At 39.5% G+C, this 72,089-nt stretch overlaps 1 long non-coding RNA gene across 1 annotated transcript; it reads left to right on the forward strand.

The window, feature by feature from the left end:
• The first annotated feature begins 5,440 nt into the window (after window positions 1-5,440).
• LOC121828323 (uncharacterized) lies at window positions 5,441-43,929 on the forward strand. Its single transcript, XR_006070808.2, has 3 exons — window positions 5,441-5,548; window positions 38,464-38,575; window positions 43,296-43,929. It is a non-coding gene; the product is annotated as an uncharacterized LOC121828323 (long non-coding RNA).
• Window positions 43,930-72,089: the final 28,160 nt, after the last annotated feature.

Raw genomic sequence — 72,089 nt, forward strand, 5'->3', positions numbered from 1 at the left:
TAACTTAATATTTCCTAAGCAAGTTTATTAGTAAATCCCTTATACCATCAGCTACATTATTTCAAGTTTCTCCTGCATCAGTCTGATAAACAAAGAGGGGAACATCAGTGTCTCTTTAGAATATATACATCCCTACCAAACAGACAGACTGCAATATCATAATAGTTTGTGGAGAATGAGAAAGTCCTCAAAATATGGACACAGAAGGATGGAAAAGAACATATGGGCTTGGTGAAATTTAAGGATGTAAGCAAAAATTTTATGCTTTATAAGTGTGGGTGCAAGAATTTGTGAAGACCCCTGACTGAGAGAAGGTAGAAAAGATTCTGTTATGGCCCTGCACCTCACCCAGACAACAGTAGAGCTGATCCTGTTGGCAGGGTGCAGGTGAAGGCGTGAGAGCAGGAGAGCTGACTGCTCCTGCCCTCATCAGCCATATGGTGGTTTGAGTGAGGGAACGATGCCCTCACCTCTTGCTCCTTGCCACCTGTGGCAGGTGGGAGAGCTGGCCCTGCCTCTCCCTGACTGCAGCTCAGGGGAAGTGGACCCAACACCTTTCCTGGGCAGCACACCCAAGGTGTGAGAGCAGGATAAACGGCCCAATTCTTTGTTGCCTGCTTGTGGTGATATTTTATTTGTGCTTTAATAAATAAATTTGGCCTAGAGATCAGAGAAAATAGCAAGCCATTTTAAGTAAACAAAAAAGTCAGGCAGCGTTAGCACAAGCCCTTAATCCTATCACTTAGCAGGAAGGATCTCTGTGTGTTCAAGGTCACACTAGGGAACAGAGTCAAGCGTGGTGACATACACCTTTAATCCCAGTACCAACCATAGTGACATGGAGGTCTGTACAGACAGACAGAAAGTGACAGAGCTTCCAAAGTGTAGGAAGAGGAAGTGAGGTATCTGGGCTAAGAGAGCCAATGTGATGGCAGAACAGCAAGGCAATAATGGCATGGGTAGACAGAAAGTAGCTCACATTTGGAAGCTGCTGAGTTGGTGAGGTGAGGTTAGCTGTGGCTTTCCCTATTTCCCTGATCTTTCTCTAAGGCTTTCACCCCTATATTTGACTCCGTGTTTTTTATTTAATAAGACCATTTAGAAATTCGTCTACACCTGCTGCAGGGGGTGAGCTAGCTGGGAAATGCTGGAGAGCTTGAGAAGGGAAGGGTAGTAGGCTGATCAGCCCAGCTACTACCTAAGCCCAGAACCAGGGCTGTGAGTTGGCCCATCCCAACATCCTCCTCATCTATGATCTGCTAGGACGTGTGAAGGGGCCAGGCCTGCAGACCCAACACTGCAAGATCTCCACCACACAAGACAACAATAGGATATCCAAGAAGAGTCCCACTGACGGCCCCATAGCAAGGGTGTAGCAGAAGCCAGAGACCTCAAACCAGACCAATGACTCACTACAATGAACACTTGCAAGTAAAGATGTATGGAGCAAAGGGTACACTGTGTGACTCACTGTGTCACATTATAGCTTATACTCTGAGACATATTTTTTTTGTATGTAAGTTAGTTTGTTTTTGTTTTTCTTTTAAATTTTATTTTTTTAACTTTTATTTATTTATTTTTCTTGGTTTTTCGAGACAGAGTTTCTCTGTGTAGCTTTGTACCTTTCCTGGAACTCACTCTGTAGCTCAGGCTGGCCTCCAACTCACAGAGATCTGCCTGCCTCTACCTCCCGAGTGCTGGGATTAAAGGTGTTTTTGGAAGGGAGGTTGCAAGGGCAGAGGGTGGATTGATGGGGTGGGGAGATGAATGAGATCAGGATGTATGATGTGAATTCCACAAAGAGTCAATTAAAAAAGTCTAAAAGAAGACTGTTAATCATGTACTAAAAAATTGCCATCCACAAACCAATCTTCTCTCAGCAAATGAATTTGTTATGGCATAGCCCCACTGGAGAAAAGGAAAAGAAGGGCTGACTCTTGAGAGTAGTCTCTAGACTTTTAGAGTACTCTATGGTCTTACTGAAAATTATGCATTTCTATACACTAGTATATTATTTAGCTGTATAAAGAAAGACTTATCATGGAATGGGGGCGGGGTAGGCTAATGGGGATAGACTAGGGAGGAACTGACAGTTGATGATGTCTTAGGAAGGTAGAGTCAATTTTCTTTAAGGGTGTAGCTCCTAGTAGGAACACCCCACTCTAGTGGGTAATTCCACACTCACAAGTAAGTATATGGTCAGTACAAACTGGACTAAGTGGTTTGTTAAAAAAATAAAACAGAACATAATGTGGGAGGTTACAGGGTGGGACTTAGAGGAGTTAGGGGTGATCATGATTAAATATATTGTAAGAAATTATCAAAGTGCCGATAAAATATTATTTAAAGTTTTTAATTTATAAAGTAAAAATGAAATGGAATCATATTAAAAATAGTTCTTATCAGAACTATATCAACAACAACAATAAAAAAATTAAGGATCTATCAAGTCACAAAGAGGCAGGAAGGAGGAATCTTGCCTAATGTGAACCTCTCTGGTCTACAGAGGATCTGTCCTGCCTGATTCTACTTCCATAGCATTCTCAAAAAGGCAATATTGTGGATGAGGAAATCCTGCATTACTGGGGGCACATGATGTGGAGATGGGGAGGAATAGACAGAGAGCAGCAGGTTTTATGGACAATGAGGTGATTGATTCTGTAGGATTCTGCCATGTATTTACATCATAATACATTTCTCAAAATCCAGAGAATTGTTCAACACAGTGTGACTATCCTAATATAAAGGAAGGACTTTGGTTAATCTAGTGTTTAATTTTGATTCGATTGTAACAAATAAACAGACCCAAAATGTGAACAGAGAAAAATGTGTGCAGCAGAATAGAAAGGAAGTGTGCATGTGGACTGTCTGAACCCGCTCCTCAATTTCTGTCAATCTAAAACTTTTAAAAAATAAATTGTAGTCAGTTCATTAGACATACATTTTCCATTGCATGGGTTTGAATTTGAGAATTAGAAAAACAGAACAGCACCAGGTTAAGTGCAGTGTGACTTTGTTTTCCAAGAGCATCTATATGGATTTTAAATTAAAAAAAACTCAGACAATCTGGAATTAGCTAAATACAATGAAATTTTCTCAATCTCTTGAAATTTCTTCCAGCAGTCAAATCTGTAAAGACTGTTTGACTGACTGTGTGCTTCTGAGTCAGAAGCTTGCCTTGAGTTCTTACCAATGCTCTCAAATGCCCCAGAAATTCCATCTGTCTCTTCCCCAACCAGATCCTGTCTTCTGCTGAAGCACTGTGATCTTCAGGATGATGCAGAGATGATCTATCTAGGTTAGGGTTTCTCATTTCGCCCATCACTGGTTTGGACACTGAAAAACCACTTCAAATCCAGAACAGAGAATTAATCTATAAAAATTCAATTAACCTGTAGGATGCTTGTGGACTCCTCAGGAAACTCAATCAGAGTTTTCTTAACTTATTAGTCGCTTCAACTGTTTTGAATTTTGTAGTCTTGACAATGGCACTGAACAGTCAGAATATCCCTAAAAGTGAAGCAAACTAAATGGGTAAATCCAAGTATCAGATTGCACCATCATGCTTACAAACATCCAGATACACCTCATCTGTGAGTTCCAAAGGCCAGGTCCTGAGTGTGCTGCTGTACTAAGGATAAGCCATCACACTTCCTGATGACAAAGTCCCCAAAGTGCCTGTCTTTTCTACCTCATCTCTAATGTGCTGAATGCTTTGAGAAAGAGAGACAGAGAGCCCAGCTGAAGTGACAGACAGACCCTAGGTACCTATAGCATTGATATGGTCACAGAGTTGGTCTTTTGGGAACTTGTTTCAACATTCTATTCTAAAAAAACAAAATCAAAACAAAACAAAACAAATAAATAAATGGCTACACAGAAGGAAAAGTGGCTGTTTCCTGAAGTTGGGGATTGTGCTTGACATTCCAGAAGTAAAAAACTTCCAGTAAGAACAAAATTCAGGGTGTCATTGGACATGGGTGGTTGGTGTAAATGTACGTTTTCAAATTTCTGTTTTTTGGATGCAGTAGGCAAAAGGAGCATAGGTCCTTGTTTATCTTGTGACATCGCTGTCAGTGCCCAATACACCTCCTGACACTGTCACCTGTGCACGAAGGATAAATGAGACTTGAAAAACAAAACAACCAAAGAGAAAAAACGATAGCTGTGCTTAGTAAGAAACACACACTCAAGCACATATTCCAGGGCTGCCTACCCAGCAGGAAGTTTTGTGACCAAGCACTGACCCTTTCCTGACACAATGTGTGTGTTGACCTAAACCCTTTGAAGAGTTTACCAAGTTATAAAAACTATAAATTGTTTACAAACTTTTTACAAAATAAAAGAACTTAGTGGACAATGGACCCTATTGAAAAAAGCAGTCAACTGAACTTTCTCTCTTCTTCTACAGCGGAACATGGTGGTGACTAGTTATCTGCTGTGGAGAAATGTCTGCACAGTTGTTATGCTTGTGTTTTGAATGCCCTCAGTTTTTTAGAAATTTGAGGATAAGCAAATAAACCTTATCTTCCTCTGTATTTTTTCACTATTGGTGACAACTTACCATTTTTTTTAACCACATTTTTATTTGTGTGTATGTTTGGGCAGAGGGATGTATCATGGTGCATGTGTGGAAGTCAGTGGATAACATGGGGCAATCAGTTCTCTCCTTCTACCCTGGGGTTCTCAGGGATCAAACTCAGGTTGGAAAGCCTTGGCAGAAATCTATTGAGCAATCTTGCCAGATTAGTCCTAGTGTTTTAGAAGCCCTAGTATTAATTGTTTATAAGAATAGTATGGCACAGAAGATGGGGAGATATGGAGGAAGGGAGGAAGTGAGAGAGGTAGAGAGGGAGGAGAAAGAGAGAAATGAGAAGTGAGAGCAAATGAGCATAGCAGACATTTCTGTTTGGAAACAATTTTGTTGGGAAAAACAAGACTTATGTCTCATAAAACATTTGGCAAAGATTGTTGATGCACAGTCACTTATCTGAGGATGTGTTTTAGGAAGCTGCTGCTAGGTGGAAAATTTCCTCCAGAAGATGCCTTGAAGATCAGTGGGTAACACACTGCCTGGTTGTGTCGAGGCTCACAGAGTTTGGGATCCAGGGTGCTTTCCCATTCAAAGTATAGAATTTGTAATTTTATTCCATTCTTCAGCTACTTTGCACATCTGCATTTGTCAGGAAAAGAGGATTTTAAGCTTTTATGTTTTCCTGAGCCATATGGGTAGGGCTAGGAAAGAAGGCACAATTATGGGGGAAAAAAGGTGTGGTGGGAGCCAGGGGGCTAGGTATGGAACAATAAAAACAAGAAAGCCAGCCAGGTATAAAAAAAAAAAAGCATCTTTCCTGATGGTTGGAAGGGGAATTGGCATTCTTTGTTGGTGGCCTTTTACTTCTGGCCTACAGCTTGCATTTAATTTGAATCTTATTAACATGAGGAATCTAGCACACCAACCTGATCCTCTCAATTCCTGTGCTTAACTTTAAAAGTCTGCAAGTTGAATAAATGGCTTTGCAGGAGAGGACAGCTTCTTCCCAGCAAGGTAAGTGCCAAGGTTATCAGCAAAAGTAACAGCCTGGAAAAAGAACAAATGTGGCCTGTGCTTGTAGAAAAAAAAATGTGCTGGGTGGGAGAGCAGTGGAACATTAAAGAACATTATTTTAGGTAAATTTAGAATGGTTCAAAAATGATGCACAGTGAATTCTGTGCATGGCCTTTCACTAATTTATCTGATTAAGACTAAGATGAGCATATAAGTGTGATACACACACACACACACACACACACACACACACACACACACACACACACACAGATGAGTGTACTGGGATATTCACTGTGGCACAAACACAATAATGAATCATTAAGCAGTATGTCCTAAAAGAGAGAATGATTAAATAAATTATATAGCCATCACAAAAACTAGAATGCTCTGTACTAAGAGGCCCACCGTTACATTTAGCAAAATGGATAATTGTGCTCTTGACATGTTGAATAGAAAATAGAGACTGCAAAACAACATGAAAAGAATAAGTGAATTTTTATTCAAAATTCAAACTGAGTTTAATCCTTCTGGCAATCTGTAAAATCAATGTTGTCAGTTCTTTTTCAATCCAAGTTCCCTAATTGATATTCTGCTTTTGGCTTAGCACCATAGAGAAAAGGATTATGGAAGGGATTGGGTAGTTTGGGGAAGAGACAACTAGTTTAGAATATTTGCCATCTTTCTGGAGTTGTGCTAAATATTTGCTGTGGACTGAATAGTGCTCCCCTCCCCCAATTCACTGCTAAATCCCAAACACCTAGTTCTCTGCTGTGATTTGCAGCACAATTCTGCAAGGTTAAAGGATTATAAAGAAAGGGACTTTATACCATAGAATTGATGCCTTGAAAGATGAAGATGTGTCAGAGAAATATTCACTCTCATATGTGTATGTGTGTGTATAGTAATATATATATATATGTGTGTGTGTGTGTGTGTGTGTGTATATATATCACTCTTTGCCATCTTTGAGCAGGAAATGACTTTCCACTGATTTTTGACTTCCTAGTCTTGAGAACTATGAAAAATAAATATTTATTACTTAACTGCCTTTTAATATCCTACCAGGAACTAGAGTTACAGGTTGTTGTGAGCCACCTAATGTGGGCTCAACAAACTGGATTTGAGTCCTGCAATTGAGTCCTATGCAGTAAGAGTGTTGTGGAATATTACTTTAACCATACAAATATGTGTTATGGTTGTTTATGTTGTGGAATATAACTTTAATTATGCAAAGGTGTTTTATATTTGTTTATGTTGCATTTGTTTAATTATGTAAAGATGTGTTGCTTTGCCTGTCTAAGGCACCTGATTGGTCTAATAAAAGCCTGAATGGCCAGTAGCTCGGCAGTAGAGGGATAGGGGCTGGCCAGCAGAGAGAATAAGTAAGAGGAGGAATCTAAGTTGGAGAGAGAACAAGAGGAGGAGAGACTAGGGAGAAAGAGTGAGAGATGTCTGGGACCAGCCAGGCAGGCAACCACCAGCCAGCCAGACATGGAGTAGGACATACAGAATTAAAGAAAGGTAAAAAGCCCTGAGGCAAAATATAGATTAAGAGAAACAGGTTAAGTTATAAGAGCTAATAGGAAACAAGCATAAGATAAGGCTGAGCATTCATAACTAATAATAAGCCTTTTTGTCATGATTTGGGAGCTGGTTGGTAGCCCAAAAGAAAGTCCATTACATAAGAATAACAGCCCTTAACTACTAAGTCATCTTTCTAGCTCCTTAACCTCTTTTTAAAAAACTGGCTTTTCATGTAAGCCAGCTATACAACTTATGGTCCCTTATCCAAAAGACTTCATATCTTACTAGAGAGACACTCATATACTCATGTTTATTGCTGCCCTATTCATAATAATAAGCAATTAAAACCAGACTAGACATCCTTCAACATATGAACAGATAGTGTTCATATATGCAGTGGGAGTTTTATGAATCTGAGAGGACAAATGAAAGCTGCAGAAACATGAATGGATTATGTAATATTAGGCAATGTGATATAAATTGAGAAAGACAAAACCTGCATGCTCTCTTTCATTATACACATTGTAGGTTTTGGTGTATACATGTAGGTATGTAAATGGGTGTAAAATGTAGGCGAATCCTGAAACCTAGAAACGAGACCAAGGGAGACCAGAAAGAGATGCTGAGGAAGTGGGGGAGGGGCTTTGAGACATAAAAGGAGACTAGGGGAGAGGTAACAAGGGGTTGGAAGGTGGGTGGGTAAGAAGATGAATGCTTAGGAGAATTGATTAAAGCAGACTTTGTTCAAAAATGCCATAATGATATCTAATATCTTGCAGGCTAATCTAATAATTTTTTTAAATGAAAAGATGTGGTTTATAGGTTCATTCAAGCTCATAAAGACTGAGGGTGAAGTTGAAAGTCATGATGTCTCTTTCTTGCCAAGCCCAAGCTCTCTCAGAGTGCCAAGAAGTAAGAAACCAGACTTTTCAAATGTGTTTCTTTTTCTCTTAAAAACTATTTTCAAAATTACATTATTTCTTTATTTACTTTGTGTGCATGTGTATGAGAGAGAGACCGAGAGAGACAGAGACACACATACACACACACACAGAGGGGAGACAGACAGACACAGAGGGGGAGAGAGAGAATGAGAGAGAGAGAGAGAGAGAGAGAGAGAGAGAGAGAGAGAGAGAGAGAGAGAGAGAGAGAGAGAGAGAGAGAGAGAGAGAGAAGTCATATGCCACAGCAGGTCAAGGTCTGGAGACAACTTAGAAAAGCCCATTGTTCTCTCCTTGCACTGTGGTGATCCCAAAGATTGTGTCCAGGTCATCAGGCTTGGCAGCACTGGCACTCTGTCAGCCACTTTGCTGGCCCTGTAGGTGTTTCTTCTGAAACAGGAGGGAACATGGATCTTCAATCTGCCTTGTCTCCAGAATAATGGATGGTACTTTTTCTGATGTTCAGCATCTGTTTCTCTTCTTAATACAGTTTTCTCTGTTCTTCACCTTTGTGTGCCATGTTTCTTTTATTTTCTCTTTTCTTTTTTTTTCATCAAGAAATCCTCCATTCACTCTACATACCAACCACAGATCCCACCTTCTTCCTCCTCCCACCCCCAGCCCTCCCTCCCAAGCCACCCCCATCCCCACATCCTCCAAATCAAGGTCTCCCATGGGGAGTCAGCAGAGCCCAGCACACTCAGCTCAGGCAGGTCCAAGCCCCATCCCGCTGCGCCAAGACTGTGCAAGGTGTCACACCATAGGCACTGGGCTCCCAAAAGCCTGCCCATGCACCAGGGACAGATTCTGATCCCCCTTGCTGGGTGTCCCCTAAACAGTTTGAGCTAAACAACTGTTTCCCATATCCAGAGGGCCTAGTCCAATCCAATGGGGGCTCCAGAGTCATTAGTCCACAGTCCATGTGTTTCTACCAGTGTGGCCCGTCATCTCTGCACATTTCCCATCATGATCTCGACATCTCCCTTCCACAGAATCCCTCCTCTCTCTCATTGATTAGATTCCTGGAGCTCAGCCTGGCGCCTGGCTGTGGATCTCTGCATCTTCTTCCATCAGTCACTGGATAAAGGCTCTATGATGACAGTTAGGATATTCACTAGACTGGTCACCAGAGTAGAATGCTCAATCTTACCACAAAAATACATGCTCAACTATGTTCATAGCAGCATTATTTATAATAACAAGAACCTGGAAACACCCTAAATGCCCCTCAACTGAAGAATGGATAAAGAAAATATGGCACATACACACAATGTAGTACTACTCAGCCATGTTTCTTTATATCCTGTTTTGAAAATACCAATGTTATTTGGCTTATTTGGAGATTGTCTTCTAAGGAGATGTGTCAGAGTGCTATGTTGAGAAACAGTAGATATATGATGTGTAATTATGTGAACTGACTAGACTGCTCAATGTGGTTCCCACACATTTGCTCAGCTATCATTTGAGCAGTGTCTGTAATAGCGTTTCTAAATGACAGGCATTTGATAGAAGTGTGAGTAGAATAGATTGCCCTCTCTCTTGTGGGCAAGCTTAATTTAGTCAATTAGTTTGACTAGGGCAAAACGATTGATCCTTTTTGAGGATAGCAGTCCTCCTTGTCTGACTACCTTGAGTTGGGATGTCATCTAGTTCCTGCAATGTATTATCCACTCACCCTGGTTCTGCTAGGATTTGGACTGGAACTATGTTCTTGTCTGTTTTGAGTCTCTAGCTTCCTTACAACACATTTTGGGATGAGTCAGCTTCCAAAATTGCATGACTAATACCTCATGATAAATGTTTTCCTCTTACTTAATACATTGTCTTAATTCAGCATCTCCGGAGTATACTCTCCCTTCCAGTCAAAATTTACAATTAGGATGGGTTTTGAAAGCAATCTAATTTGATTTGCTGTATGTGCTCAAGCAGCAGAATTGGTCTTCAGCACATGGCTCTTGTGACATAGAAGGCATAAATGATTGAGGGGTCTGGGAAGGTAACTTAATGAACAAGTGCTTGCTTGACAAGCGTGAGGCCATGATTAGTTTCCCAACACCTATATGAAAGGCAGTTGTGTGGTTCATGCCTGTAATGGCAACACTGGAAGATAGACAGGGAGATCCTGGAGGTTTGCTGGACAGCCTGTCTAGCCGAAATTATGAGCTTCTGGTTTAGTACAAGATCTTGTCTCAAAACAAGTAAGATGGGGGTGGACTTTGAGAGTTTATGGCTTGATGCTGTATCCAGTTTGCTCTCTGTTTGGTGGTTGGGATATGCTCTCTCAGCTTCCTGCTCTGGCCTACAGCTGCCAACTTCCCTGCCACCATTATGGACACTCTCTGGAATGGCAAGCTAGATACACTCTTTTGTAAGTTGCTTTGGTTGTCGTGTTTTATCACAGCAACAAGAAGCAATTTACAGTCTCTGAATGCGCTTTTTTTTGTTTTTGTTTGGGATTTGCTGTTTTGTTGTTTTCTGTTTGTTTCCTTGTCTCCTTCCTCTTATTCCTATCAACATTAAACATGAAATGGAATAGGGAGTTACTTGCATTTCATAACACATTTTTATTGATTAATTAAAACGTCTTCCTCTTAACTTCATTTTTTATTTATCTCACATTTGTTTGCTTTCTCCATTCTCTGTCCTCAAAATCACTCATATTTTTTCAAGAAAGTAAATATTTGAAAAACAGTCATTTATTATATATATATGTATATATATATTTCTATATGTATACCTTTAGAATTTTCATCTCAGTATTGTAAATTACAGAAAAATTGGAACAATGATAGAGGCTTTGATAAAAAATATGCTATCTCTATACCTGGAATAGTTCTTAACAATAAAAATTATGTAGGGCCATGAAAAGATCATTTTAAATATAATATTAAATACAAAGAAAATTTTAAAACGGCATGTATCTCATGAGTACATATATGACCGTTTAGATGATGATAACAGTGGTTTCCTGAGAGAACTTATACTCTCTTCCTGTAAGAGTTGGGTCAGACACAGGCTCTCTGTCTAGTTGCTTCACCATCTATAGGGTGACTTTTATATGATTAAGCCTGGGTCACTGTCACTATGCTATTTAGAAGTAAGTTATAAATAAGTAGTGTTATTTATATACACATTTATAATTTATATAAATGATCTTATGCAGATTCTATTATATTTTAACCTTCATTCAGCTTAGGGCAATTTCCTCTGCAAAATATTTCCCAACATTTCCACTGTCGGTACCTTTAAAATCCCACCAATATTATGTCCCTGTTGTTCTTGCTGCTGTTTGGACCCATAATATATTTGCCTTATATTACTTTCCCTGCTGGCCAGAATGTAAACTCCTTGAGGAGAAGGGCTGTCAGTCAGTTTATGTTCCCATATTTTTTTGCTTTAAAACCACAACATTTCTCCTGCTGAATGAGAATTTGGCCTACACACCTCATGAAAAACATTTAAATTCTGCACGCCTTCTAGGTGAATTTCAAAACGTATCTCCATGGTGCAAAACTGCCGATGTCATTGGTGGCCTTATGAATGCAAATTGGTGTCTGAAAGACTAGGTCAGCTCCAAGAGCTGACTCAAGAAAGACCTGTTTCGTTTTGACTGCTGAGGGAATATGGCCAAGTCACCTAGGAGAATGGTTTGGGATTGAACTAAAGAACCTTTCAAGCCTAGAGGGAAGAAAATGTGATGGGGCTCAAGGAGATCCGGGGCAACATTTGGCTAGTTACAGAAGGCGGGTGGTGCTGTGGAGCATAATATTCCATGACTTTATTAAAAAAATAAATTAAGGTGGCTACAGCAGGAAGTACCCATGAGAAAGCAATGATTAGCCCAATGACATACTCGTGGTTCAGAACAATGTCCCCACCCAGAAGTGCTACAACAAGAAGAAGCTAGAGGATCACGGGAACCCATAGGCTTTTGTTCAATTCTTGCTCTGAAGCCAGGGAAAAAAAAGCCCAGTTTGTTGGCTGTGATCCTCATTCTATCCAAAATTTGTGCTGTTATTATTTTCTTTCCTTCTGTCTCTCTCTGCCTTCCTTCCCCCCTCTTTTTCTTCCTTTCATTTTCATTTCCATCATTTATTTGCTTTGTGGTTCTGAAAGTGTCTTTTCTTCTGGGCCTCAGTGACAAGCCCTGGGAAATGGAGTACTTGTACCTACCCTAGCACCTAAAAACATACTGGGAAAATCAACTGGTAATTTTCAAAGAAAGTGTCACCTTTTAGCCCCTTGGAGATAGTGGATCACCTAGGCGATGAGTCATGCTATTCATTCCTTGTCTTTCAGCCAGTGATTATCTTCCAGCTTTCCTTTAAAAGAAAACCAACCGGTTAAAGCATCAGCTGGAACTCTCTCAGCTCTGGCTCTCAATGATGGGCAGAGTGAAATACAGCTAGCTCTCAGAATAGAAAATGTCCTTCTAGTGTTCGGGTAAATAGCATTCCATTTCAGCCCCAGGGAATTGAGTGCAGCCCTAGTTATCCATAGCCATCATTGTTTCCTTGGGCAGCAGAAATGACTGATGAAGGCAACAGTCATTCCAAACTTTAATTAAATAAGCAAAGGACCATTTTTTTTAAAGGGTCCCATCCCTGAAAGATGTGGGCTGAACTCTTGTAACACACTAATTACCATTTAACCTTATCTTATCTCCTCACTCTTCTTCAATATGAATCAAAAGACAGCCAGTCTTCAACTTCTACAGGTAGCTCTGCCCACTAAAAGCCCAAATTATCTGAATTCTTTCTCCAGGGTCTGCAATCATTTTCCACAGTCCTGTATACCCGCTTCCCCAGCACACACACACACACACACACACACACACACACACACACACACACACTCACTCACTTAATAATACAATCTCTTGGCTGCCATAGCAATAGGAACCATGGAGACACAAAGGTAAACAGCCTCTCTTTGAGTAACTAGGTAGGATATAAAAATAAATTCAGAAGATAACTCCTTTCCAGGGTTAAACACACTGTATGGGGAGGAGAATCTTAATATATAGTGTAGCTGAAACCATTGACATGTTAGTCAGTTACTTTGTGAATCCATTTCCTTGAGACAAAGATTAGAATTAGCAAGAGAGGGACATAAACTGCCACCCATCTGAGTAAATAGGAGTGTGTCACATTTTTGAGAACAAACTGTCCACCCTCTGTCAAGGAAATAAATAAGAAATAACAGAAGGAACATAAGGAGAAGGTAGGTGCTGGCATCTTGGAGTCCATGTAAAAGTTAGTGCTGATTACTAGTTACACCTCAACCCGACAGACTCATGTAGGAAACAGGGTATATCAATATATTTGTATGAAAGAAGATGAAAGGTATCCTGGACATGTATATACTTATTGTTTTTCTGGAAATTTCTTTGAAGCCAAAGATCTGGTGATCTCCTCAGGCAGTCACATGTCTTACAGTGCCTGTACTTAGATTTAAAACATGTCAGCATAAACAACGCACTGTATTGCATATGTGAGGTAATTTACAATTCTGGCTTTCAGAACAGTTATTTAAAACAACAATCCACAGTCCAAGGATTGGTACCTTGTATCCTATCACAAGGAATCAATATCTGGCGGGAAATTTCACTGTGGAATTCTATTCTCTGTACTGGATCTGTGCTCACCTGATCAATGTATACTAAGCCTGGGCTTTCATAGAGTAAAAACTCCAAGGAATGGGTTATGACAAGCTAGGATGATTAGGAATCTCCAGGGCAGGCTGGAAGGCATCTTGCACTCTCAGAATCAAGCAAATGCATGGTGGGCATCTAAGAATGAGGTGCTTCAAAAACTGCCCTGCTTGTCTTGGTCATGCCCTGGCTTAACATTTCTTCAAATGCTTTACAGTTATTGGAGTGGACAGAAAGACACAGACCCCTGTTCCTGGAACATTTCTGTGTCTTTTATAGTCAGACCTGCCATAGCAAGTGGTCAGCCTATGAAGTAGCATCTAGAGACCCTTCCTAAGTGTACAGAACAGTGTGCTTTAGGAGCTGCTTTGTGTGAATGCAAGGTTGTATGGTGGCAGATTTGGGTCTGAGCCCTTAGTTTTTAATGGGCTAGGGGAGATAGCTTAGTCTGTAAAGTGCTTGCCTAACAAGCACACAAGGACCTGAATTTGATGCCCAGTATTTGTGGTGAAAAGCCCAATGTGGTGACACACACTTGGCACTTTCTGAGGAGGTAGAGAGAGGCAGACTCTGGGTTTGCTGAGCAGCCAGCCAGGGTACTAGCTCTAGGCCAAGGAAAGACTTTGTCTCCAAAACAAGGTGAATGATGTCCCTGAGGAAAAACAGCTAACCTTGTCTTCTGGCCTGTACATGTATGCACATGAGTGCATGTGTACCATCTTCACATGAGCCTGTACAAACATGAGCACACACACACACACACACACACACACAAATAAAAATTTAAAACCCATAACAAACTTGTAGAACAACTGACAATCTTTAACTTAAAACTAAAACAAAACAAAATGGTGGCTCCTGTTGTGACAAAGAACCTAAAAACTAAGCTCATTTGCATAGCCTCTGTTCTTCCCAGCAACATTTACTGCTGTGTCTTCAGTATATAAGTTTCAGACAGCACAGCACACAAATCAAATGAAAATCACCATTAGTTTTTGATGGTTCTTCTTGGTCCTGTATTTCTACAACCTGGCATTCAAATGGGGAGAGAGAGCTTGGCTGATTGAATGTACTGTCCATAGTGACATTTCTCAACAAAAGAAAATCTGGGAGGAAATTAAAATCAAATAGAGTGCCCATGTAATAGAAAGGTCTCATCCAGACAGTGCATCTAGGTTAGACTCTACATCTTCTCTGCTTCCAAAGTTTAGTGGAGAATGAAGTTTTTGGTGTTAGGAAGTGGACCTTCCCTGAAACAGAGGCAAGGACTCAGCCAGGCTCCCGTACTAAAATATGATCTCTATTCTCCTGACAGTCTCTAGAAAATTCCACTGAGTGTCCTTTTTTGCATGAAAGCTGTCATTCTTCTGACTCCATCAAGTGTCTGGTTACTAAGATGCTGTACGCTTATAGGGTTTAGTGCCCTGTGAGTGGCCAGTTTCTAGGTACATAGGAGCTAATGCATGGTGTCACAATTTATTGTCTTTGAATCCACTTTCAGTTGTTGGCAACTTCTTCTGCAGTCTTTTCCAAATTCTGCATTCACATGCCTCAACTTAGGGAAGGAGTGAAGGTAAGCCTGAAGTCATGAATGAGAATAGTTATCAGCTTGAGTACTGCTATCAATTGCTTGGAGTTTGTAGGGTCCTGCATGTCTCCGCAGCCCTCATGCATGGCATTGTGTCTCATTCTTACAACTCTATGAAATGGGTTTTCCATGTCCTCATATCGAAGAAGAGCAAATCCAGGCACAGAGGTTTAATAAACTATCCAAGTTTGAACAGTGCATAATCAGTGAAGTTAACATCTAGGTGACCCCATCACTGCTTTCAGGGTGAGTGTGGTATATGAGGGTGCAGTGCCTCCCTCCGTAAACAGGAGCACCAGGGAGTTAACACACTGGCTTGGCTGCAGTAATGCAGAAATCTAAGCAAACAAACTCATTACCCAACACTATTCACGTCGATTCCCAGGAAACTAGAAAATGATTTCTACTCTTATTAGCCAACACCCACGTCTTTTGTCATCTTCATCATTACATCTGTATTTGCCACATGAAGTGCATGCTGGCAGCTCACAGAAACAAAACCAAATAAAGCCACCCTCTAAAGAAATGTGCAAGAGAGAAACACCATGTTTGTTTTCCATGCTTCTGTCAGAATTCATCCTCTGCACCTCCGCTGTGTGGAACTGAGGAGGTGGGGTCTACAGTCTGCTCTCTTGAGTCACAGAGGCAATCATGACAGAACACTGACAGGCAGAAGTCCAATGTGGAAGCAAACAGAAGACTCTGAGATGCCATCCTAGGAAAATAAGTTTTGGTTGTTATTTCTGATGTAGAAAGACATGTCTCAGTATGGCAGTTGGAAGTCACAGTTTATATACCCTAAAAGTCTATTTTCAAACAAATCTATTAACTGGAACTCTAATATATAATGAAAAAAAAAAATACTGTGGTGTGTGATGGGGTTTTTGGCTGTTTGAGCTAACTTGGGTGGTGGGGGCAGCTTTCCCTGCCTCAAAGAGAGACTCCCCTTGTAAGCTCTACCCTTGGAGACCTCCAGCCACCAAGCTGCATCCTCAGACTCCTCTAGTAGCCACACCTGGCTCCTCAAGTTGTAGGAGTGGCCACACCACTCTTTGAGGAGCTCCAAAGGCTAGGCTCTGCTCCCCAGACTTCAGTAATATCTGGAAGGGCTGTTCCCTAAAGGCTAGAACATTAGGCTGTTTCCAGTCATTTGAGGCAGGAGAGTAGACAGGCCCTTCCCTACAGAAAAAAAAAAAAAAAAGCCAGAGATCAGGCCATAAAATCCCATCAATCACTGAGCTTGCCAGAAAATCAGGTCACATAATCCCTCCAATTGCAGGCCACCTTGGAAAGCTCTGCCCCCTAAGAAACCCTATATGGAGCCTGTCTTCTGTACAGTTCTCTGCTGATTCTCTCCCAAGCACAGAAGCCACCCTCCATCCTGGGTCTTTCCCAGTAAATCTCTGTGAGGTTTGTTGTGAGGTAGGACTTTGTGATATTCCTTGGCTCTAGACTGTCAGACTACCTTTCCCCTCAGAGCTGTAACACTTATAGGGATGACGTCTGGTTCTAGTTTCCTTTCTACAATTGTAATAATATATTTGGCCAAACCATCTTGTGGGAGATAATAGTGAGTCCATCATTGAGGAAAGCAGGCAGGAACCAGGAGCAGGCCTCTATGATGGAAGTGCAATCCATGATTCCAGCCATGCCCCTCTCAGTTTGCTGGTCTACTGTGAGGTTTTTCGCATCACATCCTGAGCACCTCGGCTACGCCTTCCCCCAACAGAGGATAATGGATTGTAACCCTTTAAAACCAAGAGTAAAAAAACCCTCCCCTCCCTTGCATTGTTTCTCAGATAACTTTGGTCACAGCAAAACACACCCACACCCACACACACAAAACTACAGTTATTAAAATTATATGCATCTGGTCATTTCCAAATTTACAATCTACTTGGGTTATCTGCTTCTACACACAAAATATAATGCCTAAAATTAAATTGTAGTAGTTTCATTCATGATTCAGCTGGGGTGAAAAATGATCTCTTTGTCTCTGTCTCTGTCTCCGTCTCTCTCTATGCCCCATTTCTCTCAATTCCACAAGGCTTTATTCCAGTTGTCCACCTAGAATTTACCTATATTTAGGGGTTTCATGGCTCCAAATCTTCCTATGCAGGCAGGAGGGAAGAAATCAAGACATATGAGGAGGGGGAGGGATGGGGGGACAAAAAAAGAAGGGGGAAGGAAAGCAAAGGAAGATGGAAAGTTAGGTTAGAAAGTAAAAAGGGGAGGAAGAGATGGGGAGAGGAAAGGAAGGGAAAGGATGGAAATGGAGGGGAAGAGAAGGGAAAAGCAAGGGGAAAGAAGGACAAGGGAAGGCGAAAAAAGGGGAAGGAAGAGAAGGGAAGAGAAAAGGTGCTCTATAGTTTTTACTAGTAGGGTACAGCAGTGCATACCAGCATTCAGGAGAATAAGGCAGGAAAAAATGTCAGTTTGAAGCCAGCCTGGGATATATAGCAAGACCCTGTATTAAAGACCAAAGTTCTTATTATTGCTATTCTTATTTAAAAAATGGTTGCTGGAAATTATAGCTGTAAAGTTAGATATTAGGCTTAATTTTTCAAAATAGCATTGGAAAATTGAGAAATTAGCTAACTGTGATTTCTCTTCCAATCATAGGAAGTCAAGATGCCTTGACTCTAAAAAAAAAAATCAATGTGCTCAGCGAAACCATGCCAAAACTATTAAGCTAACAAATTTAAAGTGCAGAGGTCTGCAATGTCTTATTATGGTTGATGCTAGGATGGGCATTGATAAACAAAATGCTGACCCAGTGTGCACCATTGTCTTTGATAGTTTCTGAAAGTTTAGCTGTCAACTCTAGAAACCCTGACATGTATAGATAAAGCAGGAAGAAGGTAAGTGCAAGTATCTTTTTTTTTTTTTTTTTTGGTTTTTTCGAGACAGGGTTTCTCCGTGTAGCTTTGCGCCTTTCCTGGGACTCACTTGGTAGTCCAGGCTGGCCTCGAACTCACAGAGATCCGCCTGCCTCTGCCTCCCGAGTGCTGGGATTAAAGGCGTGCGCCACCACCGCCCGGCCTAAGTGCAAGTATCTTGTGGAAATGTTTAGTAAGCAACACAGAGACCAACAAGTAGCAGTAAGAGGGATACTCATGCATTAATCAAAAGTGACCTCAGAGAGTACTCACAGTCCAGAAAATCCTCTCCATTATTTTCATTTACATGTTTGCTGAGTGTTTAATCACAGGTATCTCTAGATAATGTGAATCAAAAAATAATTTGTTAGAAGCACATAGGCAAACTGAAAGAAATGAAGGGACACTGGAAATAGAACTCTTAGTCTTGGTTTTCAGCCTGATTTAATATAGGACCAGCTAAGATACATGCCTCCTAGTGGTCTACAAGGCTATATCCAGGGGAGAGTTTCCTCCAAAATGGTCAGCACTATCCAGTGGTGGTCAGGATATAAAGATATATTATTGGTAAGCAGTGTACCTACTTGCTGGCCTTTGCTCTTTCTAGTGAGCATATTTATTCTACTGTTTCTGTGATAGCCACCATCCCTGACAACCCAGAGGAACTTGTACGTGACTGTGATAGGATAGCACTTCTTCTTTTTTTTCTCATTTCCCAGAAGTAAACTCTGAGGTGAAAATGTGCACACCAATAATAATTTGAGTGCTGTTGTTGGAAACCACCAAAGATGCTAGGAGCTAAAACTGAGAGGAAAGTAAACAAGGCATTTATCATAGGGAAAGTCATTCTGAAAACAACTTCAGCAGAATGTTGAGGGAAGAAACTGGGTGTAAGTGGAATCTCAACATGATCTCAACAAGAGTTCACAGTGCAGGATCTATTTGTCTCTGGCTCTGGACTTCCTTGTATGTGGTGGTGGGTGGTACAAATTCCCAGTATGAAGGCATTTTCATACCTTTGCAGAGTGCATTTTAGCAGACCCAGATCTGCTTCCTAAAACAGCAGAAAGTGGAGTGCCCATCACTGAAATATAACAATAGTGGTGTCTGCTGAAATCTAGGAGCTGCAGTTGTATAGACTGAAGCTAAAAAAGAAAAGGAAACTGCTGTGGGTATCTTTCTGTATACTATGAATATGTGTTGCTCTGATTGGTTGATAAATAAAGCCATTTGGCCTAAGGCAAGACAGCTTAGAGGCAGGTAGGAAACTCAAAGGGAGAGAGAGGAAGAAGGAGAGGAGAGACACCAGCGAGCTGCCCAAAGAACAACATGTAATGGGAAAAAGGTAAAGAATATGTAGCAATATATAGGTGAATAGTTATGGGCTAATTTAAGATGTAAAAGCTAGCTAGTAAGAGGATTGAGCTATGGCCATGTGGTTATAAATAATATAAGCCTCTGTGTGTTTACTTGGATCTGAGCAGCTGCAGGACTGGCAGGTGACAGATATTTGTCCTGACAGCCAGCCGGGACACAGGAAATCTTCCAACAACAGGAAACCACCAAGTTCAATGCATGTCATAGTAATATTAACACCATCTTGTGAGATGACTGTCTTCATCATTCCACGTTTCATCCTAAGGGGGGTAACATCTTCACACATGTTACAGTTTGGATATGAAATTTCCCCCAAAGTTGAAGTCTTGATCCTACAGCACTCTTTAGAGATAACTGGATATTGAAGTCTCTGAGTTTGTCAATGGATTAACCCTTTGATGAGTTCATAGATGAGGGGGTTATTAAAAGATTGTATAATGGAGCTTGGGAGTCAGAACCTGTGCCCCAAGCTAGGTTCAGCACTCATTGTGGATACTAAGCAAAGGAGATTTATTCATTTTGGTCATTGTGGGAAGAAGGACAAAGAGATCAAATGATCACAATTCCTTTGATTCCTAACTTGAAATTAATTGTTGCTGGAGGGCTTCTCTCCAGGTTCCACCAATCCCCACAGTCCCACAATCCACATATAAAATAATCACTCAGATGCTTATATTACTCATAAACTGTATGGCCGTGGCAGGCTTCTTGCTAACTGTTCTTATATCTTAAATTAACCCATTTCTATAAATCTATACCTTGCCACATGGCTGGTGGCTTACCGGCGTCTTTACATGCTGCTTGTCCTGGCGGTGGCTGCAGTGTCTCTCCCTCCTTCTTCCTGTTTCCCCAATTCTCCTCTCTCCTTGTCCCACCTATACTTCCTGTCTGGTCACTGGCCATCAGTGTTTTATTTATATAGAGCGATATCCACAGCAATCAATGTTTAAATAGAGGGTCAAGTATGTGCACAACTCAGCAGTCTTGGTTAAGGTGTGATCCTGCCAAGCATTGACCCATCATTTTGTGGGCTGTCTCATCCTGTAAGGTTGTTTGACAATCTGTAAATCTCTCTCCCTGGGAAGCTCCTTTTGACTGTCACCTTCCTCTCCTCCCAGAATGAGATTCCTGGGGAAAGGCCCGTTTCTTTGGGGTCCATTATTTCTTATTTGTTGTTGTTGTTGTTGTTGTTGTTGTTGTTGTTTTAAAGACATGGTATTTCTCTAAAGCTCTAGCTGTCATGGAACTCACTTTGTAGCCCAGGCTAGCCTGAAACTCATGTATATGCCTGCCCCTGCCTCCCAGGTACCAGTATTAAAGGCATGTACCCAGCTGAGGTCTATTATTTCAACAATCGGCCAGACTGAGAGACACAAGTATCTGTTTAGAATATCTTCATTTCTGTCAAGCCAGTCACAGTGGGGCCTATTTGGAAGTAATAGGTGACTGGGGGAATAATATGTCTTGTCCCTGGATCTCTCTCTCTCTCTTCCTTCCTTTTTTCAGTCTTCCTTTTCCCCTTTTCTTTCCGCCCCTCTGTGTGGTTGGCTGTGGTGTGGAAAGAAGCCCCCTCTACATAGCTCCACAACAAAACAAAACAAAAGCAAACAAACAAAATCCAAAAGTTTTTCCCTTTTGAAGTTGTTGCCTCTCAGTCTATGGCCAAAACAATGTAAAGTTGACTAAAACATCCACTAATATTGTTATTGAAAAGACCAACAGAGATGGCCACTTATAGCCAGTTGAAAGTGCTTATTCCAGTTGGATGGGACCACACCCAGGTATCTGGACCTATCTGTAGGCCAGAGTGCTTAGAATGAGACCAAGGGGCTTTTAAAGGCAAAAACCACATATTGATATCTTGCTTAACAACTGTAGGAGGAGGTTTTGCACAAGCAAGTAGTTTAACAGAAGCTAAGATGAGTTAGCTGGGGCTTCTTGACCTTGGGTTCCTAGACTATAATCGAGTAATTTTCCATGAGATTGTCCATCAAGGAAATAAAATTGTAGTTAAACCTGAAATGACTTCATCAAGAATACAACATGGAGAAATGGAGTGTTACTTGAGAATGAAATAAAGCAGGACTTTTCAGAGAAAAAAGGACTGTATTTTGTTCTTTCCACAAACTCCTACATTTAAAGTCACCAAGAAGACATGCTCCTGAAGAACTACGGCTCTAAACTCCCAAGATGTGCCCCAAAGTTCTTCCAAACTTAACTTACAGGTCTCCACAGTAATACACTTAGACTCCAGTTTTCTTGCATGCAGTTAGCATGTGCAGAGCGATCTTTCTATTGTTTTCCTCCTAAACTCCCTGCAGTTTCCTGTATCCCACATATTACATCCTGTTTCTTCTGTCAGTGATAATGACTGCAAGTTGGAAGTTGGTACTATTAGACCAGAATCACCCAGAAAGAGCTTCGCCTTCCCAGATCCTCACCTGCCCTCCTAGGGAAAAGAAAGCTGTGAATATTAGGAACTATCTCCAAGAAATTATGATGGAAATTTTCCTGTCATTCACCTTCAAATTTGCAGGAAAACAAATTATTAGTGTGTGTGTGTGTGTGTGTGTGTGTGTGTGTGTGTGTGTGTGTGTGTATGTGTGTGTGTGCCTGCTTATCTATCTATCTATCTATCTATCTATCTATCTATCTATCTATCTATCATCTTTCTTTCTTTCTATCTAATCTATCTATAATTTATGTTGCAATATCTGAAGAGGCCAGAAATGGGTATTGTATCCAGGTACCCTGGAACTGGAGTTACAGACAATTATGAGACACCCAGTTACATTCCCTGGAAGAGCAGCAAGGACTTTTAACCACTGAGCCATCTCTCCAGCTCCCAATCAAGTATTTAAAGCTCATTTTTTTCCATGTAAAATGAGAATGGTTATATCTTTGCTATGGGGAGGGGAGTTCTGCAAAAATTCAGGAGCATCACATATGCACAAAGACTTGCTCAGAGAAAGACAGGCTCCTTATATTCCTTTAATAAAACTAGAAGTGATAGTTGTCACTTCCTGTGTGTCTTGAGTTCATCATGTAATTATCACAAAGGATATTTGCCTTTTGTATAGAGGTTACCTTGAGTTATGATAGCAAGGCCTTTTAATAAATACACACAGAGAAACAGAGATTTCATCACCACATGGATTCACAGAGCAAGACAAAATCAACCATATACTCAATATGTAAGAAAGATAGTTTTCATCATCATCATCATCATCATCATCATCATCAACAACAACAACAAGAGCCTACTGTGCAATTTCCTTTCAGATATGTGACATATGCTGGGCTGCTGCTCTTGCAAACAGGTGTGAGAATGAGGAGAGTATAGACCAAAGATCTGAGATGTTAAGAGAATAAACCACCTTCTCACATGTTTACTGAAACATCTCCTAAGATCCACAGCATCAACTTCACTAATACAGACAACTGGACAGAAGTTTCCAGCCCTGGATATGCACAGTTTATTTTCATGCACATGTATTGTGGCTTCAATAAAAAAAAATGGTCCCTATTGGCCAATGTATTTGACACTTGCTTCCTACCTGGTGACACTGGGAAGGTTGTCCATCCTGTATGAGGTGAAGTGTCACTGGAGAAATGGGTAAGTAGGGGCAGGCCTTGAGGTTTCATATTCTTGCCTTACTTCCTTTCTCTTTCCACTTTCTGGCTGTGCATACAATGTGACCAACCATTACCCTAATTTTGCTGTTATTCCTTTGCCTCCATGATGTACTGTATGCCACCAGAAGTGTAAGCCAAAATAAACTCTTCTTTCCTTAAATTGCTTTTTCTTCTGTATTTCATTAGTGCAAAGAGAATACCAGTACAGCATGGAAGAGTGTGAATAGCAGACTCCCCATGAACTTGATTAGGACTGATGGCATCTTATGATCCATAGAAAGATTTTTCTGTTTTTCTTAGAGAAGATTTACTTTCTAATTTCTTTATTTATGAGTATGTGTATGTGTATATGTATGTGCATGAGAATGTATGTCATGCATGTGCAGTGCCCACAGAAGCCAGAAAAGGGTGTTGGATCTTCTGGAGCTGTAATTAAAGAGGATTATGAGCTAGCTGGTGAAGGTCTGGGAACTACACTAAGGTCTTATGGAAGAGCAAGTGCCTTTAATCATCAAACCACCTATCTAGACCCAGAATGTCACAAGTATGATGGGATCCTTTGATTTAGTCTGGAAAATCATTAATTCAGGAGAATGAGATGCATAGATTATAAAAAACTGAGGGGAAAGGAGAATTTAATAAATTCTCTAAAGGGACTAGTGTGTGGTTCACTGGGTAAAGACACTTCCTGCTAAGCCTGACCATGCCACCTGCTTTGATCCCCATGACCCACATTGTGGAAGCAGTGAATCAGCTCCAGCAAGTTGTCCTCTATTCGTACATTGCGGTACATGTGTGCACATTTACATACACACACACACACACACACACACACACACACAAACACAAACATATGCACAAACACATGCACATACATGCGTATAAATGAAATGAAATACAACAAAAATAAAAGGAAACTACTAATAGATTTGCCTGTCAATTAAAAAAGCCAAAGTTATTAATTCACAATAATATATATCATATAATAAATATAAATAAAAGATTAAAGGTGAGTTGATATTTAGGTAAATAATACACAAAATGCAGCAAGGGTAGCAAGGTAAATGTCAGAGGAAATATGATTCAGAGAGCTAGAAAGATTGTTCAGTGGTTAGGAGCACTGACTGTTCTTCCAGAGAACCTTTGGTTCCCAGGATCCACATCACAGCATACAACAGCCTGTAACTCCAGCTCCAGGACATCCAGTGTCTTCTTCTGGCCTCCATAGGCACTACATTCATTTGTGCATATAATCTAAGCCAAAAATATCACCCAGGGTGAAGAGGTTTACCTCTTATTATCAAAAGGTATGCTTTACAAGGTAAGTAGAATTTTCATTTACTTTTAAATGTCCAATAGAATTGCATTATCACATTGAGTTATATAAAGAAAAGCTCTGGTCAGAGAGAAGCCATCAAATGTGCACAAGATTTTTTTTTAATCAATCAGCATTATTGACATTATCATCAGACCAGCCACAATTTGAGAGGGATGCTGATGATAATACAACACAAATTAAAATCCAAAGCAAATTAAAGACAAAGCTTCCAAAAGTGGCTTTAGTGACACGATGCTGAATAGGTTAGGTGATGCTGCTGCTCAAGGTCACACCTCACTTCACGTTCTTGACAAAGTTCTTGGCATTCTTGATGGAGGCTTTCGTCTCTACAATGGCATCAGCAATTATTTTCTCCTCAGAAGGGTGATTTTGTCAAGACCAAGGTTATTCTGCAGGCCCATTTTTCCCCAGCAGCAAGGGCCTGAAGATGTAGGTGCCTACCAACTCTTCAAACTGAAGGAAAGAACACTCAACAGCTTCTTCCTTCCTGTTCATGGTATCCACCAGGGAAAAGACAAAGTGTGCCTCCATCATAAGCCACAGATAGAGTGACAGAACCTGCCTTTACAACCATGCTGGTTTTTTGGATCCCCTTGGTGAGCATGATCAACTGGTCTTGAGGACAGTCAACCCTGGGGGTGCTCTGAGAGATGAGGAAGGTAATTAATTGTCTTTTCAGCCTGACCACCAATGACAGACACATTGACTAGAGCTGGATACAAAACCTGCATCTACATTGTAGTGTGTTTTCTCTAATGATGTCCAGGATCATCATGCTAAAGGTCTTTTTGTGGTTGTACACACCAAGCTTCTTGATAACTTCCACTATGATGAGGATAGTGTAGTTAATTGGATTGGTAATGATGAAGGTCATGGCTTAGAGATTGTGCTGGGCACAAGTAGCTATGGGTAGCCACCATGGTGACATTGGTGCTGAACTGGTCATTTCATATTATGCCTGACTTCCTGAGTAATCTGGCCAGGATCACCGCCATGTCATAACCTTTTAAGCAGTCTGGCAGATGCCCAGAGTATGGCTTGGTTCTTAGAAAACACAGATAACTTTTCAGGTGAGATGTGGATGAGGGCTTCAAAAGCATTCAGCTGTTCTGCAACTCTGCTTGGAACCTCTTTTTTTTTTTTTTTTTTTTTTTTTTGGTTTTTCGAGACAGGGTTTCTTTGTGTAGCTTTGTGCCTTTCCTGGAACTCACTTGGTAGCCAGGCTGGCCTCGAACTCACAGAGATCCGCCTGGCTCTGCCTCCCGAGTGCTGGGATTAAAGGCGTGCACCACCACGGCCCGGCTGCTTGGAACCTCTTAAAGAATAACCCATTTTGTCTTTCATCCAGGTGCCTGGTACCCCTTAAGCTGTGCTAAGACAAAACTGACATTTTGAGATTCTCATATAGAAACAATAATCTATTATGTAAATTTTATTTATTCTTACTCAATATATAATGTCACATTTTAGGGTTCACATATAATACACAGTAAATGTCATTAAAGTGACTTTAAGGGGTTTATATAGCATACACAGTAAAATCTCATAAGGCTGAATGTTTCTAAAAGTAGATTAAAATACAATGCACAAATTGTCACAAATTTTCTTTAATTTTGCATGTCATTTCATAAAAGACTTGGTACCTTAAAAAGTGACAAAGAGGTTATCTGAATGTTAAGACTGTACATTATTTATTTTGTTGTTTTGCTTGCCTATAATTTATGCAATCTTTATGGTAGAAGAATACCCCAGGAATATACAGGTTGTTTTAGCTAAACAAGACCAAAGCAAATCAAAACAACTGTTCAATTTTTAAATGTAATATTTGGAGACAAAGTCTGATGTGGTGAACTAAAGCCCCAGCCCATAAGTCCTCAAATGCATCCACTTTACAGTGTGTGCCAATGACAAGGTGATACACCTTCACTCTGCCAAGCTGGTTGAGCTGAGCACGTAGAGTCTTTCTTGGCTTGTCTACTATATTTAAAACTGTAAGGCTGACTTTTTTCTAAAATGTTGATAGAGAGCCAAACCATTCTGCTTACTCATCCAAAATCTCCCCAGCTATCAGAAAACATACAATATTGGAAGGAAAGCTGCCCACAGTAGCAGTGGGAAGCAAGTTCATCATACCAATCTAGAAATACCTACAATTTTCACAACTCAGAAGGAAGATAGAAACATTTATGCAAAAAAAAAAGCTGGAATGAGAACCCCAAATATACTAATAAGAAAACAACTTCCAGGATATTTACACCAAAATAAGAAAAAGGCAAACCCAGCTCTGGTGGTCATTCACCAAGTGTGAAAATGCTTTCAGACCATCTGGGTGTTCAACCTTTCTTCTTTCATCCTAATGTTCTATTAGTTATTTTCTATATTTGTGTCTTCATTTCTAAATTCAGGTTTAAAAAGAGAAACAAAGCAGCTGAATGCTCTTGACCCCTCCTCACCTCCTTTTCAGCTGCAAGGAGGATGAAGTCAGCCAGTAGTCACATAGTTTCTGGAATCATCTTGATGCAAAATAAGTGTTCTATTCATATTCTTTGTTGAACCTTGCTGTTTTGGGTGTGGCTACACTATAAAATGACACTTTGTGCTGATTGGCCAAGATACAGTCATAAAAAGAAGAACAAATAAATTTAACGTAGGAAAAGCTGACACACTAGCGAGCTCCCTAACTTCATATATTTGTTAAATTAATAACTGCCTTTATGATCCATATCAAAATTATTGCAGTTGTTAGTTCTTTTCAAGAAAATGTCCCAGATATAGGGACAAAAGGGAAGCCAAGAGCACATTTATAGAATTAGTGCCAATGTATTTGTAAGTGAAGATGGGTAAATTTCACAGTTGAGGGGGATGGAAAGATTACTTTACAATTAAGAGCACCTACTGCTATTTCAGACCCGATTTTAGCTCCCAGCATCCAGGAAGGGTGGCTCACAACCACCTATAACTCCAGTTCCAGAGGATCTAACACCCTCTTCTGGCCACACTTACATGCACAGTATTCTCACATGGATGCATACATATGCAAATAGTTAAAAGTAATTCAAAAAGTAAATTTTCCAATTAACAACAAGTAGATGAAAAAAAACAAAAACAAGCAAAAACCCATATAAAATTCTACCAGTGGATGGAAAGAGATAGACATAAAACAATTTAGGATGAAATGATGAAAACTGTATGACTTATGGTTTACTATATATTTTGTTTAAAAGGATGAAAGATAAAAGAGCCATGGAAAGACAAGAAAGTACTGTATCTAGTGCTCTAAAGAAACTTCACTGAATTATAAGTCCATTAAGACCGGAAATTGTATCTGTCCTTGTCATCCACTGTACAATTCCCTGTGATACTTTAATAGAACAATGGCAGTAAACAATGTTGGTAGAATGTATCTTACCAAAACAGAGAGGCCCACCTAAGTGAGGAAAATTGTATTATATATTATTTACAGATTTTTTTCTTTTTTAGTATTTCAAAGTTTTTTGTACAATATATTTTAATTGTGTTTTCCCCTCCCTCAGCTCCCCCAGCTCCTCCATACCTCCCTATTCAGTTAACTTTATGTGTGCTCTTTTTCTCTCTCTCTATCCAATACCCATAAAACACAATGAAAATTAAAACAAACAAAAAAACCAAGTAAGACAAAACAAAACAAAAATTCTAGACACAAACAAAACAAAACATGATGTTGGCTTTGGGTTGCCCAAATATTCCTGGGTGTGGTGCTTGCCATGAAGTATGTTTGATATGTCCAGTAATACTCCATTACCAAGAGATATCATTTGTAAATGGCTTCTTGGTTAGGGTTGGGACCCTATCTGGCTGAAACCTGTGCAGGTCATATGCATACTGTCACAGCCTCTGTGAATTCATATATCCATTAGTCCTGTTTTACCTGGATGATATTGCGTTATATACTATTTACAAATGATTCTTCAAAATCCTTGCAAGTGCAAAAAGCACATGTCTGACCTCAACATGGACAAGGGATAGTTTATTCTGAAGCCAAATATAAATGACTATGACCCAGGAACACAGATTCAGGGCTTCACAAAATTTTAGCTTGAATATGGCAATGTTTTAATGAAGCTTTTATGGTAATAGAAGAAAATAATGAATCAAGGCACATTTCAAATATGTTGGTGGAAATATTAGGTAGGAGGGCTGCAGCCCGCCAAGGAGGGAAATCTGTGTTACTGGTCTCAGATGCTATCTGATAGAACTCTTAGTCTTTGGGTTGGTGAAAACTGGGGTTTTGTAAAGAGAACACATTCCAGAAGATTTTATCTATTCATCACAGGATGTTAGGTGAGACACAGAAATGAGCAAGGAATATCTATTTAATATAATCTAATAATGTAATATAAACTGTAATTAGACTCAGGGTTTACCAGTCCAAGTGTCTTTACAACTATGGTGGTTCTCAGCAGTAAACAGCCTTGCAGCAGGGTTAGTGGGCTGTACAGCTTCTTGCTGGGTTAGTGGGCAGTACAGCTTCTTAGTGCCCATCCACTAAGGTGTTGTTTTTAATAGCATGGAGCTAATATTTTTTATTCTACTCCCTCTATTTGCATATGACAGTCACATAAGCATGGAACAATCTGGAAGTTAAAGAAGGCACCCAAGATCTGGGAGAACTAGACTATGTTTACAAAGAATTGTTAAGTTATTCTTGTTTTTTGGCTTTTATATCAGCACCATAGTTACCATAATAGTCATTTGTCTCCTTAATTCATTTGTCAGAGTAATTGCAAGTCCTATAACAGGTAAATACAGAGAGAAAGCCCTAAAGTAAGACCTAGCACCTAGCTACCTTCCACAAAGCTAGGTATTTCTACTGTGTTTGGAGCACAGTACAAATTCAGTTCACACCAAGCCCCTTGTGGAATGCATTCAGGACAGTTTTGACAGAAGATCAGGAAGCCATGGCATAGAATACATTCTAGGTTGATTAGAGACTTGACAGCAACCAGAAAGAGTCTAGCAATAGCCCGCTATGCACCCAAGTGGGGATGGAGCCAAGAAGCATCTGAGCGATGCTGAATGCAGATTGTACCACCTACAACTTTGCCCATGGTCATCTTTGTTAACTACCCATGACTGAGGAAACTTCAAGGCCCCTCTTTCCCCCCAAGGGACATGGCCTCCTTCTTCACTGTCTATTAGCAGGAAATATGGAAAGGGAATCACTTCAAAGAGCTAGGCTCTGTGCCCAGAGCTGCAGATCTGAGAGCTGCCCCCACCCTCTGTGTTATCCTCCAGACAGGCAGCCAAAGATCAAAAAGCCGTCTCCAGCTGCTTGCCTCTGCACACACACTACCCAAAAGCTAATCACATTAGCTACTTCATAAGTAATAAATTGTTATTTCCCCTTTACTTTGATTTCCCTTCTTGTCTCCCCATGTAGCAGCCAATAAACGATTCTCTATCTTTCTCTCCAGGAATTCTGTTTTCTTCATGTGTTATGTCACGGGTACTCTTCATCCTGGGTTCAGGGACCCACGTGTGTGCACATCAAGAAGGTTCACCCTCTTGAGAATAGTCACTTATAGATCTGGATCTGTTTCTGTAGCCCACAAAGAGCTCACCCCCTTCTCATACCTTTGTTTTTGTGCTGTACCAACAACAACAATTATTATTATTGCATAATAGTCCAATCACCAAGACAGACAAAAAGAGCAACCATTACTTAATAGATGAATAGCCTGGTAGAGACAAACTTATTTCACAGAAAACTTCCTTAAAAGCCTCTTTGCCTTTTGATCTCTCTCACTATAGTGTCTCATGCTACTCCCCTGAGGTCTGAGGGCTACTTCACAGCTTCTTACTTCTCAGCTGCAAACTCAATCCACTGAGACATGGCCTATTCCCCTTTTCTGGATGGATCAGGTTTCTAATATGGAAACTATTAAACAGTTTCCACTTTTCTTGTTTCTTAAGTTTCATCCCTATGGAGAAAGAAGTGATAAGAATCAAGCAGCGTGTAGACCCAGGTCCCTAGGAAGTAAAGAGAAGGGTGTACTCCATCTTTTCATCATGAGTGAAAGAATACTTAGCAACTCTCTCCTTCCCCTTTATGTGGGGAGTGCTTCTTTGTTTGGCTTCTTTGTTGTTCTGTTTTGGTTTTAGACAGCATCTCACACTGTAGTCCAGGCTGGCCTGGAACTCAGTCTGTATCCCGAGCTGGCCTGAAGGCCTGACAATCCTCTTGCTTCAGCACCACAAGAACTGGCACACCTGGCCATGAAAATGCTTTTTAAAAATTGTTTTTGTAGGGCTGGAGTTAACTGATGGGTCAGCAATTAAGAACACTTGCTACTCTTACAGGGGCCTCAGGTTTGGTTTCCAGAATTAGCATCGTATGTCATAATTGTCTATAACTATTTCCAGAGGATATAACACTGTATTATAGCCTCTGATAGTTCCAGACATACACATGGTACATAGACACACAGGCAGGCAAAACATTCATACAATACAATAAAACGAAACAAAAAGAAATAAAATAATAAATCTTTAAAAATAATTTGGGGATATGACTATACATATTCATGAATGTATGCACATGTATTTGGGTGCACATGTATGCACTTGGATGAAGATTGATGAAAGCTGTCTTTCTCAAGTGCTCTGGACCCCCTATTTTAAAACAGGCTACCTTACTGAACCTGGAGCTTATATTGGCCAGCCAGCAAGCCCCAGGGGTCCTCCTGACTACAATTTCCCTAAGATTATAGAAATATTATAGAAAGATTATAGACACATTCTTTCTAAGTGGTGCTGGGCATCCAGACTCAGATCCTCCACAGTGATGGCACTTCACCAAGTGAGCTAACTCCACAGTCCTGAAAATGCCTCTGACAAAGAAGAACTCTATTATTCTTTCCTGTTCAGCCAGACCACTGTTCTTCTATGAAGAACTTAACTGAGGCGGTCAACTATGGTGTGCTTCTGTACACAGAGGGGGACACAGTAGATCATGCTTACCTAGAGTGTGACATTCCTCTGAACCAGAGCCCCAGGAGGTAGGAGCTACATAGAGCAAAACATCAAGGTCAATCATCACCGAGTGAATTCATTTTCGATACTGTACAACTGCTTCCCAGTAAGGGTTGGATGGGAGAGGTCAGCATGCTGGTTCTGATAACAAGGCTGGGTCAGGTAAACCAGATGATGAACTGGGCAAAGGATGGGTAGAAACCAGGCAAGTGGTCTGTGGACTAGCAGCTGTCATGTGTGATAATGCTAGTGCTGTGGTTGCAATGAGAAATGTGCCCCCAGAGACTCACGTGCTTGAACTCTTGGTCCCCGGCTGGTGGCCCTGCTTTGGGTAGTTACAGACTTTTTAGGAGATGGAGCCTTCCTGGAGGAAGTGAGTCACTAAGGGTGGCTTTTGAGAATTTGTAGCTTCTCCTCATTTGTAGTTTGCTCACTCTGCTTCCTTTGTGGTTAAAAATGTGATGATCTAGGTTTCCTCTCCTGCTTCACTGTAGTCCTTGACATTATGGACTCTAGCCCTCAGGAACCATAAGTCAAAATAAACTTTCTTCCTTAAGTTGCTTCTGATCATGTATTTTATCACAGCAACAGGAAAGTATGTAACATAGTTTGAACTGAGAGAAAGATGAATGATAAAGATAAAGGAAGATGATGAGCATTTGAGAAAACGATGAAACAAAGGAGAAATGTCTTTAGATAGAATTTAGTGTACAAGTTTTAAAATCTTGTCATGGGCTAAGTCACTTCTTTTTCTTTTTTAGTTTTCCTTTTTAAAAAAATATTTATTTTTACTCTTAGACACTTTCATGTATGAACACAATAATATGATCATATCTACCTCTTATTTACTCCCTCCAGCTCCTCCATCTGCCAAACATGTTGTCTTCTAACTTAACTCTTCCTCTTTTCTCCTTAGGCCCTGTCTTTGCTCAGTAAATGGTTAGAAATGTCTATTTATGCACTATGCATGGGCACAGTGCCATCCACAAAGCATGGGAACTTGCCAGTGGCTACACTCATGAAGAAGAATGATTCTCCTTCTCCCAAATACTGGTGACAGTTTTCTTGATCTTTAAATATTGATGACACTTCTCTTCATAATGAATGTGATTAATTTTCTAGTGGTTTTAAAGAAGCTATTTATTCTTTTACATTTGGTAAAAAATTCACTGTTGACTTGTTCCAATATCTGAAGATTTTGAGCTTTTCCCTGATATTGCATAAGGGGAATACTTGCATCTCCATCACACATACTGTAGGACACCCTTCTCTCTATAAGCTCCAAGGATCCATCTCAAACACATATTTGGGTTGCCTTACAGGACAATAAAACCTGAGTCATAGGACTTTGCCCTGTGTTAATCAGCTCTCTTTCAATGTATTTAGACCATTGGATCAGATATCTGTCGAATATCTCCAAGATTTGTTCCTAGCAATTTCTTAAGGTTGTGCTGCAGTTTTCTGGTGAGCAATGGAGAATTACTCAGGCAAACAAAGCTAAAATGTGGACCTATTTTTCAGTTTATGTAGAGAGGGTCTATGTCTTCTAGTGTTTCTTCAGCTATCCACTGAGTCTGGCTCTTTATTTATGTGTCTTCTAATCATAGCCATTAAAACTGAACTCCCAATATCATGGTCTTATGAGATGGGGCCTTTTGAGGTAAGTAAGTTAGGAGAGTGCAGCCCTCATAAACAAGATTTGTGCTCTATTACACATACTTCAGAGAGCTGCTTTGCTCTGACTCTGCAGTGGTTTCTGCTATGTCAGAACCAGATTTGGGGCCATCAGCAAACACTGAATTTGCCAGCACCTGTATAACTGCAAGACATGCATTTCTGAGGCTTGTAAGATATTGAGTTTTACAGCAATACCTGTCATAACAAAGTTTTTTCCTAAAGATCCCCTAGGAACAGAAAGGCTGCCAGGCTCCAGAAAAAAGGGCAAGGGTCACTCTCTTTGCAGATGATTATGAATGTTCCAAGATCTCAAAAATAGCTAGTACTGAATATCCTCCTGCAACTGAGGTTCCACTCTTTCTCACCAGGGCCTTCACCGTATCATAGGAGACTAGCTGGGGCTTCCCCTCTTTGTATCTCAGTGACTCCAAAACCAAGTACTAGTCTGAAGTGTCAGGTAAAATTTTTATTATAGTCTTTGGTTTATCAGAAATAGTTCAGTCTATTCAGTGCAATCCTGAGTGTGTTGTTTTATGTGATGTTGTCTGACCCAAGTTTGCATTTTCTTTCTCCAGGATACTGATGGCTCTTAGAATCATGTCTTATTGCCATGCCTGTCATATACTGGAGATATTAGAGATATCTCTTTGTCCCAGAACTTATCAGGTGTTAATCATGTTGGTATGACAGCATGCCAATGATTTTCTCTGTCTTTACTAATCACCAATAGTAGGATTAGTGCTTCTACACATCCTGCATGTGGTCCAGCTTGTATTCTGAGCATCTCTTGGAGCCACTTACACAGTTCTGAGTATTCTTAAAGGTAAGTACTAAAATATTTGATCCAGATCTTTTGCTGGGAACATAAACTCAAGAAACATCAGTAAATACACAAGGAAATAAGACAGTGTGATTGTTAGTTATTATCAATTTAAAAACATCTAGAATCACATAGGAGACAGCCTCTGGCCACGTCTATGAGGAATTTTCTAGATTAGGTTAGTTGAGGTAAGTAGACCTGTCTTAAATATGGAAGCACAATTTTATGGGCTAAATTCTAGACTGAAAAGAAAAAAAGGAGAAAGCAAACTGAACACCAGCATGTGTCTTTCTCTGTGTTCTGACTGTAGCTCCAATGTGAACAGCTGCCTCTAACTCCTGCCACAGTGATTTCCCTGCCATCATGGACTGTGTCCAGGAGCTTTGATTCAAAACAAAACCTCCCTGTCTTAAATAGCCTGGTGGGAATTTTCTCACAGTAATGAGAAAAAGTAATATGTATGAAAAATGAAAGAAACTTGTATCAAAACCAACCACTGTGGGTCACTAAAGTTTGTGCCAGATTGGAGTTACCCCATTGAGAAGGGAGTTGGAGGCTATGTGCATCGAAGCCCAAAAGGCATTGTTTGATGCTGTTCAAAGGGATTCTCATGATCCAGAGCTTCAGCACTGCTGTAGAACTGGTCAAAACCTACTGTAGGAGCTAGTGAAGCAAAGATGAAGAGTTCTGATGGCTGGATATCAGGCTGATGTGTATCAAAACAGCAGGATGAAATGATGCAGGCAGGGTACCTGCTGCATCTCTACAATGGGTGTGGTCAGTAGCTTTTATGTTATTATTCAATTTGTTGCTAAAACAATTCCTTATTCATAATAGGCTAAGTCCACAAATCTATAGCAAACCACTTCCAGTTTCTAGAATACCAAGTGCAAATAATATTATTTGCTTAATATTTGAATATTTGAAAATTATTCCCATTTACTCTACTCCCACCTATTCTATTGTCATTCCTGTTTCCTCCAAGAATCCCCTCAGAGATAGTTGAATCCAGACAGGCTATATTAAATATCTCTCTTATGTACAATTTTAATAATCACACACAAAGATCAAATTGAATTTGCTGTGACTTCTAGAATCATTTTTTATTCTTCTCTCCTCTGATGATGGGCTAATCCAAATTTAAACATTAAAATGTTTATCATGTAATATAGTGAGACAAACTCTTGGCTTTGGGTCAATCTATTTTTTTGGTCAAATCTAGGTTTGTACGTTCTGTGTGCCATGGTGTCTCCCCACTCACAAATGATAGATAGTACCAACGTTTACTAGCAGACACAAAGGGAGATTCCCTGGGATATAGGCTTTTTTTTTAAATTTATTTTACAACACCATTCAGTTCAACATAATAGCCACAGATTCCCGTTCTCCCCCTCTAGCCCCCCTCCCCCTCCCCCCAGCCCACCCCCCATTCCCACCTCCTCCAGATCAAGGTCTCCCCCGAGGACCGGGGTCGACCTGGTAGACTCAGTCCAGGCAGGTCCAGTCCCCCCTTCCCAGACCGAGCCAAGCGTCCCTGCATAAGTCCCAGGATTCAAACAGCCAACCCATGCAACGAGCTCAGGACCCGGCACCAATGCACCAGGCCCCCTGAATAGGCTTGTTTTGAAACTTAGCAATGGGTCAACCCCAAGGTCATATTTTCGATCTGATGTTAGAGTCTTTCCAGCCATGGCATTCTCTGAAGCAGTGACTTCTGAGTGGTACTAAGAAGGAAAGCTCCACCCCACCCCCACTCCTCACCAATCCCTATCTGATCATCTTGGCACCATATGGAGCTGCTTTCTAGTTTCCCTGTTTGGGTAGCTCATTCCAGCTCATCTCTAAGATGAAAATATATTATGTCTCACTAATCACTGGAGTCGCCTGACTCAGATTTGTGAAGTATTCTGGCCCCCCGCCATATGCTGTGTGTTATCTGTTGCTAATATTTGTGGTGACTGGTGAATTTGTTTTCAACTGGCAGTTTGGGGCCAGAGAAGAGCTAAGTGGTTGTGAGTGAAATTGCACTGGGATTCTTCCTTAGAACAATTCCCCAAGGTTCAATTCAGCTCCGCTTGAAGCATTTTAATATGGATGGGAGACTAAGTCTTCCTTAGCCTGTTATTATAGATCTTTTAAAAGGCTAATGAAAAATGCAGTGTGAGGGCTGGGAAGTAGCATAGCATATGGTCCCAAGAAGGAGGGCCAAGAGCTTCTGTGATGAATGTGAAAGAGACTCTGACAAGGTGAGGCAGAATCTAATGTAACACTGACTGTTGGGATTGCTTCTCTTCACACCCTAGTGCATTACACCTGAGCAGATGCCATGGCTTCAGATGGGCTCCTAAGAGCTACCCTGTCTCCATAGCTGTGTCATTATGCAAATCATTACAGAACACAGCTCTAAAAGTGTGTGGCCCAGTTTTCCTTTTCAAAGAGCTCAACATTCTGACCCCTGAGAAGGTTACAGTGCTAGATTTGGTTGTTGTGGCCTTGGAAACATGAATGGTTAACAAGGGTTTGATGTCCTGCCTGGGACCCAGTTCTATGCTGCTACTGCCTAAGCCTTAGGAGCTCTTTGTGAAATGTCAGAGGAAACTCTGGACTTGAGCATTTATGGGCTGCTGAAATATTAAGTTGCTGGGAAATTGACTTTATTTTAATTAAGTGCAGATTATGGATATCAAGTCAGGCAAAATTTTAAATTCTTCATTATTTTTGTTGGAGATTATGTATGCTTTAAGGTAGTCTATTTGGGTGTCAAGTTGACAAGGGGTAGATTAGTAAACTTAGTTGTCAACTTGGTGAAATTGAGAAGGACTTAGGTGAAATACTCTTCTGAGTGTAACTTTGAGGATGTTTACAGAGATGATTAATTAAGGACAGAAGGATAACCCTGAGTATGAGTGGGCCATCAAATATGCAGGGAGATGACTGGATGAAAGAGGGAAAAACGATAAAGTCTCTTGGAACAGGTATTCTTTCTGCTTCCTTGTCATTGTGAGCTGAAGAGCTTCCCTCCACCATGATGTCCTGATTCATCACAGGTGCAGAGACATGGAGTGAAGAGGACCTGGATTGAAGCCCCTGAAAGCAGGAATCAAAATATATGCTTCTTCCCTCAGGCTGATAGTTTGGGTGTTTTTGTCACAGTAATGAGAAGTCTAACACATCTACTCTCAACATGCTTGGGTACATTTCCCCACAGATTACTATTATCAGTGTTACCAGACTTGTTTTTGCATATATCCATAAGGCATTACAGTGAGATGTGGAGAAGAATGAGTTAAACTACCTTATAAAAGGAATGTTTCCTTTTCTCTCTCATACATGAGGTAAAGTTCCACCCTCGTTTCATTCTGGTGCTGTGATAAAACACTCTGACCAAAAACAACTTAAGGGAAGAAATGATTTATTTAGCTTACACTTCTAGGTCTTCTGTTATTATGGAGGAATGTCAAGGCAGGAACCTGAGAGCCGGATCACTTGCTATTTCATGTGCCATTGTCTTCAAACAAGGAACTCATTTCACAGCCCAGAAATACAGTAGGGAACATGGAAGAGTCCATTAGCTAGCTCACTCACATGCTTTTCCTTAGCTAACTTTCTTATCCAGCCTAGGACTATCTGCCAAGGGAATTGTGTCACCCAAAGTGGGCTGGGCCCTCCTACACCATTGAACAATCCAGACAGTTCCTTACAAACATGACCACAGGCTAGTCTAACCAGGGAAGTCCTTCAATTGAGAGTCCTTTCTCCAGTGGATCTAGTTATGTGTTAAGTTGAAAATTAATGCTAATTAAACCAGGGTTAATCTTCAGTTGGTATTAATGCCCAGTTGTTACAGTAGTAAGTGCTGAGGTTGAAGATTATTTAATCATTGGATTTATAGTCATTTTCTATTTAGTATTGACATTGAGCATGCTGTGATGAAGCTGAGTTCATCCTTTCAACTCTAGCTAGCTAAGTGCTAGAATTATTTCTTCATATCAGGCTTCTGGAATGTGAGGAGTCTTGAGACAGATTTTTGATCAATTTTTTTCCACAGAGGCAACAAACATAATGTTTATTGGGGAAATTAGCTTCAAAGCCAGAATGGTGGTTCATGCCTGTAATCCCAGTACTCAGAAAACCTAGGCAAAAGGAAGAGCATAAGGCAGAGGCCGTACTTAACTGCATAGTAAGTATTAGGCTCAAAAAATAGAAACAACACAACACTTCAGAGCTTTGTCACAAACTTACACAGCTGGAATCATTTTAGATGACACAAATAGTAATAGTCCTATTGTTAGAAACTCAAAGCATCTCCCAACCTGACTCTGCTGATTAAGAAAGAGTGAAAATTCAAGGCAGGCAGAAAGGCCCAGTTTCCTGAGACACTTCTGAGGTAATTAGACTGTCTTTATTCTGCTCAAAAGCAGCACCCACTCTTTTTACAAGATGCTCATGTGTTGTGGTCTCACCCAGACAGAGAACAGATTTGCTGCATAGCATGGTGGGAAGAACGTGAAGAGGGCGCTACTGAGTAGGAGGAAGGCTACAGGCGAACACTTCCTCCAGCTGACAGGAAAGAAGAAAGGTGGGTGCTGCTTTCCTCCCTTGGCTGCCAGACTCAGCTACAACCACATTCAGAGAACCTTCCACATGACAGTCAAGAGATTTTCAACTGCTCTGTGCTGGGCCAGTGAATTAGATATTGATGGTAGGATGACTGGCAAAAAAAAAAAAAAAAAAAAAAAAAATTCTGGAATCCACAGATCTGAGGTTTCCAAAGTGGTTGAAACATCATTTTATTTCATCCTTCAAGAGGTTTGTCAGTTGCATGAGGTGGTTACCTGGATGAATATAGGTTGAACCAAGTATAGAGCCCAAATAGTCCAGTTGCCTCAAGAGATTTGTTTAAATAACAGCATAAATTTATACTTCATGCTCCTCACTTTGGAAAGATTTCTGCTTTAGCATTGTCATCAGTGAAAACCTTTTACTTTCATCCTTAAAAATATGGCTGAGGACTGGTGAGATGGATCAGTGGATAAAGGAACTTGATGCCAAGCCCTGGCTACCTGCTTTTGACCTCTTGTATCCACAGGATGAACAGAAAGAAGTAACTCCTGCAAATTGCCTTCTGACCACTGTATGCATGCCTTGGCACATAGGCATTCACTCATACACATACACACAGCAGGCACACACACACACACACACACACACACACAAACACATTGACACACATACTCATCCACACAAAGAAGCGATGAAAAATGAATGAATACAAATAAAATGTAACAGTGACTGATTTCTTAATCTCATTATAATGCCTTCTAACTCAGAAATAGACTTTTAATGTGTGTGTGTGTTCATTTGCATATGGGAACATGTGTGTGTAGGGTATGATGGTTAGTTCTAGTTGTCAGTCTGACACCATCTAAGTTAACCCAGGGAGAAATTTTTCAACAAGATATTGTCTAGGTCAGTTTGGCTATGTGTACATCTGTGGAAAATTACTTTGATTATACTAATTGAGGTAGGAAGATTTGTCCACTGTGGGTGACAGCATTCCCTAGGCAGAAGACCTTGAACTCTGTAAGAATGGAAAAAGCAAGCTGATACACAAGCATGCACTAATTTATTGTTCTCTTCTCTTGAGTATGGATGCAATATGATTAGATGATTCAAGTATCTATCTGTGGCTTTGAGTTCCTGGAAATGGTATATTTCAGCCTGAAATGGAGTGAAACTAACCTTTTCCCCCAAGCTGATGTTTTCAGGATATTTTAACACAATGAGAGGAATAAAACTAAGACAATGGGTTCACATATACATATGTGTACATGTATAGGGGAGACAATGGATATACTTAGGTACCATTCTTCAGGTACTGTCCACTATTTTTATTAAAACTTGGCCTGGAACTCACCAAGAGGGCTAGGCTGACTGCTCATGGAGCCCCCATCTTCACCTTCTGAGTGTTGGAATTAAAAGAATGTGCTGCCATGTGAGAATTTTTATGTGTTTTTTGAGGATTAAATTTCAGTCCTTATGCTTTAAAGATATGTACTTTACAGAGTTATTTCCCTACCTAGGTAAATAAGATTTTTATCAATGAGAATAGTTAATTCATGATGAAGTGACATTAGAGAACATTGACCTATAATCTTACATTACTATTGTCCTGTCTTCTGTGGAGATAGAAAAGGAACTAGTTTGTGCAGCTACAAACCAAGGGATACCAAACACTTTCAGTAAGCAAGTAAGTTAGAAGTTAGAAGATGCAAGGATTGTCATCAGACTTCACGGGGGCAAAACATACCTTGATTTTGGATTTCTGGCCCCCAAAACTCTCTTTGAGAGATGTTTGATAGCCCTAGAAACTCAAGCAGATATCTTCCAAGATCATCTCCACAGCAGTTCAAAATAATTTGAATCATTTACTTCTTCCTGATAGTCCTTTTTTCTCCTTAAAGATCTTCATACCTTTTGATTTGGGCTTTCTTTGATGTATTTTTGGTGTGATACGGTTCCTCTTTTCCTTTTTCTTTTTGTCTCTTTTTTATGCCTTCTTTTGAAATCCTACCCACATTTCAATACCTCATTTAAATTCCACCTTTCTGAGGAAGGTTTTCTGCTTCCCTGTCCCCTTCTCTATCACTGCTTATCACTTGTGCTCTTATCAAGGCACTTATGATCACGATAATCAGAACTAGTGGAAGAATATGACCTGGGTCCTCCACTTTCTCAAAACACAGGAAGAAGCAAAACCCAAATAAACCTGAGTTACTCTTACTGTATTTCAAGAAGTACTTCTTTATTGTCTGCAGTTGACTGAGCACAGTGCCTTGTGTGGAGTAGACATAAGACAGCATTAGTTAAATGCTGAAAGTCAGGACTCTTAGCATGCTCTTTTGGGCTTATGTGTGGCACACTGATTATTCTTTTTAATTTTCACTGTGGAAAGTCTCCAGCACATCTGGAGGCAAAGATGACATGAAACCTGTGAGCAACTTTCTGAAGCAGCCCTTAATCCATTTTGTTTCATCTCCACCTGTATTCTCAGCTCAGATATTGAGAAAAATCTAAGATGGGATGTTTCACCATCAGTTAATATGCCACTTTATATTTCTGGCCAATAAAGGATTTCCATAAAGATGTTAATGTGATATCATCAAAAAATTGAAAAGGGAGCTGGAGAGATGCTTAGTTGATAGCACAGGCTGTTTTCACAAAGATCAGGGTTCTGTGATACAAGATTCATTTTCCACAGCCCACACAGTGGCTCATAAATCTCTTTACTTTCAGCTCCAGGGTATTGGGAACCTTCTTCTGGCCTCCAATGGGCACTGCACACATGTGCACAGACACATTGGCATGCATAACACCCTTATACATAAGAACAATAGTTAGCCAGAACTTGAAAGTCAAAAACAGGCAGCTCTTTTTGAGTTCAAGACCAGTCTGGACTACATAGTGAGTTCTAGGTCAGTCAGGACTACATGGTGATATAATGTCTCAAAATACTGAGCTAATAATAATAATAATTAATAATAATATTCTAAAACAAAATAATCTTCAATTCCTCCATTTTCCAAGGAGTATTTAAATACAACCTATTTTCATACATGCTTTTTACAGTTTGTGTATTTTGCATGTCAATGACATTTTATGAATAAAACAACAAATATTTTCTGAGCAAACACTCTGTAACACATACTGTGTGAGAAGCACTGAAAAATTAACTATTTTGGAAACTTGGGGAGATGTCCTAGGGGAGTGTTAAAGGACACAGAGGACAACGATAAGGGTCCGAGATCATGTAAGTACTAGGTGGCCATGATGGCCCATCAACAATACCGGCCTTGGAAAGAGGAGGCAGGGTATCCTGAGAGGAAGCTGTCTATGGGGAGTAGCCATACCTGTGAGCTCCAAGACTGAATATGAATATCTACCTCAATGAATAAAGTGGAAGAGCTATGAAAGATGACTTTTGACATCAACCTTCTGCCTCCACATGTACCACTACCCCAATACACATATAAGCATGAATTTATTTACTTACATGCATAGCACATGCACACATGAAAGATGGACAAAGGATAAAGAAATGACTATTTTAACTAGCTCCCATATAATAAATAAAAAAATAATTATTTATTAATAAAGACTATTGGGCTTATAAACATGGACTGCTAGTCCAGGTTGAAGAATCAGTCAGTTTTGGCTCTAGGTTGCTGACTTTGGGTGGCTGTTCCTTTCATGATATCACAGGGTAGGCTTAATTCATTTACTCCCTCAACAACTCTGATGGGACTGTTTTCTTGCTCAGTTGGTTTCAATATTTATTTGGTTGCAACTTATACAACAAAGTATATTCCTAATCAAAATTAAATCAGTTATTTATTAGTGTTCTGATGTTGGTATAGCATCTGGCATAATAATGGAGTTTAACTGTGCTTTTATTCATTAATAAATTTACACGTTCATCCAATTCATTGTTATCAGTGACTGTCTTCTGTAAGCTATACACTAGGGATACACTTGAGTTGTAAGAAAATCTGAGTTAAACCTTCATATAATATTTGTCATTAAGCAAAGGACTCATGTGTGAATTAATATGAAAGAGTGAAATTTATATGACTTTTCTTTATGTATCTTCCTCCTGTGACTCATGAGTTACCAGACACACAGTGGCAGCCACTCACCTCCATCCCTTATCTCATTTGTTGCCTATTCATAACACTAATAGCAATAACGAATGATATGGTAATTGGATGTCTTCATCCCTGCCATATAGTTACTTATTTAATATTTATAAGAACCCCACGAGGTAACCATGAGTATTATTTTCGTTTTACAGTTTGTGATGCTCAGACTGAGTTTAATAGGATATAATGCTGGGCTCTGCAGTTTGTCTCCAGAACCTTCCTTCTCAACCAATACAACATACTCTCTGGACAATTAATTTGTGCTTGAATTTGAACAAACCCTCTTTAGACTATGGAGTGAAGCTAAGAAACTCTTTTTACTTCATTATATGGACATTCAACAGTCAGATCTGATAGTTACATAGGTCTGAGTCTTAGCAACATAGAGAGAATTTAAGTATATGGTGTATGAGCAAGTTTGCTGCCTCACAGGTTTGTGTATGGTCCAAACTGCTTCAACCTTCCTTTGGAATTCCTTCCTTCAAAACAAACCTTTCACAATTCCAGGCAAATAGCTTTGTTTCTGTGGTAGCTGTGTGGATACAACTTGATGTGTATTGAAGTAACAAGAACCATTCTGCCTCTCTTTTCTTGATCCAGCTAGGATCTCCCGCTCTCTTTCCCTCGACCAACAAGGAATAGGAGACCATGGTAAATGAAGACCACATGAGAAAGGGAAGAAACAAAGAGCTAAAGAAGCCCACAGATATCCACAAAGATACCCCCACAAAAGACTGCTGGCAATGGTTGAGAGACAGCCGGGACTGACCTACTCTGCTGATGGGATGGCCAAACACCCTAATAGTTGTGCCAGAAACCCCATCCAAGGACCGAGGAATCTGGATGCAGACATCCACGGCTAGGCCCCGGGTGGAGTGCTGGGAGTCTAATTAGTGAGAAAGAGGAGGGTTTATATGAGCGAGAATTGTTGAAACCAAGGTTGGATAAAGCACAGGGACAAATAACCAAACGAATGGAAACACATGAACTATGAACCAAAGGCTGAGGGGCCCCCAACTGGATCAGGCCCTCTGAATAGGTGAGACAGTTGATTGGCTTGATCTGTTTGGGAGGTATCTAGGCAGTGGTACCAGGTCCTGGGCTCATTGCATGAGTTGGCTGTTTGAAACCTGGGGCTTATGCAGGAATGCTTGGCTCAATCTGGGAGGAGGGGACTGGACCTGCCTGGACTGGGTCTATCAGGAAGATCCCAGTCCTCGGGGGAGACCTTGATCTGAAGGAGGAAGGAATGGGGGGTGGGCTGGGAGGAAGGGGAGGGGGGCAGGAAGGGAGAGAACAAGGGAATCTGTGGCTGTTATGTAGAACTAAATAGTATTGTAAAATAAAAAAAAAAAAAAGAACCATTCTGTATTTAAAAAAATCTAACAGGTAATTCCTTTGAGATGGTGATTGCAGATGTTGTTTTTTGAATTGACCATTAATTAGCACAATTTGAGCTAGTCATGACTAGTCAGGGGATATGTGTCACATCAACCACTCAGAAAAAAGTATATATATATAAAATACATTCTGATAAGAGTAGTTTATAACCCGAATTTTTCTATTTCTCTTTTCTTCAAAAAGATGTCAATTCATTCTATTATAATATTATTTAATATACAAATTATATTGCTATACTAAAATTATGTTTAAAATAAATAAACAGATAAATAAACAAATAATGAAAGTACTGATAATGATTTTTAAAGATACCTGTCTGTCTTCTTTTGCTATGCCCTTTGCTCTTTCAATATGTAGCCCTTTGTTTCTTCCTTGACACCACTCCAACTATTATCTTGCTGTCTTTGTGTCTTTATCAGTATATACACATAAGCCCCAGTTGTAACTCTGTCATAATGTATTTCTCTTATTTCATTTCTTCTCATAGTCTATAAAACAAAGGGAAAGTCAATGCCTTATTTTCACAATCCAAGATAGATCACTGATGTGCTATCTATAAATTCTCTTGTATGCTCACTAGTACAATAGTGGCATGATTATTATGGACACAATCAAATGATTTTTGGTTGGATTTGAACATATGATCCCATGCTGAAAACACCATATGCTTAGGTTCCAACACCTGGAGAAATTAAGATGTTACTGACCTGGAATCTTCTCCCCTGAGGGCTAGATCTCATTTTATCCAAATGTGCTTTGCAAACTGTCAAGGGAGAAAAGCTATCGAGAACCTAAGTGATGACTGGCCTGGTAGAATATCACTAACAGTGCCATAGAGGCTCCTACACCTTGGGGATAACCAGTAGCTGTCTGATAGAACTTAAGACCCCCTCAGAAGGAGTGTACCCATGCCTGTTACTATAAATCTAGTTAGCCAAAAAACACGGCTGGATTGGACATAGATCCCAGGAAAACCTACTACTACCATTTTGCTAAATGGATATCATGCCCAACTCTTTCTTAATACTCATCCTTATACCCACAGATAAGTAAATCTCTAAATCCCCATTGAAGAATCTTCTTTGCAGTAGTTGTAGGTTATTACAGGGAACTAAATCTGCCCAAATTGCAAAGAATAAATAACCATGGAGTGCCGAACTCCAAATAAGTCATCTATAACATAACCTCTACACCTAAGGCTCAAGAATATCAAAGAGGGGATGGAAAGATCTTAAGAGCCAGGAGTTCAGGAGGACTGTGATGAGAAAGTTTCTTCTGGACCCAACAGGGATGTTGCTACCATGAACTTTCAAAATATAGCTTCCTGCACAAGATCCACACAAGACAACACCAGTCAACATGCCAGCATGGTCAGATGAAAAGTTCATGAGGTCCCACTATTAGATGAAAAGATATAAACAGTCAATGGCTGCTGAGAAAATGTTAATCAGTTTTCTTCAGAGATAAGCCCCTGTTAGGTTGCCCAACTCTAAGTAGTCAGCCTTAAACCTATATACCTATGGGCAGCATTAACTGAACTCAATAGTTCCTATTTACACATGTGTGTGTAATAATTATTATTATATAAAATAATTCATAAATTTGAGGAGGGGTTGTCGAAGTGGACAATGGGAGGAACTGAGGGGTAAAAGGGAAGAGTGTACTCATACAAGAAATTCTCAAATAATTAAATGTTATCTCTTAAAGTGGGAAGTTTATTCATTTTTTATAATGTCCTTTGCTTAGGTCTTGATAAGACCATAGTATATATGATAAAGTGGTTATTCTGTAGCCAAACAATGGATGACTGTCCTTAAGCCACAGGATTAATACATCACCCTTTCTCATCTCCTTTGAGGCTGATAGCTCTTTCCAATAAGGGAGACTTCAATGAGTTTTCTCTAATTTATCAACAAGAAGAGCTGTAATAAATGTAGGTTATCATTTATATATAAATAATGTTGTCACCACAACCACAATAAGTTGGTAATTCATATGTTTGCTCTGACCTTTTTGTTGGAGATATTTTTCCTACAGACATACCTGTCTGAAGTATGGAATTGACACACAAGTAAAAGAATCAGTTCCCACACAGTTTGCTTTATGCCACTGATAGGAACAGGATTGCATTATTTCTCACTTAATAGGTGCCTTCATAGTTTCCAAGTGATTAACACCATGGTTTTTTTTTTTTTTTTTTGCTGCATTTTAACAAGTGGCTATCTGTGCTAGCTAGTTTTATGTCAAGTTGACACAAACTAGAGTCATTTGGGAAGAGGGAATCTCAGTTGAGACAATGTCCCCACCAGATATGTGTGTAGGCAGGTCTGTGGTACATTTTCTTAATTAGTGACTGATGTTGTAGGTCCAGTTTATTGTGGCAGATGATGTAAGGAATATAGCAAAGAAAGTTGAATAAGTCTTGGTGATTCAGCCATTAAGCAGCACTGCTCCATGGGCTCTACATCAGTTCCTACCTCTGAGTTCCTGCTTTGAGTTTGTACCCTGACTTCCCTGGAAGATGGACTAAATGTTGGAAAGTGAAATAAGCCCTTTCCTCTCTAGATTGATTTTGGTTATAGTGTTTTCCAATAGCAACCCTAAGACAATGTCCAACATTGGCTTAATCTTAAAGAGGTTTGGCACAGGCCTTTTCAACTAAAGCCAACTCACAATACTAAAAAGATTGACTTTGAATAAAACCATGAACTCTTTTCTGAGATATCTACATCTTGGTCTTAGTTATTGTTGTAATTTGAATGAGAAATACATTCCACAGTCACATGTACTTCATCATTTGCTCCCTAGTTGCTGGTGCTATTTGGGGGCCAGGGGCTAAGGAACTTTTAAGAGGTGGCACCTTGTGGAAGATGTATGTCAGTGGGACTGAGCTTTGACTAGATATAATTTTATTTCACTTCCTGCCTCACCACTGCCTTGCTTATTCTCTCTTAGTTTCATTTGTACGGATGGAAATTTTAGCAGCAACCTTTCTGTCATGCCTTTTCCAACATAATGAATTCTATACCTCTGAAACTGTAAGCTAATAATAAACAAAAACACTTTGTTTATTTTTAACAATCCTCCTTCCCAAGTCGCTTTTCATTATGTTGCTTCATCACAGCATCAAAAAAGTAGCAAATAAAGTCATCCTCCAATCAACCCACGCAATGTAAATGCATTCCTTCTTCAAAGGAACCCCCTGCAGGTGTTGACAAGTAAGAAACTCTGCTAACTACAAGCATGGGTTTTATTATTGATACTGTACACATTCTTCATCTCTTCCAAGCAAAATTAATAACAAAATGATCAAAGATGTCCAGTTACCATTGAAGACAGACATTACTCTTTCCTTAAGAGTTTGTACATCTGAATTTGAACAACATTATTATTTGCAACATAAAGGAAATGACACCCACACTTCTCTTTTTGTTCATTCAAGTACTCCCCCTCCGCACACATACTGGGTAACCAATGTCTACCATCAAGGCCTAAATCACTAGATAGTATTGAGCTGAACTGGGTTTCCTGGCAGCCTACCAGCAGCTACACAGATCAAGCTGTTTAAAACTCTCCAAATTATAATTTTAACCTTGTAAGAAAGATACAGGGCAATTTGAAAATCTTATTTTGATCATTAACATATACTACTGAGAGAAAACAAATGGTAGTCTTTTCCCTGGACATGTATTTCTTGTTTGCTCATGCTAATTAGTAGAATTTGCATAAATGCATAATAATGCTGTGTGTTCTTCAATGTATGCAGCACTCATTTCTTTTTAATGTCAGTAAATATTCCCACATTGCAAACAGATTACCTACCTTTGACCAGGTTAAATGTGGGAGCTTTGCCTCCTTCTATTTGTGGATGTATTGAGTTACAGAATGTATCAGTCACATCTGCAAATCACCTGAGCAAGCATCTTTAATTTATGAGTTGAGAAGCTGAGGAAAAGATCACTAGGATCTGGGATTCCAGGATGTCTAAGTGAGAATGTGTTTCTGGGGCTGCAGAAATGGTTCAGTGGGCAAAAGTGCTTGCTATACACACTTAACAGCCTGAGTTTAGAGCAGAGAAAACCAGATGAAGTACCATTAGCATTTATGATCCACGTGCAACCCTATGGGGAGATGGGAGGTGGACACGGAGAATACCTGGAAGCTCATAGGCCAGTTAGCCCTAGAGACCCTATCTTAAGCAAGGTGGAAAGGGGGAGAACTCACACTTGTTTTCTAACTTTTACACATATGCCATGGGTGTGTGACTGCCTTCACATATGGGGAAGCAAACATCTATATATATATATATATGTGTGTGTGTGTGTATACATACATACATATGTATGTATACATATATACATATATATATAATCACAGAGATCTGCATGCACACACACACACACACACACACACACACACACACACCACTGAATGCATATACACAATGTACTTCTCTTACAGTGACATTAAGGGACACTTTGGAATGTGCATTCTCCTAAGTCAACATGTTCCATCCTCTTTACTTTCTCTCTGTTCAATGCTGAGAAATAAAAACTGGGAGTCAAAATCAGTATTATGTAATGATTAAATGTATTAGGCTTGTCAGTCAGGCTGACCTGAATTTCACTGTCAGTCCTCAACCAAATTAAAGTCCATTAAAAAAGTAGGAAATAACCAAGAACATTTTCTAAAATAAGAGTAACGAGGGACACACTGACATACCAATTACGGAACACATTACAAACATCATATCATTACAATGGTGGAAACAAAGTGATTTGGATCATATCAGGGACCAGTTCATCTGGAGCAAGAAAACACTGTGCAGCCCAACTTAGAAGACTCTGAGCTCATGATGGCGCATGCCTTTTCCCCCAGTTGCTGAGAGGGAGAGACTGGAGGATGAAGAGTTCAAGGTCATGCTTGGGTACATAGCCATTTTGAGGTCAGCCCACACTATATGAAACCCTGTCTCAAAACCAAACCAAACCAACCAAATCAAAACAAAAAGCAAACCAAAACGAACTTAGGAGAATGTAAACCTGTAATTTGCTTGATAATGATTCCAGATAAATGAAGAAACATGAATTGCTCTGAAAATGGTGTAGCAAAAATGGCTTAATTGGGATAAAAATCTGATTATGTCACTCTATCATGTACTTTTTACAATCTCCCAGTCATGTCAGAAATTTCATATGAAAAATTGAAGCTATATTGAAAACCATAAATATTGAAGCTTAAAACTGACATAATCTTTGGATTTACAGAAAATTAAGCACCACATTATTAGGCAAATAAGATATTTAATTATAGAAAAAGTTTGTCAACTATTTTTTAATTCTATTCCAATCTGGCTGCAGCAGCTTAGGGAAATGAATTTAAACTTGATGAGGATTAAGCAGTTCTTCAAATGTCTTATTTGTTTGAGACACTGAGGTGTTCAGACTGGTTTTGAACTAACTATCCTCTTGTCTCTCTTTTCCTAAGTGCTTCGAGGCATATTCCATCATTCTCAGCAAAACCTCTTAGTCAAGATTCTAGTTAAGTTGACTTAGCAGGACAAGGAAGAGACCAGATCTGCACCTGTGTGTAGCCACTTTCCAATGAGTTTGATGAGCACTGAATTCCAGACAGATCCTCCTCAAAAGTAATTCACCTGAAGACATGCTACGAAGTGGGAGTACTCTGAGTAGGTTATGCCAAAATCACAGATGAACATGCTTTTGGCTTTCCACAATGTCAGAATTTATTGAAAAGTAATCAGTTCACAAGGTGTGGAAAATAGAGGAATTTTGCCAGATAATTCCACCTACTTTAATAATCTGCCCTAGGCTAGTGGATCTTCTTTTATCCTGATATCAATTATAGTAATTATTAACATCAAGTCTCAATCACACATCATGTAACACTTAGTAAACACACACACACACACACACACACACACACACACACACACACACACTCATTATGTGGTTTAAGAATAAGTACAAGTTTAAAAAACTATGGCAGAGTTTAAGAGGCTTCATAATTATACTAATAGAAATGCAAATACAGTCTGTATTGATAACACACTGAATCTAAGTTATCCTCAGGGAAGATTAGACCAGAACAGAGTCAACTGAGAATGAAAATGAACTTAGTTTCAGAGATGAAGATGTAAGGCTAGATCCTGAGCAGTGAGCAGGTGGATGGCTGAGCAGATGAATGAGCAGATGTCAGTTGAGTAGGCCATGTCAGCAAGGAGGCAGGGAACAAAGCTGAAATGGAGCTCCAGGGACATTGGGAGTTCTCTTTCTGTCATCCTTGATGCACCCTGAGTATCATATGACAGGCCGCTGGGGCCGTACTAGCATAATGTCAGGGGTCCACCACTTTACAGGAACCAGCTGACCATCTTACACACTTTTCTCAGTCTGGCATATCTGATAAATCGTTTGGCCTGCTTCGTATGCCTGATATGATTGAAGGTGCCCATATTTCTCTACAGTCTTGATTTACCCTGATAAATGCACAGGATAGAACCTTTCTCCTGAGGGACAAGTCATTTGTCAGTCTCTATAGCAGTGGCAGTGCCAGACAGATGGTGCTATCACAAACCCACCAATCCACACAGTCATCCTCCACTCTCAAAGTGGAATCAAAAGCTATTTCTTTCTCTCTTTTCTACATCTTTCCTATCAGTAGCTGTGGAGATTTATAGCCTGCCTGTCCTGTTGTCTTCCTCTCAAATGATAAAGTTATCATCATGTTTTCTTTTGAATTAATCTTAAAATTATTTTTTTAAGGAAATAAACTCAAAAGGGAACCAGGATTTCACTGGTGTCTTGGTTTCTATTCTATTGCAGTGAAAAAACATCATGGTCAAGGCAACTTGTAAAAGAAAATCATTTAGTTGGGGGTTTGCTTACAGTTTTAGAGGGTTAGTCCCTGGCTATCGTGGCAGGGAGCATGGCAGAAGGCAGGCAGGCATGGCACTGGAGCAGAAGTTGAGGGCATACATACTCATCATAGGCTCAGGCAGAGAAAAAGAGACTGGGCCTGGCATAGGCATTTGAAACCTCATAGCTTATCCCCAGTGATATAGGTTCTCCAACCAGGTCATGCTTCCTGATTCTTCCTAAAGGGTCTGACAACCAGGAATCAAACATTCAAATATATGAACCTAGTGGGCCATTCTCATTCAAACCATCACACCTGATAGCAAGTTGATATGGAAAACTATAACTCTAATGAGAAAAAGAACAACAATCTAAGGCAAGATGGCTCTTGTGGACAAGTATTTATGCTACAGTTTTTATGAGGAGAGGTGGAGGAAGATGCTAATCACTAAGAGCAGCAATTAGGTTGATCTTTATCCTGACTGATAGGTGGGCTGTTATAAAATACAGAATAGACCTGTGCTTAGGTTTGGGGAGATGTATGGGAAGGACATACATCTCACAGGTTTATGCATATACACATCCCATCATTCATATATCTGAGATAGTAAATAGGAATTTCTCTCTAACATGTTGCTTCGTGGCTACGTTATCCCTCACTGTTTGAATGCATCATTAATTCAAGCTCACCTTACTTATCTTTTTACCAGGAAGTGACTGAACTTGAATTGTCCTCAGGAGGGAAAGTACTGATTTTGGTCCTACTGGGAAAGGGTGTTCTTGGAGATAGGATAGTCAGTTATATTCAGAGTAAAAAAAAAAAATCTTACATAGTAGAGGTTGATTATCCACCACTGCTCTGGTTAGGAATAAATACAGCTTCTGAGTCACATGCATAGGCTGCCTTGAGTTTCAAAATTGTTGCTGTAAGAAATTACTGCCAATGGGGGCAGAACATAATACAAATTTACTATACCATCTTTCATTAGGCCAGTTGTCTGAAATTATTTTCACCCACTTATGGACAGTCCATTTGTCCATCTTTACTATCTTCTAAGACTACAGTCTCTATGTCTCTTTGCACCTTCTTTCATCTTCATTTTTGAAGATGCTGCATGACATTTTCAATCATGCTCAGATTCTGTCACATCCCAAGCTGTTTAAGTCTTTTTCTTACTCCCTTTTGTAAGGACACTGATAAGTTATATGTTGGCTCCACCTGGATAGAGCAGACTAACTTCACACTTTTAGAAGTTTTAATTTAATCATACCTGCAAAGTTCTTTTTACTAATAGTAGCCAGCATTATTGGGTAGTCATAATATCATGAAGATTTTCTTGTCTCAGTTAAACTTATAGCCTTAACTCAGGGGTAAGAATAATGGACATTCATGCTCATTAGAACATACATTAAGATAAACTTCAGGGACAAAAAAGGGAAGTTTTTAAAGGAATTTTATTATAGAGAAAATATGGAAGTCATCCATAAAAGAAGCCATAAGAGAGGGTTTCCTAAATGATTAGGATTCCTGGGTAATTGAAGGAGGCTCCAAAGGAAGTTTGTTTTTGAGGGCATTTTGTCTAGAGGTTAAATAATCTTTTCACTAAGGAAATACATTGTTCTTTGAAATGATAGGACAGTGATATGGATATGTGGAATAGTCACATCAGCTGACCCAACCATGAGGTGTCCCTGAGCTTCTCCACCCATGTGATTTGACTGGGTTGTCCACATACATCTTTAAAGGCCAGTGTGGTACCTTCTCACATACAGCTTTTGGGCAGCTGTGTTTATTAGATTGCTGTGAAAGAGAAGAGAAATAATTAAACATGTCAAAAATATTCAGGGTATGAACCATTGACCCTTGCCCAAAACTCTCTGGCATTTTGGGCCTCTATCCAAGACAGAACTTCTGGCCAAGAGAGGGCTGCCAGTAGAAACAATGATGCTTTGGGCGTCTGGCCATGACAGAACAGGTTGATTTAGAAGTTGTCACCCCACTGTGCTAGAACGTAGCAGAGACAAAGAAAAAAGAAGTCCTGACTTAGCAAGGGAAGAAACAAATAATAATTACAATGCTCTGAACTGAGTTTAGAGGGTATTCACATATTATAGTGTGGCAAGAGCAAACTCAACAGCATCTTATACACGGCACTTAATAAACCCTTCGGATTTATTTTTTAATGTTTAATTCATTTGACACTTGCAAAACCCAATGAAACTACCAATTCATCTATAAGTCTAATGTGATTTAGATTAAAAAGTAAAAACAGAGAAAATGAGCCTACTGGGCTGGAGGGAAACCGGGGACCCAAAGTGAATTGTTGAAAATCATATTTTTTTTAAGTGGAAGATCACACAGGGCCCCATGACTCCTGCTCCACAAATTTCAGTGTCTGTAAGTTCTTTCTGAAACCTTTCTCAGGCCAGAGTAAGATGAGGAGCTATAGCTTGGGTCTTGAATGTCCCAGAAGCTCATCTGTTGTGTACTTGGTACACAGAAGATGGTGTTATTAGGAGATGCTAGAAAGTTTAGGAGGGGAATTTTATTTGAAATGAGTAAGAAATGGGGTACAGCTTTGAAGAGGATATTGAAAGCCTAGACCACCCTCCCTCTTTGATTACTATCTATACAATATGAGCAGTTGTTTAGGTATCTGCCTCTGCCATGATGTACTTGCCATATCGCAACCCTGAATTTGACTGACCCACTCAAACATGTGTCAAAGCCTATGAAACTATAAATCCAGGTCTGCTTTTTTCTTTTAACCTGATTTTGTTCAGGTGATTTTTTCACAGTGAGTGTCAACTTGACACAGTCTAAATAGTCACCTGAGAGTGGAATCTCAATTGAGGGATGACCCACATCAGAATAGCCTATAAGCATGTCTGTGAAGGGTTGTCTCCATTTTTCATTGATGTAGGATGGCTCATGCCACTGTGGGTAATGATACCATTTCTTGGCCAGGTGTTTCTAGACCAGTGGTTCTCAACCTGTGGGTCGCAACTCTCTTGGCAAACCTCTGTGTCCAAAAGTATTTACATTATGATTCATAGCAGTATAAAAGTTGCAATTATAAAGAACAATGAAAATTTTGTGATGGGAAGAGGTCACTGCAACATGAGGAACTATATTAAAGGGTTCTAGCATAGGAAGTTTGAGAAGCACTGTTCTAGACTGTATAAGAGAGCTAACTGAGTATAAGCTTGCCTGCAAAACATCTAGTAAGCAGAATTCTTGTTTCTCACTGTACTTCTTGGCTGTGAATTGAGTTCTTTAGTCAGATGTATGCTGTGTGCTCTAGCAACTAGACCAGCCTTTGAGTTTTTACTATGGCTTTCCTCAGTGTAGTACTCTGCTCTGGAATTGTAAGCTAAAGTAAACTTCCTCGTCTAAATTGCTTCTGGTCAGACTATTTCATCACAGCAACAGAAACCAAACTAGAGCAGAGAGAGAAATCGCTGACTGAAGTGGCAATAGTTCTAGAAAGAGGCACAGTTTGCCCTCATCCTGTCTGGAACCCAGAAGGAAATTCAGTCATGCCACTCCTATACCAAGTCTTATGATTGTTGCTACAGAAGTACCTAGAGACAACTAAATGCCCTATCTGGTGAGTGATTCACAGACCAACACAAAGGTCTGGTACCCAGTGTTCTGTTACTCAGGATGTTCCAGGTCAAACTGTGTAGCCAGGGTCTTCTTCACTCGCCCTTCTCAGAGTCAGAGTATTGTGCTTCTGTTTCTGTCTCAACTGATACTGGTGCAGTTAGAACTGTTTGAGTGCCATGCCAAAAGATCATGAGCACTCCTTTCTCCCATCATCCCTAAAGGTGTGATTTCTACCCTCTCATTCAATGAAGAGAATTATTATTGAAGACACTCTCAGTGTGTCTCCTAAGCTTTGTGAAGCCGAACAACAGCAGCTGATCTGCAAGCCTGTGTGTGATGTAATTACCACCTGGAATTACAAATTTGATGTGCATTGAGTCTTCCTTAGACACTTAATTGCTTTTTCCCTCTTATTTCCATCCTTGAGCAAAACTCTCCGGAGATTTCACCATGGGTACTTTGTTAATAAAACCAAGGAAGGCACTGACAGATAATTTATGAGGACTGTTATGACAGTTTGGCAGACAGTGAGGAAAAAGTACACATCACATGCAGACACTGTCTGGTGTAGACACTCAATTGTTTATTTTAAAAAATAGTGACATGGATTCAGTACTGGAGGGAAATTAAGTAAAAATTGCAAGATAAAAGATCTACTGTTTTCCTAGCATCAAAAAAAAAAAAAAGTCAAAGAGTATATTCTGATCTGTCTGGAGTTCATACAAAATCTTGAGGAGTATGGCTTGAAGAAGATTTAAAGATTATTTGGTCCACACCCTCAATCTGGTCCATAACCTCAATTAAATAGAGAGACATGAGATATGGGAAGTTGGAAAAAGAGTAGTTGCTAGCCAGATGTGGGGGTATGTTTTATAATCTTGACTATGTAGGAGGCTGAAACAGGATGACTGCAAATTCAAGGCTGACTGCAAGGCTGGGCAAGTTCTGGCCAGGCGAGGGAATTTAGTGAAGCTCTACTATGACATACAAAGTTATAAAAGGACCGGGGATATTCTGCAGTGATGGAGTACTTGCCTAACATGCATAAGACTGAATTCAATCCTCAATACTGAAAAGAGGGGGGGGGGGGCTAGTACAGGTATTATAACTGGAATCTGGTTTCGTATTTCCTGCTCTTAGATTCTTTCACCAGTAGCAGAATCTACATTCAGAAAAAAGTAAAAATTGGAGAAAAAACATTTGACTCGATAAATTAATAAGATTCAACATTATCATGGCTGTAAAAGTGAGCCTGAATTGGAGTCTGTATAAGAGCAAGAGGATTCAGTCTGGGGTTTGTGAAATCTATTGAACACTTCTCATAGAGACCAGAGGTGGCTTCCAACTCTGATGGTAGAGAGAATGACATGGCACCAAAACCAGAGTTTAGATATTATTTTCATCTGTTTTCTATTATAGCAACAATACCTGAGGTTAGGTACTAGCCTAGGGAGAGGTTTTGTTTCGTTTCGGAGAATGAAAGCACAAGACTAGGCTGGCCCATATGCACCCTCATAAAAGCATGATGTAATTACCACCCAGAAACCATCACAACAAGAAACCAGGGTTGGAAGAAGACCATTTTACTCTTTCATAACAATCCTCTCTCTCAGTGTTTAACTAAGGTTCCATAAGAATTACAGAGATCCTTTCAGGATCCATGCCTTCAGAGACCTGACCCCACCTCTTAAAAGTTCATACTCTCCATACTGCCATATTGTGAGCCAAGATTGCAACCTAGGAGCCCCTGGTTATTGGTTTATTTGTGTTTCCACTTTACAAGTTCTTAGCCTCACTAATAAACAAAATTTAAAATTGGACTAAGAAAGAACTCACATTTTTAGAGTGTGAAAGAAAACCATCAGGGTAGGCAAGCTGTACATCTTGTCATCTGCTGGCTGGAAGGAGATGTAGAGAAACAGAGAAAGTCATGTCTTTTGAGAAAAAGTCTGGCATATTCAGCAATGGAGATCTGCAAGCAAGCCTATGGTAGAAGGAGAGGGGGAGAGTCATAAAACAGGTGAGAAAACCCAGACTGTCAGAGGCAGCATGTTGAAGCTTTCAGTCTGTATGTGAAAAAGAGAGAGAAGGAAAAGGAAAAGAAGTGTCCTTTGAGTTAGAACTCAGTAAACTGAGAATGGTTAGCAGTGAAGTTGTATAAACATTATATTGGATGAATACATTACCTCATTAAGGGTATAATTATTTCTCCCATCTGCTTAGCATGTCTTTTTTAGGTGAATCAACTTTGCTGTGGGGTAGTCTCCTGGCCAGGTGATTGACAGGCCCAGATGAATTAACTTTTAAGGAGGAGACAGTAGTATTTGATTCTTTAAAGCAGATAAGATTGCCCAGTTTCTACCCAGGGTGAGAAGTAGAATACTGATTCCATTTTAAAAACAAACAACAAACAAACAAAAACAAAATAAAAAAGTATTTTTCTTTTAATGAACCCCAACAATACCCTGAGATTTCTACCTTTTCATAAGGTATTCTAAATGTTAAAAAGGATCAGTTGTAACATTTCCCTTTCTATTGTTACCAGGAAAATTGGAGGTTGAGTCTGAAGCTGATCATGAGGGAGAAGTACATCCTCAAGGCTCTTCAAGCCTGCGAATCCTTGTAACACCTTGACAGACAGACTCATACAGATCATAACCAAACCATAACAAACCTGCAACCTGCACTCTTAAACGGCCTTGACTGGACCAACCTTGGGAGTATTTACCCAGCACCAAAAAGGTGACTTAATACGAGATTCAATCACTGCTCAGGTGGATAACACATAGTAAGGGAACTGACAGGAAACGTTAATAAAGTATCATTCACTCAAAAGGAAGTAGTTTGAATCTAAACTAAGCACACCATCCCAAAGCTAACGTGATCCCTACAGTAGCATTTCCTGGGTAGATCAGGGCTGATATTCATCCCTGGGAAGAAACACAATTTCTATGCGCCTGACACTTTTTTTTTTTGAGACAGGGTTTCTCTGTGTAGTTTTGGTGCCTGTCCTGGATCTCCCTCTGTAGACCAGGCTGGCCTTGAACTCACAGAGACCTGCCTGGCTCTGTCTCCCGAGTGCTAGGATTAAAGGCATGTGCCACCATCACCTGGCTCCCCTGACACTTTCTATTATAAGGTAAGTTGATGATCCTTAGTGTGTGTCTCTGAGTCCACTGGCACAAAGGGGAGCCGAGGCTAAGTCTCGTGCTATGGAACTTCCCACCATATCCTAAAAACCTATAGTCATAAGCCACCTTTGCTCTGGAGATTTGAAGGTTCTTTCACACATCCCCCTGCCCCCTGTCCCCCCTTCCCACCTCAGTGTCTAAAGCAACTCCTCTTGGAATTTGAAGAGAAAGCTCTTTCTTTTCTTTGAGATGCATCTTGAAGAGAATCTTACCCCACCCCTACCTCTGAATACTGAGTCTTTCTCTCCTAATTACTCCTTCTGAAGAGTAATCTGTCAGCTCCTTCCTACAAGCCTGATGCTCTTTTCTGCTTAAAGCAAGATGTGATCTATTCCTCCATGAAACCACAGTTATCTTGGCAAGCAAGATATTATCAAAACAGTGTGAAATTTCTGATTGGGAGGTAACTTCTTTGTGTGGCTGGCACCAGGGCTTCAGCTTTTCACTTCCTGGGGACATTTCAATTTCCTGGGGACTATGGTTTCAATAGTCTGATATCACATGGAGGGACGTGATTTTCTTCACTCTAAAAAGGAGTATTATAGCAAGAGGAAACTGTAGGAGCTGGGCAAGGGCTAAGAGACAAAAAATAAATGACTCTTGCTGAATATTTACCTTTCCAAATGGGAAGTTTCCTCATGCAATCTTTGGGTTTTATTTGTTTGTTTTTGTAGGCTTGTTTTTCTTTCTTTCCTCCCATACCTGTTCTAATTTAAACTTGACTTGTAGGTTTCAGTTTATAGAAAACTTAATGATCTTCATTAAGAATCTCATTAAAGGAAACTCTAGATGCAATTTTAACTTTTAAAATTGATTATTGCTATAATTATTCAAGATGACATTTTCTTTTTTTTTCAATTTGTTGTTGTTACTGGCATTTTTTTAAATGTGAGATTCTGGGAAAACTTTACCTATGTTTCCACTGCTGGGACCCAACACCTGGAAAATACAAAGCACACAGAACAGGCTCAATAAACTATTGCTAAAAACAAAACCAGCCAACCAACGGAACAAAATGTCCAAAATACAAATTCAGAAATCTCCATGGCTTTCGTTCTCACACTGTATCCTCCACAGTAAGAGATGCTGTTTAGAAAGAAATAATTTATTATTTTAAAGTATTGTTGAGTATTTAGGATAGATGACAGGAGGCAGTGGTGGGACACTTCTAGATTTTGTATTAAACCCTCTGATGTTTCAGTGTCTGTTAACCTGAGGTCTGTAAAATCCTTTGAGGAACTAAGAATTTGGGCACTTGCCATTCTCCTGGAATCCAAGCATGTAAGGAGTCTTTTGGAGGCTAACAGATCGACAGACGGGCTCCTTTGCAGGGTATCTGTTTCTTCTTGTAGTCCCAGGGATCTAAGGATCAACTATGAAATTGGAGATAGAGAGGGCTGCAAATGGGTGTGACATGATTAGTTCTATCTGACCAGTAATCATACAGATGTTAGGTCACAGACAGAGGTGGACAATAAATGGCTATTAATAAGGATAACACTAGACTAAGATGATTTGTTTCTGGACTTGGGACTTTACAACTTATCATCATTAATGCTCTAATCAGTCAATTAGCCTTTGTGGTTGCAGCTTCTTTTCTGGGACTTTTGTTTACACTCTCTATAATATATGCTAACTTCAGATGTCTAAGAAAGAAGATTTGGGTATGGCATCCACTGCTTCGCCAGCGTACCTGACCTCTGAATATAGTATTCTTTAGAAATTCAATTCCCGTCTCTGTTCCTTGGTGTTTGTGGTGACAGGCTGTATGGATTATCAGATTCCAGTTATATTTAGATTCATTAAGCCCTCTGCATGTGTTTTCCCTGTGCATCAAAAGAAGTTAGGAAATGAATTAATAGGGTAAAATGGATTTCTTTATGGATTGACTAAGGAGAGGATGTGAGCTATTTCTCCTGTGTCAAGCCTGTGACCATTTTACAGCTTATAGGAAGCTATGAGCTAAAGCAACATGTGTAAGTTTAGCCTTGAATAAGCTGATATAGCCTTTTCCTGAAGGGGTCCCACATTGTCTCCAGACAACACATTCAAATCCAGAAAGAGATAAAAAAAAATGACTTGGAAGATGCTCTATTTTGAAAGAGAAAACATTTTTGGGCTTGTAAGATATAGAATTCCCACACCTTCTGGACCTGGTTGAGTTTTTGTTTGTTAGTTTGTTTGTTTTGTTTTTGTCTCTAACTCCATTCCTTTGATAGGTGAAGAGTTGAAGCCTTTTTAAAATCTTTTCCTGGGAAATCTACTTCAGCAGTTATAGCCTTAAATTTATGTTAAGCATTAGCTTTGCAGGTGACAGAAAACATGATGCTGTGATCACTGACGGGAGGGCTACAAACAAGGAGGCATTGCTTCTTAGCAAATGAACTTCTAAGTGCAGGCTTTCAAAGCACAGAGCACACACAGTTCATGGTGTCCCTCAGTCACAGTGTTCTCTGCCTTAGGACACTGTTTTCTTCCACCAGAACCACCTACAATCCATTCACTTGACCTGACTTACCCTTCAAATGTTTTGCTTTTCGTAGCTATACCTTTGTTTTCCTTGCGTTTCTAGTCTTCAGAATTTGCCTAGAAACTGAGGAAAAGAGTTAAAAAAAGAAAGCATAATCATGTTTTGTGTTTTATAAAACTTTATATTTCTTATTGTAAATATTATCATCAACTAGACAAGTTAGAACATTATAAGTCAGGTAACATGGTACATCCATATACTCCCAGCTATTTTAGAAGCTGAGTCAGGAGGATCACAAATTCAAGGCCAGCCTAGGAAAAGTAACAAGACCTACTTTCAAAATAAAACTGTAAAAGAATGGGAGATGTAGCTCAGTGCATGCCTAGAGTATGTGGAAAGCCTGGGTTCAACCCTCAGTACTGAAAAAAAATACACATTAGGATTAATCTCAAACACTTTTTGTTGTAGTGCTGTGTTACATAACTATTTAGAACTCAGAAAGTTTGAAGGTCAAGGATGGAAACCTCTCTCAGAGTTAGCTTTGGACTCCCATTTTCCTATATCCTTAGTAATACTCTAAATTTTCATAACATGTATATGTATGTATGGTGTGCACATGTATACACATGTATGTGTATTCATCTTTGTATAGATGTCTCCGTACACATGTCTAGGCATGTGTGTGTGTGTGTGTGTGTGTGTGTGTGTGTGTGTGTGTGTGTGTGTGTGTAGGCCCCAAGTGGATGTCCAGAAAGTGGATGTCCAGTGACTTGCTGGTCACTCTCTGTGGTTTTCCCTGAGGAAAGGTTTCTTGCTGAACGTGCGGCTTGTCTTCTGTCTCTCTGTCCTAAGATTTAAGGCCACCAGCTCAGTTTTTCTGTGGGATCTGGGAACCCAAGCTTTAGATCTCACACTTCCACAGCACCATCCTTCCATCCCTCTACTAAATTTAAATAAATTGCCCCTCCTTCCGATTTAGTATATCCTTTGTAAGGAAGAGAGGTGGGAGTAGCAGGACCGTGTAAGGGAAGTATGCTTTCTCCTTGTAAAGTATAGCTATTTTACAGACTTTCAGTTTTTCTTTTATTCTTTTTAATCTACTCTATTACATGATTTTTTGCATAAAAAATGGAGCAGAGAATCTGAGTAATGACTCTGACCATGGTTGAAGGTCCAATACTAAAAACTGCTCAAAGATCACAAGACTCCCATCTAGCAGAGGCTTCCTGGGAAAGAACTAAGACACCCTACCACCTCCCCGTCAATCAAACTTCAATCAAATGAGCTTGATCACCAGAGTGATATAATTGGATCTTGAAGTAGATTGGTTGCCAATTTTCGAGGAACCACCACACTGATTTCCAAAGTGGCAAAACAAGTTTGCACTCCCATAGGAGCCAGAGGGGTTGAGAGTACTAGGAGAACATGACCCACAGAATCAGTTAAGCAGGGCTCATAGGGGCTCACAGAAAATGAAGTGACAATCATGGAGCTGGCATGGGTCTGTGCCAAGTCCTCTGCATGTATGTTATGATTGTAGAGCTTGATGTTCTTGTTGTACTCTTAGCAGTGGGAAGGGGGGAGAGGGGGTGTCTCTGATTCTTTTGCCTGCTCTTAGGACCCTTTTTTCCTACTGGATTGCCTCATCCAGCCTTAGTATGAAGATTTGTGCCTAGTCTTGCTATGTTGTACTTGATTGATCTCCCTGGGGAGGTCTGGTTTTTTGTTTGTTTATTTGTTTGTTTGTTTTTGTTTTTGTTTTCTGAAGGGAAATGGAGAACGGTGGATCTGGAGGAGAGAAGAGATGGGGGCGGACTGGGAGGAGTGGAGCAAAGGAAAGCTATTGTCAGGATATAATGTATGAAGGAATAATTAATAAAAATAAAGAGAAAAAAGAAAACAAGAACACTCCTATGGAAATGGATTTGTTGCAGAAACTTAAGAAAGATTTAACATAAGTTAGCATAATGATCTCTCTGGTCATTGCCTTTTCTCACCCCATTACTGACTTTTTGTTATTTGGGTTTTTTGTTGTTGTTTTATTTATTTATTTATTTATTTATTTTAACTTTTTTGTCAGGATATCTTTAGCTATTGCCCAGTCTCATCCTTTAAGTGTAACCCCATTTACTTTCTAATAAATTATGTCTACAGTCTATCTATGTTCTATGTTCTATGTGTCTAATCTGAATTCTTTTGACAGATATCACAGGAGCAGGGAGTTGAGCAGAAGCCAGAGCCTTCCTAGCATTAAAGTTATTTCAATATGGTTATATGTCAGGTGATTTTATTTTATTCTTGTGGCAGGCCACTGCCTTGTTGTAAAACATGAGGGCTGAAGTGATAAGAGATAACTGAGGAATTAGAATTTTATTTTCAGGAAGCATCAGGAATCAGGCTAACTGCAAGTGAGAAGTCAGTCCTTGCAAGTCTCTTCTTATTTCTGACATTAATTTCAAATTTGGTTTCCCTAAATGGTCCTCATAAATGTCATACCACATAGTCAGGAAAGCACACCACTCCAGTAACAAGTTCTTCACGTAACTAGACCCTAAATGGTTGAGCTGACTAAGGACAGGTTACGTAACCTCTGTTATGTAATGTGGATCCTATATTAACCAAACTGACCTCCCTTACCCAGAGAAAGAGTGACTCATATGTAACGTAAGTCACACACACACACACACACACACACACACACACACACACATACACACATCATATATATATGACACACACACATACATATATATGTGTGTGTGTATATGTATGTGTGTATATATATATATATATATAGATAGATATGTGTATGTGTGTATATATATATATATATGAATAAGACTTCCCATAAATTAGAACAGTCTGTGATGGCTGCTTTTCTTCCTTAACTTGATAGTGTTGGGTGGCTAGTCAGATATTAGCAGGCTTTGAGACACTGGGAATGGATGTCTGCCTTATTACCAGCAGTTTGGAAAAACACCAATTGAAATTGTAGGATCTGATCACTGGCCAAAAGAATGAGATCTGAGTTTTTCATTGCCCTACGTGGAGATGTGACATTGACAAAACTAACTAGAAGGTCATAACATTGCTATCTAGTGCAAGAATTTCTGGTAAGGAACAAGAACATCCCACTGTCTTCTCTCATAAGAGCTGTCAATCACCCAGACATGAAAATAGTGGAAAAGTTTCCAGTTCTAAGGACTTTAGAAATAGTATAAAGCCCTAAAATGCAAGTGAGCCATAGTCTACTCTCACCCCTTGAGATTGCTGTAGTTTCCTCTACAGTAAAATCTCCCTATCTTCTATCAGGCTCTCTCTGTCTCATCTTTACACAGACATAAATAACCAGTGAGTTAGTTCAGACTGAGGTTCTGCTGACAAGGAAGTTAAGGGATACCCAGGTCATGATAAGACACTATTTCTAGATGTTTCTGTAAGATGGATATATTTTAACTTATGGACTGGGTAAAGAAAAGCACATTAGTTTTAGTAGACATCATTTAGTTTTTTACATTTTTGATATTGAAAAGATTTCTTATTTTATGTTGTGTGAGTGCTTGCAGGCTTGAAGATATCTATATCACATGCACGCTAATCACTCTATTTGGGACCAACTGTAGTACAGAAAAAGAGGGGTGAATTACATCCTCTCTAGGTAGAATATCCATATTCCCTTGCCCTCTGATATTGACCCCAGGTTCTCAGGCCTTTAGACTCCAGAACTTGCATTAGAAACTCTTTCACAACTAAGCTTAACATACCAGACTGGGAGTAACAACCCTACACCCATGTTCCCCGTCCTGTAGACCCTACCTGTATTGTCTGACTGGCTTTTCTAGCTTTCCAGAGGGCAGATGACATGTCATGGGACTTCAGAGTCTCAGAATAGTATGAGGCAATTTCCATATCAAGAAGTCTTTTATATTGATGTCTGTTTCTCTGTAGAACTTCCACAAAGACTCAACTAAAATAAATGCACAATACCTAGTCTGGTTTGGAAAATAAAATGTTCATTATCATTAAGATGCTCTGTCCTCCCAGCATAAATGCATGACAACACATACAAAGTCAGGTCCACTTGTCAAGCCTGCCTGAGCTTCCATGCTCCAGTGTTTCACTGAGCCTTTGTTATGCATCTGCCATGAACAGATCTGACTGAATTCAATCTCAAGCACCTTCACTTCAGAAGTAGTACTGATACCAAATGATCCAAAACCCTAAGTCTCCGAGGGCAATGAGTCACTTCCTCATCATAACCATAAGATATGCTGCAAGAGGACTTTGATGGATGACAGATAATTCCATCTTTCAGGAAAATTGCAAGGGTTTTAAGGTCACCTTCTTGAGGTCACCTTCAATGAGCCAGGACCAAAGTTAGACTTCTATCTGTCCAGAAATTGACCATACACAATAATCTTCCTTCTGTCACTGGTAAAGAGTTTCACACCTCGTGGTCATGTGACTCTCTCTCTGGGAACTTACTACTGATGTTTTACAATGTATTTTGCTAAACTCTCTCTTTGGACGTCATTTTTATTAAAAAAAAATACTAATTGTGTGTGTGTGTGTGTGTGTGTGTGTGTGTGTGTGTGTGTGTGTGTGTGTGTGTATGAAAGCACATGTGAGATCAGAGGATAAGGACTTGCTGCTCTTTTTCTGCCATGCAGGTCCTGGGGATTAAACTGTGCTCCTCATGCTTAGTGACAAACCCATGCTTATCACTAAGCATGAGCCATATTCCCTAACCCAGTCAATTCTTTTTCCCTAGTCCTATCAGAAACCTTCTAGGCAGTGATCTTCATGGCAAGTCAAGCACTTTACTACACAGAAAGATGAGTTACAGTTAACTATGAACCACTGGTGAATTTGGGGTGACAAATCTATGCATTCATCATACACTTGAAAATTTTCAAAGTCATCAGTTTCATTGTTTGCCCTTGTGGTCATGATTGCATAACAACATTATTCAGTGTGAAAGGAACCCTAAGAGACCATTAATTAAATTATATTTATACCATTTCACATTTGTTGTCACATCCAAATATTTTTGTGCTATTATTTCAATTTTTCTTTAAACAGATCCATATTTTGACTTACATAATCTTATTTGAAGAACAAAGTCTCTAATAGAATTTTATATCAAATATAAGTGCATTACTGTCTTACATATAAGAATTAATTCAAAAGTGGATGATTGATTAAAATTCAAGAGCTGAAAAATTTAAGAGAAAACAGAGGAGTAAAACTCAGTGGGATCATCATAGACATTAATTTGTATATGACATCCAAAGTCTGAGCAACCACAAAATTTAGTCAAATTGAGCTTCAGCAAAAATTGAATATTAAATAACATTATGAAGAAAGAGGAAATACTAATTCCCAAATGGAAAACTATTTGCACACTCTGTGTAGGACAGTGGGTTTATACCCAGAATATATACAACTTGGTAACAATAAAAAAAATTAACAGTGAAATTAATGAAGATTGACAGGAACTAAGCATGTAGCTCAGTAGTACAGCAGTTACCTAAAATGCACAGAACCCTGAATTTGATGATTATAACTGCAAAATTAAAAACAAATCAAAGCACAATATGGGCAGATAGCTTGATGCATATTTCTTTTAAAATGGCATAAAAATGAGTAAAACTCACATAAAAAGATTTTGGATATCCTTACCCATTAGAAAAATGAAATCAAATTCTAGAGTGGAAATACAAAATGGATTACCAATTAGTACCTACTATTATGACTAGATAAATAACAATAAGAATTTTGGAGATAATGTGGCACACATCTGAAAAGTAATGAAGTGTTGATTCTTTTACTGCATGACTGGATCTTGAAAACCTTAACTTAACTTCAGTGAAAGAAACCAATCACATAACACATGATTCTGTTGATGAGGATCAATGGAGCTGGAAAATCTCTAGAGGCACAGAGTTGATTTGTTGTGTTTAATGTTAGGATGAGAAGAATGGAAGGAAAATACAGAGAAATTTTAAGATTTGATTCAAGGTTGGAGTTTTGTAGGTGTCAGACAGTCCTAAATGGCCAACTTTGGCACTTGGGGAAATAGAAACCCTAAAGAACATGAACTGAAGAAAGAATATCATAGCCAGGTGGTGGTGGTGGTGTGTGGTGGTGGTGGCACACACCTTTAATCCAAGCAGAGGAGGCAGAGGCAAGAGGATCTCTGTGAGTTTGAGGCCAACCTGGTCTACCAAGAAGCTCCAGGAGAGCCAAGGCTACACAGCAAAACCCTGTCTTGAAAAACAAAACAGGAGAGAGAAAAAGAGAGAGAGAGAGAGAGAGAGAGAGAGAGAGAGAGAGAGAGAGAGAGAGAGAGAGAAAGGGAGGGAGGGAGGGAGGAAGGAAGGAAGGAAGGAAGGAAGGAAGGAAGGAAGGAAGGAAGGAAGGAAGGAAGGAAGGAAGGAGGAAAAAAAGAAAGGAAAGTAGCAAATACCCTATATTTGGACAGTTCCATTAAAGACTTTTTATTGTATTGAGTTAAAATCTGTTTCTCTAAGATTTAATTCTTGTTCCTTTTTTTAAATACAATGGCTAAATGAAATCCCTCATGCCCCTTAATAACCCATTAATTATTTGAGAACATACTATTTCCTCCCTAATTTTTCAGGTTAGTGCTTTTCAACTTGCCCACCTTTTCTAAAATAAATTGTTTTTCAGTTGCATTTGATAACTTGATGTTTCCTCTCCAGAAATCTACTTTTGCAGACATTCCACCTAAAAAATGAAATAATAACTGTTATAATTCTTTAGTCATGCACATACTTTTCTAATTTAGTCATAATCTTCTCAATATGAAGTCATTCTAAAATTGCTATTTTCCCTCTTGACATCACTGGGTATCAGGGCTATAGATTCTTCATTCATCCATGGGTCTTAACTCTGAACTGAGGTCATATTGCTTGTAAAATGTTGTGCATAAGCCCTGCTGGTTAGTAAATGTCTCATAGTGGTAACTATTATATTAATTATAAAAAATGACCAATGTGAGTTTTCTAGGGTATTAGTTGACTGAAAGTAGAAATCCTAAAATAATATTGAGAATAACAAATGGTTGTATTACCAATTTATCTATGTGTACAAAAATTATTATGTTTTACTACAAATGGATTGAATTGGCTGGAACCCAATAACTAAAGATTATGGAACTTGGCAGAACATCAGAATGGAGGGTCATAACAGAAATGTGAATGGCAAAGAGAGTCAAGCTTGGTCGTGAGAATGAATAACCAGGAGAAAACAGCAAAGGAAATCCAAAGTGTTAGAGGCCACAAGCTGTCCTCATTTCTTCAGACTCAGGGCTGTTTTAGTAATTATTCTGAAACCACAAACCACATATACCTCATGTCCCATGGACCTAAGTCCAAAAATTTTCACCTGTCTTGAAATATCTTTCAAACTTTTACTAAAGTACTTGGTTCATTCATCTTACGAATCTCCCCAGTCTACCTTGACTACAATAATGAACTGAGAGGTATTTTATCATGTATCTTCAGAAATATGAAATTGTTTAACCAATCAGTTAATGCTAGATGAAAAAAAAATGACTCGAAGAATTAGGATTTTCCAAGATCAATAATATTTTGCTTCTCTTACAATTTCTATTTGATGGTAGATTTCCAAATATATTATTTGTCTTGGCCATGAATTTCCAACAGGGTTAATAATCTAGCATGGTTTATAGTCTCTCCTCTCTGCATAGTATTTTAAGTATCCTGCCCTTTGTGTCTCAACGCAGTGCTCCCTTCCAGGGTGCCTAGGGATTTAATGGACCAGTATGCTGTGTTTCCTAATTGCCTTGGCTCAGCATTTTCCTTCTAGCACCTTTTAATTAATGAGTCTTCATTCTTCCCTCCCACATATTTGCTGATTCCTAAACTTCCTCCCCTTGTCCATGCTTTTGGGCTAACAGTATGTACAGAATATTGCAAAAGAGGACTTCTGTGCTTTGTCTTTTTGATATCATATGGAAAACAGGAATAGCAATATCTGCTTTCCTGACATTAGAAATATTAGTTTGTACAGAAATAAATATCCCAATTATACTGAGAAGAACAAAGAGGTTCCAACCATTCTCTCTCTGGGTCTACTTAAATGTCAAAGGATAGAATAAAACTTAAATCTACAACCTCTAGCCTCAGATCTACTCCCAGACACTTTGAATACATTATGCAATGGTGTTTGTTGCACAGCCTGGAAATTCAGCCTGAGCTATATGTGCTGGTCATCATTTAGAATAGGGTCTTCTTCCCTTTGTACAATATCCTCCAAATATAATTCTTATTATGGGCAGATCCATCTGTTGAGTAAGTTTACTCTAAGGTCTGATGGGCTTGTCTTTGTAAACTTTTCCAGGTTTGCTTTGATTTATGTTACACAGCTTCCTATTGTTGCTACAAAATGTATTGTAAAGTTGAACAAATTTTTGTCTGATTGTTTCAAAGGCTTTTAGCTCATGGTCACTTGGCCCATCAGGTGGTAAAAATACCATGGGAGATAGCAATGATGGAACAAAGCTGCTCATTTCATGGAATGGAGGAAGAGGCAGAGAGTTCAGGATCAAATATACCCTTCAAAGTCATGTCTCCATGAAATCACTTCCTCTAATGAGGTCCTACTACCTAGAGGTTTACTCACAGATATGATTTGACTCCAAAATATATTAATACATTCATAATTCAAAGCCCTCAAAATTCAATCACCTCTGATTAGAGGTTAGAGCCCTTGTAATCCATTCATTTCTTAACATTGCTGCCCTGGGACCAAGCCTTAAACACAAGAGACCTGGGGGGTTCATTCTAGAACTTAACACAAATTCACCATAAATTTACCCAACAACTTGAGATAGTGTAACAGACAATGATGGACAAATATTTTGAGGGGAGATATTTTGCCCCAGATTCCCTGAGAACATGGTATCTGAGTAGCTGGATGGTCCTGCCTCCACTTAGATGAAACTCTTGGCTATAGGTTTTAACACAAATCCATGTTTCACAAGAGTTAATTTTGAAAATGATGTCACCTGCATCTCAGAATAATTGCTTTGAATTTTTCCATTACTATCTTATTATCATAGGACCTCCCCAACCCAATGTTCACTTCTTATTCAATGTTCCTGTCAAGCATGAAGTCTGAACTTATATCAGCCTTAGAACAAGTTATATTTGCTCATTTAACTGCAAAGAATTGACAGACTTGATTTCCCAAAAAAAAGAATGAGATACAAAAATACATGTGTTATTAACTGAACTATATTGAAAGCTATAATAAGCCCATCAGCAAATTCTTATACTTGATCCCAGTGGTGTTCTCTCTCTCTCTCTCTCTCTCTCTCTCTCTCTCTCTCTCTCTCTCTCTCTCTCTATCTCTATCTCTATCTCTATCTCTATCTCTATCTCTATCTCTTTATTTCTCTCTCTATCTTTCTATCTCTGTACTTAATACTTGTGATGTATAAATAATACAGTGAAGCTTTGGGTGATGTAGTCCAGTGTGATAAAAGAGGGTATCAAGAATGCCTGATGCTAGCTAGCAGAGCCAGGCACTGTGTTAAACACCCGTAATAATGTGAATCTGACTTTTCTCCAACAAAATTCATGTTGAGATGTTGAAGATTATGAGAATGGTGCCATTTAGGAGGTGTTTGGATGAATGGGTTGATAATTTTGTGTGTGTGTGTGTGTGTGTGTGTGTGTGTGTGTGTGTGTGTGAATTCTTGGTCTAATAGCGATAGTTTAGTTACAGCAAGAACTAGTCTCTGTGAAGTTAGCCTTGAATTAATGTCTAGACTTTTTGTCATTGCTTTCCTCTTGTCTACCATGAGATGAAGGAGCTCCAGGCTCTTAGCTTCCCACTCTCTAGAATCATGAACTGAATTTATTTTTCTTTATAAATTTTCCATCTTAGGAATTCTGTCACAGCATCAAGGCAGAGACCAAGATGACTTTACATGTGTTGTGCTGTGTTACCCTTAAAAATTCTGAGTTTGGTTCTGCTATTACCTCAGATTAGGAGATGAAAAAGCTGCAGGTGAGTGAGTTTAATTTCTTTAAGAACTATTTCATTATTTACTGTGATAAATACCATTCCCAAAAGTTAGTTGTGGGTCATACTTCCAGTTCACAGTCCATCATTGGAGGAAGTCAAGGCAGGAACTCAAGCAGGAACCTGAAGCAAAAACCACACTGGAATGCTAGGATTTGGCTCAGTCACAGGCTCATGCCTAGCTAGCTTTTTAATATAGCCTAAGACCACATTGGCTGGACCCTCCTATATTAATTAACTGTCAAGACAATTCCCCACAGACAAGCACACTCACTAATCTGATCTGGGCAATTCCTCAATTGAGTCTACCTTCACAAGTGACTCTAAATTAAGATAATCCATAAACCTACACATGCCTCATTTGCTTTGAATTTTTTTCTCATGTATTCAACATACAAACTTCCAAGAAAAGTAAGGAGAAAACACGTAGAGTAGCAAATAAGATTCATTGTTAAAAGAAAGGTAAAGTGATTTCACTCTTCAAGTGCTGCTAAACTGTGCCAAGAGAACTGTCCACAATGCTTCTGAGTCCTAATTAAAGCATGACTGTTTGGAATCCATTCATTTCCAATGTGGAGTCAGGCTTTGTTATCTAGCCAGAGATCAAGACACTGGCTTGAATTGTCTATTACAAGTTTAAAACTGAGAAAAAAGTTAACTGTAAAGATGTAGCAAGAGAATTAGCTAGATAAATGAATCTTGGCCTGGTGCCTGCCATGTTGTCACAACTATGAATGTCTTATTGATTGCTGCTGATGTCCTCATGTAGACATGTGGGAGAATTTTCTTCTCTTCCTCCTATACCTTGTTTGTCTAAAGTTACAGTCTTATTCTAGCTGTTTTCCCAGTGGAAGCAAACCTCATTGTTTTACTTTATTCTATAACTCAAGCAACACTAATTTTTCAAGCTTCAGATTAAAGACCTCCCTGGCATTTGAGCCTTGGAAAGGACCATTTTCAGTCAAATTTTGTGACACCTTGAGTGAGGTTTTGTCATGTAGATTTTATATGTTGTATCTGCTGAAAGGAAAAGTATCAGCTCAGGACTCCCAAGTCCAAGTTTGTCACACGAAGGACATTCATTTGCCCCAGAGGGAAAGAGGACAGGGAATAAGAGACAAAGACAGGAGATAGCTCCAGTTTAGGGTTCTGTATATTACAGGGATGTCATTTAGAAGGGAAGGCAGAGTGACCGGGCTTTGAACTTGAGCACGAGTTGGGATAGAAGTTTCTTTCAGCTGCATCTCTCTGATCTGAGAGACTTCTCAAGGCACACAGAAGTAACTGTACTTCTACGAGCTCCCCTTTGAATTCCTAATTGTTGTAGATTGTCAGTCCGTTGGAGATTTCATTGATGCTAGATGATAGAAAAATAACTGCTTCTGGATAGAGAGGAGATGTAGGAAAATGGCAGTTTGTAAAGGTACAAGGGAAAACCCTGTATTAGGGTAGGGTACTTAATTTTAATTAAGAATGATTATAGTAATGGGATTGACTGAGGGGGTGTGTGGGGGAATTTCATGGGTGAGAGTAATGTTCTACATTGTTTTTTATTTTCATTTCATTTTTATGAGCTATATCTTGACAAATAATTGGGTTATTCAACTCCATACATTAATGTGAGTTGGCTTGCTGAGAACTGATAGACAGAAGCTTGTTACAGCATATATTTTACATTAAAGCCATAAGCTAACCTTGCACTCCAGTTATTGAATGTATAGTGAAGTATTTGAATAAACATATCTAATTTACATTGAACTTTATCAC

This window comes from Peromyscus maniculatus, chromosome 3, assembly GCF_049852395.1.
Source record: "Peromyscus maniculatus bairdii isolate BWxNUB_F1_BW_parent chromosome 3, HU_Pman_BW_mat_3.1, whole genome shotgun sequence".
NCBI classification, from domain to species: Eukaryota; Metazoa; Chordata; class Mammalia; order Rodentia; family Cricetidae; genus Peromyscus; species Peromyscus maniculatus.